Genomic DNA, 72,089 nt, shown 5'->3' on the forward strand with positions numbered 1-72,089 from the left:
TATGTATCTGACTTGGCCAGTTATGCTTCAGTTTCACTAAAAAGAAATGATATGCAAGATTTGCGAAGCATTTGGGAAAGTTGGGATTCAAACAAAAAATTGCAGTTTTATCAGACTTACGGAGACATCCCATATCTGCTCTATGTAGAAGTTGATGATGAATTACTCCGAGCCCTAGTTCAATTCTGGAATCCAGGGTACAATTGCTTCACTTTCAATAAGGAGGACTTGGTCCCTACTATTGAAGAATACACAACTTTGTTACATATCGAAGGGGCTTTGGAGAATCGAATCTATTCAAAGTCAATTAAAACTCAACCCTTTCGAGTTAAATTAGCAAAGATTGCCGGGGTACGAGAAGAATGGGTAGCGGCCCGTACAAAACAAAAAGGCGAAAGCGAAGGCATTGCTTGGACCAACATCAGAGAACTTATTCAGAGCCATCCAGATATTAAAATACGATTCGATCTATTTGCTCTGGGTATATATGGCATGGTCATCTTCCCAAAAGTATTGGGATATATTGAAGCTGCAGTGGTAGACTTGTTTGAACAGCTACCGAAGAAGATTAATCCTGTTTCTGCAATCCTAGCAGAAACCTTCAGATCGTTAAATGCTTGCATAAGGCTAGGAGGTGGACGATTCTCAGGGTGTACTCAGTTGTTATATGTTTGGATCCGTAGTCATTTCTGGAGAACAGAAAAGGTTTCATACCGACGCTTTAATACGGATTATTCACCATTAAAAGAATTTCTAGAGCAGGAATGGCCGAAAGAAATTAAGAAAGATATGTGGATTAATGCCTTTCGAAATCTGCAAAGCAATGACGTTGTTTGGCGCGCCCCGTGGCAAATCCAAAGGGAATTCCTTTACAGGTATGGTGATTACAACTGGATAATGCTGCTCGGATTATGGGGAGGAATTGGATATGCACCACTTCTGGTTATAAGACAGTATTAAGGTCGTCAATTTGTACCTGTCACTGCTGGACTACAGTCGTCTGAGTTCGCATTCCACAGCAAAAATTATAAAAGAAATATCATGGAAGCCGTTACAGCTTGGAAAACAACTTTTTGTATCCGAGCTAAAGCAGCAAAAGAAATGCTAACTCCTGATTACGAAGATTGGAGATCTGTCAGAAAAAACGAAAATATTCCTCTACCAGATAAAAATGAGGATATCTCTATGGAAGATCGCATTAAGGTGGTTCCATCAGAGATTGAAATCTTGAGAGCTGAGTTTGAAGCAGAAAGAGATGGTTGGTCGAAAGAATTAGAGCAAATGAGACAAGATAAAGCTATGTTGGGGGTTGACATTGACTTTCATTCATCACAATGTGCAATGTTGAGAAAAGATAAAGAAAAAGGTGAGGATGAGTACAGAGCCTTACAGAAAGATTACCAGGAGTTATACAAATCCCGAAAAGCATCAGGACCCAGCCAATCAACGGTACAGATGACCAGAGAATTGAACATTGAGAAAAGACGAGTTGAAGATCTAAAAGGGAAGAATGGCCGTCTACTCAAAAGCCTGGAAAAAGGAAAGCAAAAAATGGAAGATTTCGAGGTTGACAGAAGAGAGCGAATTATAAAACACAAGGCTGAACACCGCGAGATCATGAATGAAATGCAAAGAGAAAGGGATCGAGCCAAAGATTTAGAAGAGATGAAGAATGACATCTTTGATAAATTTGAAGGCGAGAAAAATAGCATGTTCAAGGGATTTGAATCTGAAATGAACCAGTTGATTGCTGAGCTTGAAGTCAGAGGTCAAAAGATGGAAGAATCCAATGTTGAAAAAGAAAAATGGGAGCTAGAAAGAAAAAATTTCAACACCAGACTTGAGGTAGAACAAGAAGTGGCTAGCAATTGGATGCAAAGATGCAGAAACAAAGATGTTCAAATCCAGAAGCTTAATCAAAGAATGCAAGAAGCACGAACAAAACTTGAAGAGGATCTGGATCAGTCTAGAAACAAAAACTCAGAGTTTAATTCTTACATTTTGCAACTTGAAGAATCATTGTTTCAAGAAAAGGTTCGTCTAGGACCTAATGATCTCAAAGAAAGTAATGAAGAAAATGCTTCACTGCGAAGACGCATTAGAGATCTTGAAAAAATCCTGCACAATTGTCAAGTCAGAATCACTGAGTTAGAGCAAACTCTTGAAGGAACAAATGAACAATGGCAAAAGTCAACTGAGTTTTATGTTGAAAGAAGTGAAGAAAGAAGTAATATGGTGTTCGAGGCCATGGTACAAATGAGCGAAGTTGCCAGATATGTTGGGGAACTAGCTGTTGAAGCCAAAATAATTGAGCATCAAGTTGATCCAGTTTCTAGATGTGGAAAGAAGGTGTCATGGTTAATGAAAGAAATTATAGAGCTTAATAGGAAAGCTACGCCTTATCTGTAGTTATGAACTATTATAAAGAAACTTTTGTATGCCGATGAAAGTTGTTCTATGACAGTTAACTTTTTGGGATCAATGTTTTTACATACATGCATACATTCATCATTCATTTCACAATTTTCGCTATGAATTATTATTTATTAAGTTAAAATTCATTAATTAAAATTTGAAAAATAATATTAAGAGATTTTTCAATCGCAGTTACTCTGGCCAAAAGAGAAATACTACATCACTACGGTACTAGACAAGCTACTAAAAGAATTATGGAGGATAAAATACAGCGTATTGAGGAACAGCATCATAAAGAACAAGAAGAAATGAGAATGAAGTTGGAAAAAATTGAAGCCAGCATTGCAAATTCACAAGACAGTATAGAGGACATGTTTAAAAGGCAGGCTATCAGTGGAAAAATGCATGAAAATCCTGTATCTTTCGACCAAGAACCCATATATCCTCTAGGTTTTTCACCAGAACCAATTTATCACTCTGGTATTACCCCTATACAAATCAATGCTCGTACATCTGCATTACAAGAAGCTAAACACATGAAGATCAACAAGTGGATCCAGCATCTTCAAGCAAAAATCCGCTTATATCAGATGTGAAAGTAGGGGATCTTAATACTGATCAGTTGATCCCAGATTTGAATGAGCTAAATGAGAAACAAAAAGTAAATGAAGAACTGACCAGACAGATCAAGCTTAGAAGAGCGAATGAAATCCGTGGAAATAACTGAATCATTCTATGGATTTGATGCTAGTGAGCTGAGTTTGGTTCCAGACCTAATCCTCCCTATCAAGTTCAAAGCTCCCGAATTTGATAAATATGACGGTACTACATGCCCTTCATCCACATTACTATGTTTTGTCGAAGAATGGCAGGATATGTGAAGGACGAAAAATTGTTAATTCACTGCTTCCAGGATAGTTTGACAGGACCGGCTTTGAAATGGTATACTCAATTGACCAAAGCCAACATTAGATCCTGGAAGATTGGCTAAAGCATTTTTAGAGCAGTACCGCCATGTGACAGACTGGTCCCTGATAGATGGACTCTCCAAAACTTGAGAAAAAGAATAATGAAACATTCAGACAGTATGCCCAGAGATGGCGTGACACTGCGGCCCAAGTTCAACCACCTTTGTCAGAAAAGAGGCCACAGTAATGTTTGTCCATACATTGAAGGCCCCTTATTTAAACCATTAATGGGGAATGCAACAAGAAATTTTGCAGATTTGGTCATTTCTGGAGAATTAATGAAAATGTCTTGAAAAGTGGCAAGATTGAATCAAATGATGGGTCTAGTTCCAAAAGACCTACGTACCGGAAAAAGGAGAATGAAGTCAACAATGCAAATTCTTACGCAAAGATTCATCGAAAAGTGTTACAATAACCCAGCCAAGGGTTAAGAAAGAGGAAACAAACACTAATCGAGCAGAGTCCAGAGGATCTCGAAAAGAAAACGAAAGGTTGTCTTTTACACCTTACCAGTACCATATGCAGAGGTCTACCATATGCAGAGGTCTATGATTCGCTGTTAAAAGCAGATGTTATACGGCCCTACCCTTTGGTTCCCATGCAACCACCATTCCCTCCTTGGTATGATACAAAGGCACACTGTGTTTACCATGAAGGAATTACAGGACATTCTATTGAAAACTGTAGCATTCAAAGGGTGGTTCAAAATTTGATCAACACTGGGAAGTTGGAATTTAATACACCATCCACATCAAGTCATCCATTGCCAAATCATGGAGATAAAACGTGAATGCAATTCAGGAAGAGGACAGAAAGAAAGCAAAGACTGACATTTCTGAAATTAAATCTCCATTTGTTTGGATATTCCAACAGCTTTCTTTAGCCGGTATAATTCCACAACAATTCAGGCCAAAGCAGAATGAAGGCAAGAATTATTGTGAATATCATCAGGAGAAAGGGCATAAAATTCAATTATGTCCTGAGTTTAGAAACTTGGTGCAAAAATTGATGAACAACAGAGAATAGAATTCTTTGAAGAAAAACCCGGGAAAAAAAAGATGATGTTTGCTCATCAAGATTCTAAACCAAGTCATCCTGTGATCATTAATGTGAAACATCTACGACGATTCGGCCAATAAGGCCAAAAGTAATTATTACCACTCCTCTACCATTTCCATACAAAGATACCGCAGGGTACCTTGGAATTATACTACCAATGTTTCAATGGTAGGAGGATTGATTCTCTAAATAAAACAGAAGAGAAAACACAAAGTCTGAGTACAACATCGGCATCTGAAGCAGTGAGCGAGGTCGGTTCTTTACAAGGAGTGGGAGATGTTATTCTCCCGAAACATCCAATGCTTCAGAACAAGCAAAAGCAAAAGGAAAAGCCATGCAAACCTCAGAAGGTATTTGAAGATGAATCCCTTCCAGCATTCAATGAACCTGTGACAGAAAAGCAAGCTCAAGAATTTTTGAAATTCTTGAAACATAGTGAGTATAGTGTGGTTGAACAACTACACAAACAACAGGCGAGAATTTCTATTCTTGATCTTTTGATGAATTCAGAAGCGCATAGGAATGCTTTGATGAAAATCCTCAATCAAACATTTATCCCGAAGATATATCCCTCAATAAACTTGACAGGATTGTGGGACATATAGCCGCTGACAATTACATAACCTTCACAGATGATGAAATACCAAAGGCGGAATGGGATCAGTAAGAGCTTTGAACATCACGACACACTGTCATGGTCATGTATTGCCAGGAGTATTGATTGACAATGGATCTGCTCTCACTTGATGCCTCTAGTTACACTTCAAAGAATGCCTCTGGATCAATCACACCTGAAGAGTTATCAGAATGTGGTACGAGCATTTGATGGTACTCAAAAAGAAGTGCTTGGGAAAATGGAAATACCGTTGTTAATTGGCCAGTCGTGTACAATATGATTTTGTGGTGATGGACATCCACCCACATATAATTGTCTCTTAGGGAGGCCATGGATTCACTCAGCAGGAGCCGTTCCTCTTCTTACATCAGAAATTGAAATTTGTTGTTGATGGACAAAATATGCGTCAATGCTGAAGAAGAAATCATTGCGTCTGTAACAAGCGATGTTCCATATCGACACCAATGATGAGGCTCTTGAATGCTCTTTTCGAGCTCTTGAATTTGAAATACAACCTTTGTTGCAGAAGGAAGGAAAATTCCATATCCCAGATTGATTGCACCAAGATGACAGTACAACAAACTTTAGGCATCGGAGCTAAAACTGGGAGAGTCTAGGAAAGAATCTTCAAGGGATTTCAGTTCCTGTCAGTATAAAAATGAAAAAGACCGTTTTGGGCTAGGGTTTAAGCCCAATTTCAGCAAAGAACAAAGAGATGAAGAAGATGTGAGACAGAAAGGCAAAATTGAAACATAGTTGAAGAAGCTATGAATGGATTATTGATCAACATGATATGAATAACAATAAGACTGGCAGTACTTGGATATGATTCGACCATGCCTTCCTGGAGAAAACTCACCAATTGGACCACTGAAGATCTTCCTATAGTTTTTAATATTAATGCAGAGTAATATTCAGAACTAATCTTTATGTTTAGCTCAAAAATATGAAAACTTTTTGTTATCTTGTAAAAGAAATTATGTTAAATATAAGAAATTTTCTTAAAATTTTCAGATGGCAATCATTCTTTACATTTTCTTACATTTTTACATTTATTTATTTTCATAAATTTACTATTCTTTCGGAAATGTTCCGAAAATTTGCAGGTGTCACCGTGTTAATAGCATGTTTATTCCTAGATTAATCCAGTGATAAATTTAGAGCAGCCTATATGTCTGGAAGAAATCATGGTTGTGAAGATGAACTGGAATGTGATGTTCCTACTGAACTATTAAGATTGGTAGAAAAAGAGGACAAACAAATTCTACCACACAAGGAAGAGGTTGAGACTGTGAATTTGGGAAAGATGAAGAAATAAAAGAGGGGAAAATTGGTACCACTCTGACAGTCCAGATAAAACAAGAATTGATAAATCTCCTTCAAGAGTTCAAAGATATCTTTGCATAGTCTTATCAAGATATGCCTGGTTTGAGCACAGATATAGTGATACACAAGCTTCCAATCAATCCAGAATATAAACCAATACAACAAAAGCTCAGAAGAATGAGGCCAGAAATGTTGTTACAAATCAAAGAAGAAGTGATGAAACAAATCAATGCAGTTTCCTACAGGCATCTAAATACCCAGAATGGGTAGCCAACATTGTTCCCGTACCTAAGAAAAATGGAAAAGTTCGAATGTGCGTGGATTACAGAGATCTCAACAAAGCTAGTCCGAAAGATAGTTTTCCATTACCCACATAGACACATTGGTGGACAATACTGCAGGGCATGCATGGTTTTCATTTATGGATGGCTTTTCAGGATATAATCAGATAAAAATGAATCCTGAAGCATGAGAAACACATTTATAACCATGTGGGGCACATCTGTTATAAAGTGATGCCATTTGGATTGAAAATGCAGGGGGAACATATCAAGAGCCATGGTAACTTTGTTTCATGACATGATGCACAAAGAGATTGAAGTATATGTAGATGATGATTGCCAAATCCAGAACGGAAGAAGAACATATTCAAAATCTGAGGAAGCTTTTCCAGAGATTGAGGAAGTATCAATTAAGCTTAACCCTGCTAAACTTTTGGGGTAACTTCTGGGAAACTTTTGGGATTTGTAGTCAGTAAAAAAGGAATTGAGATTGATCCAGATAAAGTAAAAGCAATTCAAGATCTTCCACCACCCAATACAAAAAAAGAAGTTCGAGGCTTTTTGGGAAGATTAAATTATATATCTCGGTTCATTTCTCAATTAACTGACAAATGATCCAGTGTTCAAATTACTTCGAAAGAACAATCCTGAAGTCTGGAATGAAGAATGTCAAGAAACTTTGGATATTATTAAGAAATATTTATCCAATGCCCCCATTTAGTATCACCAATACCTGATAGACCATTCTCTACTTGACGGTCTTCGAAAATTCGATGGGATGTGTACTAGGACAGCATGATGAATCAGGAAGAAAAGAAAAAGCTATTATTATCTGAGCAAGAAATTTACTGATTGTGAAGTTCGATATCCACCAATACAAAAATTATGTTGTGCTTTGGTGTGGACTACTCGAAGACAGACATATATGTTATACTATACTACTTGGTTGATATCCAAACTGATCCTTTAAAGTTCTTAATGGAATCACCAGCTTTGATAGGCAGAATGGCTAGATGGCAGATGTTATTATCTGAGTTTGATATTAATCTATGTCAACCAAAAAGCGATAAAAGGAAGTGTCATAGCTGATTTTTTGGCAGTCGTGTATCAAATGTTATCAGCCTTTGAACTTCAATTTCAGATGAAGATTTATTGTGCAATATCCATGAATGAAGAAGTCAGAACAAATGATGAATTTGCAACTTGGAAACTTATTTTGACGGAGCATCTAATGCTTTATCCCTTTACAAGTAGACTGGAGTTCTTTTGCACCAATATATGGCGGAATATGAAGCTTGTGTCATGGGATTGAAAGCAGCTATAGAAAGAAAAATCAATTTCTCAAGATATGGAGATTCATCGTTAGTGGTATCAACTGCGAGGAGAATGGGAAACAAAGATCCCAATTATTGGAATACCGAAATTTTACACTCAAATTAGTGAAAGAATTTGAGAGAGTTACCTTCATTATCTCCCTCGAGAAGAAAATCAAATGGCAGATGCTTTGGCTACATTAGCTGCTATGTTTCAGGCAAATAAGAAAGTTGATATGATGCCAATCAAAATGCAAGTGTATGAAATTCCTGCACATTGTTATAGTGTGGAAGAAGAGGTAGATGGTAAACCATGGTATCATGATATCCTGCAATATATCAAAAAATTAAAGTTATCCACCAAATGCATCAGAAATTGATAAAAGAACTTTGAGAAGAATGGCTGCTGGATATTTTCTTGATGGAGATTATGTATAGAAGAAGCAAGATCAAATGCTATTAAGATGTTTAAATACCAGCGAAGCTCGAAATGTCATTGAAGAAGTACATAGTGGAATATGTGGAACACATGCAAATGGTCTTTCCATGGCCAGAAAAATAATGAGATATGGATACTATTGGGCTACATGTACACAGATTGCATTGATTATGCTAGGAAATGTCAAATGCCAGATATATGCAGACAAGATTCATGTACCCCCATCTCCTCTACATGTAATGACAGCACCCTGGCCTTTTTCTATGTGGGGAATAGATGTCATTGGGGGCAATCACACCAAAAGCATCAAATGGACATGCTTCATCCTTGTGGCAATTGATTATTTACCAAATGGGTTGAAGCTGCTTCATATACCAATATAAGAGGTCCACAGTTTGTAAATTCATAAAGAAAGAGATAATTTGCCGATATGGTCTACCAGAAAGGATCATACAGATAATGCTCTGAACCTGAACAACAAACTGATGACCGAACTTTACACAGTTCAAGATCAAACATGCAAACTCAGTGGCATATCGTCCAAAGATGAATGGGCAGTTGAAGCAGCAAATAAAAACATCAAGAGAATCATTACAAGACTACTGAAACTTACAAAGATTGGCACGAGAAGTTACCTTTTGCTCTATATGCATACCGAACTACTGTTCGAACATCTACTGGGGCAACGCCTTTTCCAACAAAATGATGACCGAACTTTGTACACAGTTCAAGATCAAATGCAAACTCAGTGGCATATCGTCCAAAGATGAATGGGGCAGTTGAAGCAGCAAATAAAAACATCAAGAGAATCATTACAAAGACTACTGAAACTTACAAAGATTGGCACGAGAAGTTACCTTTTGCTCTATATGCATACCGAACTACTGTTCGAACATCTACTGGGGCAACGCCTTTTTCTTTAGTCTACGGGATGGAAGCAGTCTTACCAATTGAAGTTGAGATTCCATCGCTCCGAATATTAAGAGAAATAAAACTGGATGAATCTGAATGGATCCAAGCTAGAGTTGATCAATTGAACCTTATTGAGGAGAAAAGATTGAAAGCTATTTGCCATGGACAGATGTATCAAAAACGGATGATGAAGTCTCATGACAAGAAAGTACATCCAAGAGAATTCCAAGAGGGTGATCTAGTATTAAAAAAGATCTTGCCTATACATAAAGATTTCCGTGGGAAATGGATGCCTAATTGGGAAGGGCCATACGTTGTAAAAAAGACCTTTTCCGGAGGAGCATTGATCTTGGCAGAGATGGATGGAAAAACTCTGAAAAATCCAATAAACTCAGATTCTGTCAAGAAATATTATGCTTGAAGAAAACAAAAAGAAAAAAAAAGAAAGAAAAAAAAACGAAAAAAGGGGGTCAAGGTGAAAACCTGCAAAGGGCATCTTGTAACCAAAGGAAGGATTTGAGTTGAAAACCTGAAAAGGCGGCTCAAATGCAGGTTGATATTAGGCATCTGGCAATTGAACTCTCTTAAGATTTTGATAGTTTGGAAGAAGCTTCACATCTACAAGCATTTTGACAACGCTTGAGATCTTCCAGACAAAGGCTTACATCATTACTCTAAGTTGTGTCAACTTGATTAATTTAGAAATATTTATGCTTATAATTTGTGGAGACATTTGAATTTTTATTATTCTTATGATTGCCAGAACTTTGAATACAATTCTATCTATTTCAAGTTCAACTTATTGGAGATTCAATTTATTTTTGGAAATTCAATTTATTCTTTTCTATTGAATTAACATAATTTTGAAATAATTTAAAGATTTCTGAATATCACTTTATGTTAATATTTTTGAATACATGGAATACAAAGTAAGCAAATCATCACTAGCTTAAAGCCATGAACATCAAGATTGTTATAAGTGGTGCTACCGACAACGAGGTCGAATCCGCCAAATCTACTCATCAATTGCTCCAACCGATCACCATTCAGTTCTTGCACATCTGTTTGCAAAGATATACTAAGACAATAAAACGCAACCTTTGTAGCATTGATTCCAACAAAAAGAAACAAGACATTGATATCACTGGGAAACATGTTTCTATACAGATCCTTGTATATGGTTTTTAAGGAAACCTAGAAGCATTTCCACCTTATCAGGTTCAAGTGGAGCAACTTTATTCCTTCCAACCCATACTAGATTCCATTTTCAGCACTCATCAAGAACATACTTCTGGACTCGAAAGTGGCTCTTTGTCATAAGCTTCAAGAACATTACAAATCTTTTCTATTAATTTGGCACTTCCTGTACATGTTTAAACAGTTCAACTTTGTTTTTGGATTCCAAGAAGGCCATCATTCTTTGTCAATGGAAAAGCATCAGCACATGGAAGAAGCAGAATAAGAGAAACTCTGTTCTTAATTGGCAGATTATGAATATAGCCTATTTTCAGTGTGACAGCAGGAAAATGCTTCGAATCTACAAATTATGGCTTTACATCGAATAAGTACTGTGATATCCCAGTCCAAACATTAAATGGAACAAATGAATGTGCTCATAGCATCTTCTGGAATTGTTCTTTGAGTTATCTGATCTGGTTTGGCAAAACCAATCATTGAATTTGGAAGATGAATGTGCTCATAGCATCTTCTGGAAGTGTTCTTTGAGTTATCTGATCTGGTTGGACAGAACATAACATCTTCTGGAAGTGTTCTTTGAGTTATCTGATCTGGTTGGACAGAACATAGCATCTTCTGGAAGTGTTCTTTGAGTTATCTGATCTGGTTGGACAGAACATAACATCTTCTGGAAGTGTTCTTTGAGTTATCTGATCTGGTTGGACAGAACATAGCATCTTCTGGAAGTGTTCTTTGAGTTATCTGATCTGGTTGGACAGAACATAGCATCTTCTGGAAGTGTTCTTTGAGTTATCTGATCTGGTTGGACAGAACATAGCATCTTCTGGAAGTGTTCTTTGAATTATCTGATCTGGTTGGACAGAACATAACATCTTCTGGAAGTGTTCTTTGAGTTATCTGATCTGGTTGGACAGAACATAGCATCTTCTGGAAGTGTTCTTTGAGTTATCTGATCTGGTTGATCAGAACATAGCATCTTCTGAAAGTGTTCTTTAAGTTATCTGATCTGATTGGACAGAACATAGCATCTTCTGGAAGTGTTCTTTGAGTTATCTGATCTGGTTGGACAGAACATAGCATCTTCTGGAAGTGTTCTTTGAGTTATCTGATCTGGTTGATCAGAACATAGCATCTTCTGGAAGTGTTCTTTAAGTTATCTGATCTGGTTGGACAGAACATAGCATCTTCTGGAAGTGTTCTTTGAGTTATCTGATCTGATTGGACAAAATCAAGTATTGAATTTAAAAGATAAATTTGCCAATAGCATCTTCTGGAAGTGTTCTTTGAGTTATCTTTTACTAGAAGAAGTGCATCAGCAGCCTTAGTCATTTGAGCAGTACATATAAAATTTATCAATTTTACAATTGATGAGTTTGGACCACATTTCTACATGGATATTGAAGCTTCAGCCTTTGAGAATCCCATTTTTGTCAAGTATAACAGTTTATTCTCCTCATCAGAATCAGAATTCAAGATTTTTGGTATTAGAAGAACTATCGATATCTGTGAAATCATCTTGAAAGGCCATTTCATAATCAGATGAGCTGTTATCAGAATCAACATGTTGCTTGAATGCAAGTTTTTCAAGAGCCTACACAATTGAGTTTTATTCTCAAGAAATTTTTGTGACATTATATCTACCTCTACATTTGTCAAAGAGGATAGATTCTCTGATTTGAAGAAGAAAGATTTATTGGGTTTCTACAACTGAAGAAATATTCAATTCACTCATCTGAAATCAAATAACTTAACATTCATGCATCATATTTTAGGTGTTTACAAAAATAGGTGCATTTTCATTCATTTTCATCTATGTTGAAATTTTAACAGGAATTTCAAAGATTTTAGCAAATATTCAAATCTATCATTTGAAGGATTGACATTTCCAGAGAAAGTTCATAATGAGAAGAACTCATCTGAAGAAGGAAGAAGAAGTTCATAATGAGAAGAATTTGTTCAACCTTTTGCTTGAATTCATCATTTGATGGATCAACATTTTCCAGAGAAAGTTCATAATGAGAAGAACTCATCTGAAGAAGGAAGAAGAAGTTCATAATGAGAAGAATTTGTTCAACCTTTTACCTGAATTCATCACTTGATTTTCCAGTTAGAGTTCATAATGAGAAGAACTCATCTGAAGAAGGAAGAAGAAGTTCATAATGAGAAGAATTTGTTCAACCTTTTATTTGAATCCGTCATTTGATGAATCAGCTTTTCCAGAGAAAGTTCGTAATGAGAAGAACTCATCTGAAGAAGGAAGAAGAAATTCATAATGAGAAGAATTTGTTCAACCTTTTACCTGAATCCATCATTTGGTGAATCATCTTTTCCAGAGAAAGTTCATAATGAGAAGAACTCATCTGAAGAAGGAAGAAGAAGTTCATAATGAGAAGAATTTGTTCAACCTTTTGCTTGAATTCATCATTTGATGGATCAATCTTTTCCAGAGAAAGTTCATAATGAGAAGAACTCATCTGAAGAAGGAAGAAGAAGTTCATAATGAGAAGAATTTGTTCAACCTTTTGCTTGAATTCATTATTTGATGGATCAACATTTTCCAGAGAAAGTTCATAATGAGAAGAACTCATCTGAAGAAGGAAGAAAAAGTTCATAATGAGAAGAACTCATCAAGAGCTTATTCAACCTTTTGAATGACTCTATCACAAAAAAGAGGTCATCATCATCCCCAGCAGAAAGTTCATAATAAGAAGAACTTATTTGGAGAAAAAGAAGAATTTATTCAATATCTCCATAATGATCAAAGTAAAGTCAAATGGATAAAAAATTTTATTATCTTTTCATCTTTGCCCTATTCTTGTTAACACAAGAATGAGCAAAGAGGGGCAGCTGAAGATACTAATTTTTTACCCATAATATAAATATTATTATTATTATTATAATTATTATTATTATTATTATTATTATAATTATTATTATTATTATTATTATTATTATTATTATTATTATTATAATTATTATTATTATTATTATTATCATTATCATTATTATTATTATTATTAAATATATTAAATACATATAAATAATATTAAATTACAAGCCCAAATGTCGGCCCAAACCAAACCGAAACCCTAAAACATTTAGGGTTTCAGTTAGGGTTATCTAACCCTAGCCGCCTCTGCTGCCGCCGCCGCTCCAAGAGATCTCAGCAGCCGCCTCTGCCGACGCCTCCCAAGCCAGATGGTTCAACCAGATGCTGCCGACACTACAGTACCACGCCCCTTGTCGATGAAGCCTCCAGAAGAACCAGCTGCCCTCCACACGTCAATGATCAAGGGTGAGTCACCACAAGTTCGGTGACTCACCGAAACTCACTCTTCGGACCGGTCCGACGGCCACAACGGTGGCTATAAAAGCCACCACCCACCTGCGAAAGGAACAGAGACAGAGACAGAGACAGAATCGGAGAGAAAAAAAAAATAGAGAAAAGAAAAAAACAAACTAATACCAACGATCTCAGCAGCAGCAAAGAACCAGAAGGAAAAAAAAAAAGAAAAAGGAAGAAAAGACTTACCGAGGAAGCTCCGACTACCAGATCTCACCGGAACCTTCGAAACAACGAAGGTACTTTTGTAGATTTGCTCCGATTGGGAGCCTTTTAGGAAGAAATAACACCGGAACCGTCCTTAGGACGGTCCGATCTATATATTAGTGTAAAGAAAAAATTTTTCCGGCCACCGGATGCGGTGGCCGGCGGTGATGGTCACGGCGGCAGACGGTTGCCGTCCGGTGACCGGCTTCCCTCCGGTGAGGGAAGCTAGAGAGAAGGCAGAGAGTTTTAAAACTCTCTCTGCTAGAGAGAGAAAAAAAAAAGAAATGAAATGGCTGGCCCTTCGGGCCAGCCGGTTGGGACCATTTATAGTCCTTCCCGAACGACGTCGTTTCGGGAAGGACTATGCGCGTAATTATGAAATAGTTAAACCCCGTCCACAGTCCTCCGGATTTGTAAAATTTACATTTTAGTCACTAAATTAAATTTATAATATTCTTAATTTGGTCTTCGAATTTTAATTTCTTTTATTTTAGTCCTTCATATTAAAATAATATATTTAGGATAAATTACAGATTTGATCCATTAATTTCCATAAATAATTTTTTTATCCCTAGTTTATATTTTTAATTTATTATAAAATTCGAATTTTAGATAATTTTATTTTAGTCATTAAATCATTAAATCAGAAAATAACATATTTGATCCCCATAATTTTGATTAATTATGAATTAGACTTTTAATTTTATTTTTAATGTAATTTAGTCATTTATTTTATATGTTTTCTTCTATTTTATTGTTTTTAAATATATTATTTTAATAGTATTTTTATGAATAAATATTTTTATATATTCATAAATATATTATATATAATAAATAGTAATTTTTAAATATTTATCTTAATAAATCGAAGAAAAGGACAGTCTTAATACAACTGGATGTCCTATTCTGATATTTTAAAATTAAAAATTAAATAATATTATTTATCAATATAAAAGAAAAGAGCTGTCTTAAGGCACCTAGAAGTTCTTTTTGGATATTTTTAAATAAATAAATATTTTTTTATATAATTTTGAAAATAATAGAATTATAAATTTTCGAATTTTTAAATTTTAATAATAGAGACAATTTATAATTGCAAAGTACCAATTTTGGGCGTTGTAGGGGTGCTAATCCTTCCCTAAACGTAACCGACCACGAATCCCTTTTTATTATTAAAAAGAACGAATTTTTGGTTATAAACGCAGATCGGTTTAATTTTTTTGATATTTTCTTAAAACTCTTTTAAAAGATATTTTTTTTAGGTATTCGACCTACCTGACCCAAAAGGCCGATGGCGACTCTCAAATTATTTTCAAAATTATTTATTCATATCAATTTCCCCGCCAAATTTAATATTTCGTGCCCGGACGAAAACCGGTTACGACAGATACTTTTGTAGAAGTTTGTAAAACAATTGATTTAAAGTCTCTTCATGATGTGAATAAAAATTGTGTTACTTGTCATATGGGTAAAACTCACAAGTTTCCCTTTCGTACTTCAAATATGTTGTATAGTGAGTCATTTTAGCTTGTTTTTTTATTTATAGGGACATCCCCACATATCATCAAATGGATTTCATTTTTATGTTACATTTGTTGACGCTGCAACTCACTTCACGTGGTTGTATCTTTTGTGAACGAAGGATAAGGTTGTTACCGCCTTTCATTTATTTCAGAAGATGGTTGCTACTCAGTTTGGAGTTGCTATCAAAGCAATCCAGATTGACTAGGGCAGTGAGTTTCGTTCCTTATTTGTTGAGTTGAGTCTGGAGTGATACACTGGTTTACATGTCCGCACACTTTTGAGTAAAACGGAGTGGTTGAGCAGAAACATCGTCATATAGTCTAGTTCTCGTCTTGCTTGCTCAAGAATCGCTTCTGATAAGGTTTTGATCTTATACAATTTAGACAATTGTGCACCTTATTAATATGTTGCCAACGAAAGTCTTACAAAATAAATCTCCATTAGAATGACTTTTTAATAAAGCATCTGATTACAATTTGTTAAGGGTGTTCGGGTGTAAGTGTTTTCCTTATCTAAGACTGTTTCAGTGACACAAACTTGAATTCAGTTCTCAACCACGCACTTTTTTGGGTTATAGTATGCATCACAGAGGTTTTCAGTGCATGGTAAGTGATGAGCGTGTTTATATTTCTAGACATGCAGTGTTTAACGAAGGGTTCTTTCCTTTTGAAGATAAGATTACTAAGGTTTTTATGCGGATGTAACTAGACAATAATCAAGGTTATTGGAGCTTGTCACTGATATTAGAAAGCTTCAGGGTTTATGCCTTACGGGCAGTTGTGCTCACTCGCCATGTCATGCTTCTATTCAGACAAATTCCATTAATCCTTATCTTTCGATTGAGATCGGTGGTGGTCATTGTGTCGAGGTTTCTACTTATACGCCGTCTTTAAACAATGAACCAAGTAATGATGCAAGTCAACATATATGTGCTTGTGATTCAGGTCAACATGATAATCATGCGACTGATCAACGTGAAACTGATGAGGTTGTTGAAAATTCCATTATGCATAGGAATCACGTATCTAATCAACAAGAAATTATTGAGGCTTCTGCTGGTAACCCTCATGGGCATGAGAGTCGAGTGGCAGTTCAGCGTGAAATTTCTGGTGCTAATGTTCACCCTATGAAGACACACAGTAAATGTGGGGTGTTCAAGCCAAAAGTATACGCATGCAGTCTTAATGATGAGATTCTAAGTAATGTTTATGAGGCATTGTAATCACCTCAATAGAAGGCTGTTGTTTATGAAGAATTTAATGCTCTGGAGAAAAATGGTACTTGGGAGCTTACTCAATTACCTGAAGGAAGAGATCTCATCGGTTGTAAGTGGTTGTTCAAACTAAAAAAGAATTCTGATGGCATATTTCATCGACACAAGGCTCGACTGGTTGTAAAAGGGTATTCTCAGGTTCTTAGGTGTGATTTCAGGGACACATTTAGCCTTGTGGTCAAGTTTCCTACGTTGAATGTTATCATATTTTTTGCTGTTAATAACTGGAGCTACAGCGGGTGCACATCAATAACGCGTTCTAAAATAATGATCTTCGCGAAATTGTCTTCATGCAACAGCCGCCGGGATTTGAGCAAGTTGGTCCTGATGGATCCAAGCTCGTGTGCATATTAAGGAAAACACTTTATGGTCTTTGTCAAGCCCTCAAGAGTTGGCACACGAAACTTTGAGATTGTTCGATATATCTTGGGTTCAAGGAGTCGAAGGCATATGTCTTGTTGTTTATAAAAAAAGGATAATTCCTATACGTATATGTTGGTATACGTTGATGACATAACCATCACGACCCATTCGAGCTCGGAGGTAGACAACGTGGTGCAGATGATAAGAGCAAAGTTTTTGCTAAAGGATTTGGGTGCACTCTCATATTTTCTCAGAATTGAAGTTAAACGCAGCTGCGATGGTCTGGTTTTATGCCAAAACAACTCCTACGCCCATGGTTGCTGACTCGAAACTTAAGCGATATGATGGTGAGCTTATGGCGTATGCGAGTGAGTATCACAGTATCATTGGTGGACTTTTGTATGTGTGTCACACACGACCAGATATTACCTTCAATGTGAATAAGGTTGCTCAATACATACATGCTCCTCGACAGTCATATCTTATTGCAATCAAAAGAATTATGCGATATCTGGTTGGTATACTGAATTATGGGTTGGTGTACTGAATTATGGCTTAGAGTTCTCATATGTTGGTGCTGGTGTAAAGATTTCAGCTTTTGCAGATGTCGATTGGGGTGGCAGTCTGGAGAATCGAAAGTCTATTTCCGGTCATGGTGTGTTTGTTGGTAATAATCTGGTTGCTTGGGTTCTAAGAAATAGAAAAATGTGTCTCGATCTACAATGGAGGTCAAATACAAAAGTTTCACATAGACAGTAGTTGATGTCGTTTGGGTAGGAACATTGCTTGCTGAATTAGGCATATCCACGCTTGAGGAGCATGTTATATGGTGTGACAATACAAGTGTTGTGGCTCTAAGTTCAAACCCTATTTATCATACTCACGCCAACATGTTGATCTTGACATACACTTTATTTGTGAGAAAGTGACAGCAACGCAACTACGTGTTACTTATGTTCCTGCAACACATCAAGTTGCTGATGGGCTGACTAAGCATTTGGCTAAGGGAGTGTTGGAGGTGTTTCGAGGAAGTGTATGTGTCAAACAGTGTTTAATTTTTTTTTCAAATGGGTCGAGGAAGCAGGAGGAATATTAGAGTGAGTGAAGTTAGTCTTCACGTGCAGTTAAGCTGGAGTTTGTTAGTTGTTAAAGCTTGTTAGTTGTTAAAGCTTGCTGTTAAAGTTTGTTAGGTGGTAGTTTTCTGAAATTGTGTACTGGAAGTGTATATAGAGCTAGTGTGTATTCATTAAAGGAAAAGTTGCATTCTTTGAGTTTCTTGAATTCTACTTTTCTCAGCATACCCCAAAAAATAAATGCAGCATATTATAATATACATTTGCTTCTTAAGTTACTAATAAAATTAATATTTTAAATGTAATCAAATAATACACTCATTTCGAAACCTAACTCTTTCCCTAAAAAGTAAAATAATCATTGTAAACAGGTCTACATTTAAAAATAATCAATGTGTTTAAATACGAAATCTCAATAAAAAAATTGAAAATTAATAAGAGTAATGATGAAAAGAGAGAGGAAAAAGCAAGAGTATCAAAAGCATCGGCGCATCGCAGATGGGTGTGTGTCCAAAACGGCAAACCCATCCTTTCATTTCATTGATCACGTATCTTCCCCTTGTCACGTGCGTCGTCATATTAAACAATTACTAATGCAAGAAAAAGAGTAAAATCACGCATTAATTAATAAAATTCTTGTTGTAAAGCTATATATAACCTTAGATTTCCGTTTTATTGAGTAATAAAACGTATATCCCTTATACACATATACCATCACTAGAGTCATTACCGACTTGACTTATGTATGTGTTGTCATTGAAGCATATGTTTTTCTTGAATAAATTTTGTGTGATTTTTTCAAAATTTTAATTTTTTTATTAAATTTATAAATTATTAAGGTTTGGGTGTTTCTTACAAGTTTATTACTTATTTAGGTTTGAATGTTTATGATAAATTTATATGGGTAATTTGTGGATTTAAAATGGTATTAAAAATATATATTTTTAATTGTTTATATTTTATTCGTTTCTGACAGTTTTGAATGTTTTAAATGACATGTTCTGATAGTTTTTATATGGATGAGTCCATAGCATACGTTATATATCACAACACACTACTAAAGCGATATATCGGAACACACCACTAATTAAATTATTCATATTAAGTAAATATTACAAGGGTAAATTATACATTTAATACCTACACTATCATTTTTATTTTGTTTTAGTACCCATTATTTTTTTTCAAAACCATTAATGACAATGTTGTTATGGCATGACATGTCATTTTTTAAATTTTCATATCACCTTTATATTTATCCGTCAATATTTTTAATTAATTTTATTCAATTAATTAAATGGTGATATGTGTCACCAACTATTAAGATAAAATAAAAATAAGTATTATTGCTCGTAGCATGAATTAAACATATGCCTCTTACAAATGCATAGCGCTTAGCCATTGACTTAAACTAGTAATCTAAGTTAATTTTTCACATTTTGTATTTAACTTATATAATAGTATCATCACAAAATCAACATTTTCCAAAAATTATAAAATAATTAAAGAATATTAAACCAAACTTAATGCTTACTTATGTCATTAGTAAATTAAAGAATATTTTTCATTTTATTTGGAAATAAAAAAATAAAAAAATAATTATTAATGTATATTTATAAAAAATTATATTATTATTTTAAAAAGTATATTTATAATATTATCAAATTATTTTAAATTATTTATTTATTTTTTAAATCATATTGTTTATTTATTTGAGATAATATTGTTTTTAAATTATCTACTTAATTTTAAATAATATTGTATGGAACCAAAGTAATAGTTGGATACTAAACGTATAATTTACCCTAAACTTAAAATTATTTAAAATTAAATAGATAAATTAAAAACAATATTATTTCATAAATAATTAATTTTATTTTAAAAACTAAATAAATATTTCTATAATGTTATAAATATACTTTTTTTATAACTATTTCATATAAAAATCTATTAATTATTTAATTATTTTTTATTTTCAAATAAAGTCAAAAATTAGTTTTTATTTAATAATGAATAAGTAAGTATTTTGAAATAAAATGTTGATTTTATAGTGATACTGTTATTTAAGTTAAATATAAAATGTGATGAAATTTAACTAAATGACTAGTTGAGCTCATTGTTCGAGTGATTTGTTTCTCATGTATGAGACCCAAGTGAATAAGTAAGTATTTTGAAATAAAATGTTGATTTTGTGGTGATACCGTTATTTAAGTTAAATACAAAATGTGATGAAATATAACTAAATGACTAGATTAGCTCATTATTTGATAGGAACAAGAGTGACTTCTAACTTTTTATCTCCATAGGTGGTGACATCCAATTGGTTGTTTACGTAATAAGGACAATTTAATTAGTGATGTCTTTCTATATTTATTTTAATGGTGCGTTATGAGATACAGCATGCGGTTGTAAAATTTTATATTTAAAATATATCTTCTGACAATTTGATACAATCTATATATTCTGTGTTTATTGGACGTTTTTAATTCAGTATATTCAAACGTATAAACAAATGTTTTCTCAGTTCATTTTGAACACAGCAAAAAACACGTTCATATAGTCTCTCATATTCTCTCTTGTGTATAAATCTTTCACTCTTATTTTTTTAGTGTTTTTCCTATTAAAGAAGATATACATTTGAGTAAGTTTTTTTTTAAAAAGAGTAATATAGACTGCTTTAATTTATAGGTGTATAATTTTTGAAAGTATGTGTTAATATCAAGAATGACGTCTAATTCAACGATTACACTATCAAATTTAGTAACAATAAGACTAAGAATTAATCAATAATAATAATGTTTGATCTTGATCTGAACAAAGAGAAGTAAAGAACTTAAATGTAAAAACTGATATGCAATAGGGACTTAATCCAGGCAATTTTTCCAATAAATCATCGGTGATCGGTATATTTACCGATCTAACACCGGTCAGATTATATTTCTCGATCTAACACCCGTAGCAGTAAAGTGCGCCCCATGAACCGCGCTATACGCTGATTTTGCGCCACGTGGGTATAGCGCGCCCCCTGTCCCGCGATATACGGTGATCTGGCGCCACGTGCGTATAGTGTGCCACTTGATCCGCGCTATACCTGGGTATCTGACACGTGGGGTATAGCGCGGTGCAGAGGGCGCGCTATACCCCTAAATACACGTCCCCATCCTCATATAAATACCTCCATCCTTAATCACTTTTATCACACCAAATTCTCTAAATTTCTCTTAAATACTCTATCTTTTTAAGGTATATTTTATAATATTTTTACTATTATGTATTTACTTTATTTAATATTTTACTAATATAATTCTTTTGCAGATATATAATGGAAGGCAGTCTACTTCGCTCGGATGGAAATCATATATCTCTACACTTTGCTGATACGGTAACATTTTAACGTTTTAATTTAATTTAAATTATTAGTAATATTTAGTTAATTTATTTAATGCATGATTATTAGATTAAGAATTAAATATCTCGACACTTTACTGATACGGTAACATTTTAACGTTTTAATTTAATTTAAATTATTAGTAATAATTAGTTGATTTATTTAATGCATGATTATTAGATTAAGAATTAAATATCTCGACACTTTGCTGATACGGTAACATTTTAATTTAATTTAAATTATTAGTAATAATTAGTTGATTTATTTAATGCATGATTATTAGAGTAAAAATTAATTTTTGTAATTATTTATTTTTAGGAGAATGACCGTGTATTAGATCCTTTTATTAGGAATCTTAAGTTAGTGATACCCAGCCGTGTCTTGCCGTATTTAGTAGAGGCTGGATTAGGTTACATAGGTAGATATCAGGGTTATTGTAAGATACTGCCAGACCTGATTTCTGCCTTAATAGAGCGGTGGAGGCCGGAGACCCACACATTTCATCTTCCGTGCGGAGAGTGCACGATCACACATGAGTATGTTTCTATGCACCTGGGGCTTTCGGTGGATGGAGATGTGATATCGGTGATAGCTTTCGGTTCTTGGACTACTTTGTGTCGGGATAGTCTAGGGCGTGTCCCGGAAAATTTTATCGGAGGTAGGATACCGTTAAATTGGTTAGATGCCAATTTTTAGGAGTTGAGCGCAGACACCTTTAAGGATGAGGTTAATATATATGCATGGGCATGCATACTGCAGTTGATAGGAGGATTGCTGATGCCGGACAAATTGCGCAACCTAGTTCACTGCATGTGGTTGCGACATCTTAGCGACTTTCGTCTCGCCGGATCATTCAGTTGGGGCTCGGCAGTTTTGGCTTTGCTGTACAGTGAGATGTGTAGAGCCACTGACTACAGACGTAATGCTATCGGCGGACGTCTCTTGCTGCTGCAGTCTTGGGCATGGTATCAATTGCCCTTTTTATGACCTGTTGTGAAGAACCCATTCGTATTTCTACTACTTCTGAGGTAATTATAAAACTGATTTTGTATATTAATAATTTTATACAGCGTATAACAATTTTTTTTCCTTGAATAGGTGGTCTACTGATAGGAAAAATCATCAGGAACTACCTGATGATTTAGAAAAAATTAGGGTATAAATCGATCAGTAGACTGGCACATAGGTATGAATTTTAATGTTTAAAAATCGATTTTAGATTATAGTTATATAATTAGATTATTATTTTGATAAAAATTATATATTATTTGTTTTAGTTTGAATGGGTGTCATATTCTACTGATAATGTGAGGGCGGTGATCCCACCTGAGTTGAGGGGTCCATCAGATGTTTGGATGGCGATGGTCCCTCTGATCTGTTATGCGACCGTCCAGTGGCACTCCACTGATCACGTGCTCCGGCAGTTTGGTTGTTTTCAACCAATTCCGGAAGCACCTCGCAATATGGATGAGTTGCATAGCTTAGATAGACACGACAAGATAGATACAGATTGGCTGGTGAGGCATCATGAGTGGGTCGTGTTGTGGGAGGATCGACATCGGCGCCTTCCACGTAGAGAGCCCATTTTTACTGACTTCTTGATGTATGCTGAGGATTATTATGAGTGGTTCAACAGTAACGGGAAACCGTTTCTACTTCCAGAGGATGCACGAGGGCAGACATTTCCACGACGTCGACAGAGACGTTCACCGACACAACACCATCGTCCCCCTACTCGTGGACGGAGAGCAGGTGCTTTCGATTCATCCTCAGCTACACCAGCAGGACCTTTCCAGCAGCTACCGCAACCATATATGATACCGCCATCGCCTTTCCATTACCAGATGTCGCCGCCGCCGCCTTCACCTGGTTTTATGACCCCGCCACCGCCACCGTCAAAGATGACCCCTCCTGGAGGCTATTATGGGTTTATGTTTGCAGATCTGACTTGGGGTTCATATACTGGATATTTGGCGGGTTCAGCCTCATCACCCATGGCCGCAGCACAGACACCTCCTGTACAGTTTTCACACTCAGCGATTTCTGGGTTTTCCCAGTTTTCGCAGGCCGGTGGGATAGTCAGTCATACACCTCCAGGGTCCTTATTCTATGGAGGTGCTTCATCGTCATCAGCTCCTCATCAACCTAATGTACATGCTCAGGACGACGACGACGACGATGACGACGATGACGATGGTGACGACGACGACGACGATGATGACAGCGAGGAGTCAGAACCATTGATACGAAGAAATCCTCCTCGAGACCGACAACCACCTCCCTGTGGAACACATTCGCGACGCAGACATCGATCGATTTTTTTATATATATTTGTATTTACTTTATTTTATTTAATTGTAATTTTTTATTATTTCTCATTTAATACTTATTTTATTTTGTTAAATTTGTTGGACTTTTTTTAAATATATTTCAGTTAATTTTGTTTATTACCATTTAATATCAGTTATTGTAATTTGATTATCATTTACCATTTAATTCTCGTTGTAAGTTTGTTGTATTTAAATACCAAATTGTTATTAGTTTGATAAAATTTAATGATTGTGTTCATCTTTTTAATCTTCATCAGCGATTATCGAATGACATTAACTTAAAGTAAATACAAATTAAAATACAAGAATTATTATTTGATAAACAAATACATCATTTCCTCATCAATTGTTACTTGATGACAACAGAAGTGAACATGTTTTTCTAGTGTGTCATGGGTTTCTACAATGGCCACATCTTCTGTCTTGTCTAGATCTTTCTCGAATATCCATATCGTAATGAATTCGATTGGATTTTGGACGACCACGCTCCTCAATAACTCGGATGGTACAATCGGAAGCCAATCTTGAACCTCATCAGGGTCTTTGTCATTACCTATGGGGGAAAACTCAAATTCGTATACCTTAAAAACTTCAGATAGTAGGTATACGGGATCCACAAAATGGTTATAGTCTTGCGGTGTACCCATACTGCGATTGTATAGGTGAAATCAACACTGCAACAGCTATATGAGAGCTTGCAATTACCATGGGTATGATGGCTTGGTATATCACTTCAGAGTCCAAGTTGGGATGATCTTGGTTGACCCCTCCAGCACAACATGTGTGAGGACCGTTGTATACTGTTAGTTCCCATATGTTATTTTTCCTCTTCATTTTCGATATGCGAACCATCCAATTGCATCCGTTTTCGCGTCGGGCACAGTAGCATACATATTTTTCGGTCGTCGATCAGTTGACTCTGGACTGAACAGAATTACGGATATTGTAATTTTTGATAGCCATCATCGCTTCTTCTTTGCTTGAAAACTCCATGCCTAAAGATAACTCACCATTATTTATTGATAAGTAATATCCATAGTCACCGAGATGAGACATATCCGCAAATTATGGACCGTACATTGCACCATAATCAGCTTCATACATGTGTGCATGAGGGTTGGTTTGTGCCACATTTCCTGGAACTTCATCATCATCGGAGTTGAATTGCGGTGATTCTGGGTGAATGAATAGTCCAGTCTCAGCACCATCAGCACCAGGCTCACGAAGCGGTTCTTCTGGTGTATATGATGGTTCCTCCATGCTCTCCACATTTAGGTCGAAGAACCTACTACTTGCACGCCTTCCCCTTGAACTGGAAGGCATATCGACATTGAGATCGAAAAAGCTCGCAGTCGAATGCCTCCCCCTGGAGCTTGAAGCCATCCTGTCAAATGGAAATTGCACAAATGGTTGCGTCGATGGCATCTCCATATGGTCAAAGAAATTTACAGATGAATGTCTTCCCCTTGAACTGGACGCGGTGTTGCCATACGGATTGTTCGTGGACCCACCTCGGTATATATCGTAAGGAGTTACGGATGAATGTCTCCCCATTATGACATTAAAATCATTACACATTATTGTAGTCGGGCTGTCAATTTGATCAACTTGTTCAGCCAACCCATAGTGTGAGCTTAAAGATTGACCCCGAACAGCATGCACTTGAACAAAATGTGCATACATCTCAATAGCGGCGTCTGAATAATTACTTTGAGCTTCAACCATCATTTGAACATCATCATTGTTCGAAAGTTCGAACGCTGTATAAGTTAATGGCAACAATGATGTTGGAAATCTGTACTGCAAAGACGACATTCTTCTATTACTTCCAACATGAATCTTCCTCGAAATCTTCGTTATCAGCTCCTCAAGAGTTATGTTTCTCTTGAATGATATTTTAACATGCTCATTTGATACGAAAACAACGCCGGTTTCATCTTCTCGAATTTCACCATCATAATAAATAATAGCTGAAAGACGCGTCATTCTTTGTGTTTAAAAGTGGGGCAATATTATATCTGTAAAAAAAATAACTTAAACAAACCTGATTAAATAAATTATATATGAACGAAAATATAACACAATTTTTTTTACACATCAACGTAAATAATTAAATAATATAATTTTATATTATTACCTGCACCGCAAAACTATTTCGATGTATGCTTCCGCTTTTCAATTTTACAAATATAAAAAATAATTAAAAATAATTAGTATTATATTTTTTCAAATAATGATACTAAACAATAAGTATAATTAAAAAATTATAACAAAATTATCTTATAACGAAAAATCGCACGAACTTCTAAATCAAATATAAGAAGATTGTCAGAATTATTACTCGTTGACGGAATTGTTGTATTAATTTATAAGAGATGAGAGATGCAAGGAGATGTGAGGAGAAATGCGAAAATCAGTATTTATAAACATATAAGGCGCGGTACATGCACCGCGTTATATGTAATTATTATATAGTGCGGATCAGGGATCGCTTTAAATATAATTTTGGTACGGCGTATAGCGCGACCCTTGATCCGTGCTGTACCCCTACGTGGCGTATAGCGCGGAGCAGGGGGCGCGCTATACCCTACGGGTAATCCAGTCAACGTATAGCGCGGTACAGGGGACGCGCTATACTCCACGTGACGCCAAATCAACATATAACGCGGTTCAGGGGGCGCGCTTTACTACTACGGGTGTTAGATCAAAAAATATAATCTGACCGGTGTTAGATCGATAAATATACCAATTATCGATGATTTTTAGGAAAAATCGCCCCTAATCCATACATTAAACCTTTGAATAAAAAATAAAAATAATATTCAATACATAGTGGATAAAGGACAAGTGCTACCACATTTAGTGAACAAAATAAAATATGTTAAATGAATTATAAAATATAAAAAATTTATTTAAACATAAGTAATGAAAGTAATTATAATATTCGATATTTTCTCTTGAGCAATTTAAGATTCTAAAAAATCTATAGCAACAAAAATATATTCTTACGTTCGACTCTAATTAAAATGAATTGTTCCTGGTGTAATAACCCCACAAATTAATAAATTAGAAAAGAACAATAAGTAGAACACTCACCTAAACTGTAAAGAACAGAAACTAAGCCAAGTGAACAACAAAGAAGGAGGAGAAGAAGAAAATGCAAACCCTAAATCTTTCATTATGATACCAGGGGATGGAAGAAATATGAAAAAATACAATTATTTTCTAAAATTTGTTTACATGTCTCTTAATTTATTTATCTAAGTGGTGTATTTGGACTCACTCAACAATGTATTAAATAAATATAATTATAATATTTTACATAATATAATAGAAAAGAGGGGAAAAATAGACTTTAATCTCGATCGAGTCCTTATTTTTTCAGTATAAAGGTTGGTAAAAAAAATGATAAAGCAAGCAACTTTTTCTTTTAGTTTGATGATTGATTTGGTGGTTAGAATAACCCCAGGGCATACAACACCAAAAGGCTTTGAAAAACGACAAAACACCTCCCCAAACTTTCTGTCAGAAATATCTGCAACACAGTTACGTTCAATTATTACAGGAAGTAGCCGGTCCTCCTCCGGTTTTCCAAACCCTATGATCGTCCTCCCCTCCCCAACGAACAGATAAACAAAGAGATCTTGTCTGAGGAGTTTGAGGACCGAGGTCAGTGACCGACAACTATGAGATGAGTTTATTTTGTTCGTGCAAGAAAAATCAAAAGATTTTAAAAGTTCGTGAAGTTACTTACTGTGCATCCCATACCGAAAATCTCAGTGTCTCGAACGTATCACCGCCACCCCCTCCCCCCCTCTTTCTCTCTCTTTCTCTGCCATGTTTTCAGCTGCTGAAGAAAAAAGATCGTGATAACCTTTCATTTCATCTTTCTCAATAATCACCACCTTTCTCTTTCACTCTATTTATATCACACAATCCAAAGTTCAAAATTCTAAAATTTCAAGCATATATCCCTTCGCCTCCAGTCTCTTTTCTAATCTTTTGTTGTTGCAGTGCTCTTTTTGATTGGTTTTCATTTTTGTTTCTTTAAACTCCCTCTCCCTCTCTAGAGTTTTAGCTTTTTTTTTAGTGGTATGGCGGAGGGTTTTGAGCCCTACCATGTCCCACAGCAAAGCAGAAGAGATAAGCTAAGAGTTGTGGCTCAGAACCACCCGGCTTGTGTTGAATCCACGGCTGTTGCTCTTTCAGGTTGCTCGGGTTTTCTTCCCTTGTACGACCCTTCTATTCTTTCTTCTGATTTGCTAACGGCCACTGCCGGTGGTAGCCATGGCTTCCACCACCACCAAACTGGTAAAAACAGTCCCATTTGTGCTGTTAAAGAAGGTGTGAATTTCATGGGCTTTGTTGGTGGGATCGTTAACGGTGCTTCTTCTTCTTCTTCTTCTTCGACTTCTTATCACCCTTATTTGAATTCACCGTCGTCTTTACCCTTGAACCCTAGTACGATCCAAGACATGAATAATAACAACAACCCGGTTCTTTATGCCCCTCAAAGCCTTCAAAACCTAAGAGACTTCGACCAGTCGTCCTATACTAACGGTGCCGAAGTAGTTGTATATAAACCCGAGCCTACTGCCACCAGTCAAGGCTTGTCTCTCTCTCTCTCTTCTCATAATACACACCAAAACAATCTGCCCACGGGGCTAAATCTACAAAGGTACGAAGTTACTTCCGCTGGATATTTCTCTTCTACTTCGAATGAGGTTTCCCGGATCTCGGTCCCTCTCGGTCCTTTCACGGGCTACGCTTCGATTCTGAAGGGATCGAAGTTTCTGAGGCCGGCACAGCAGTTATTAGAAGAGCTTTGCGATGTGGGTAAGGGATGTTACGTCGAGAAAATCACTCCCGACTGTTCTATCATGGAGTCTCCATCGCAGAACTTAAGTGCTACTGTAATTATGGATGATTCTGATAATACAGGAAAAAAATCAAGACTAATTTCAATGCTTGACGAGGTATTACAACATTCAATTTATGTATTCACGTGTTTTTCCTTCTTCAATTTGTCCTTAAATTTGTAGCATATCCAAGTGATATTTGGATCCGTGTCCCTTATCCTCTTCAAATATTCCTTGAAGATCGTTTTTTGTGAAACCCGAGCATTGCTTTCAATCTCTGCTTATTTTTTATTAAAATAAAAAAATATCGGATACTCTTAAATGTTGTTAGATTTAGTCAGATATGGAACCAACATTCAATTTTTTCTTTTGTGGTGTTGCTTGCATGCATTATTTTTTTTAAAAAAAATTTCCTCCATTTGTATACTGTGCGAATTGGATTCTTGTATTTGATGAATGGCCTCGATGATAACAAAAAAAAATATTATTATGTCTTTATGAAAAGGCGAAAGGAGGGGAATATATGCAGAAAGATCGGTGTTAATACAGTGTCTGACACAACCATAGAAAGACTTGTAGTAAATGACAAAGTCACCACTTTGGGGCTTAATATGCTCTAAAGTAATTTAAAGGAATCCATTTGAAAAGATTTATACTCCCAAAAAGTTTGTGGAAACCATAATTGGTTATTGCAAGCTGCCTACCGAAGGCAAGTAGCTTGCAATGTCTACTTTTTGCTGGATAGAGCTTAGCTGCATTGAATTAATATAATCTAGTACTAGCTAGCTAACGGGTGAATCTTGTGTTTTTGTGCTGAACAACACAAATACATGTGTGTGTGTGTATGGACTGACTTATTACATTGTATTTTGGTAAGTCCAATTTTAATCGTACTTAAAAATGCGTTGAATTCCATAAATTAATCTATTTACAGGGGTTAATGCTTATTATTGTCTGGAGTGATAACTTTTGATCTTTTCTTATTGGATAAGTTTGCATGTTTTATAATCTGTAAGTCAGGTGGAATGCCATTCTCCAATGGGATAACTTCGGAACTACTATGGAATTAATTAGTAACTAGTATTTAAGCTGATAATCGATGTTTGTCTTTATCGGCTCGTTTTGGTTTCACCTATCGTGCAAGTGTTTTCTTGAAGGATGTGTTTGTTCTTCAAAGCTAGTAACTGGTCTATCGGTTGGGTTATATAGAAGAATATATAGATGATTAAACAATATAAATGTTGGGGCAAAATTCTGTCTGATTACGTACGGATTACATGTTGGTAAAGATAATTGCATTCCATCTCAGGGAGAATATATATGACGGTGCGAGCCTTTTAATAAGGATGCACAACATTTCCTTCCCATTGGTGGGTGCTTTGACTGCCTACCATAAAAAGATTAATGCAATAAATCTGACATAGGGAACGATGTTAAGTTAAAATGTCAATTGTTTTATTTGCGTGTAAAGCATTGAGCACAACCTTTAACAATGTCCTAGTGAGGCAGTATCCTTATTTTCCTTGGATCTCTTAGTATGCTTCACTGGTGATTTCTCTTTTCACTACTTAGTCGCTTCATGTATCATTCTTCAGTGACTAAGGTTTCTAGCAATCTCCTAATATCCCAGGTTAGAGCAATGTTTTGTCTGATCATGTAACTTGATCAAACTTGTAATGTTTTACAGTAATTTTAGGGCCAGTTTCTTTATCCTTTTTAATAATTTAGCCACATTATTTTAAATGGGTTAATAGTTGTCGGTATCATCTAACTTTCCTACTTGCTAACTGTATTTATCCTTATTAGGCGTTCAGGAGGTACAAGCAATACTATCAGCAGATGCAAGCTGTAGTTGCATCGTTCGAATGTGTTGCTGGACTGAGCAATGCGGCTCCATTTGCAAACTTGGCGTTGAAAGCATTGTCCAAACATTTCAGTTTCTTGAAGAATGCAATAACCGACCAGCTTCAGTTCACTCACAAAGCTCATGATCAGATAATCCCTGGAAAAGATGAGGTTCCGAGGTTTGGAAGCTCCAACAGAAGCTTTTATAATCGACCGGTTCATAACTCAGGCTTCCCCGAGAGCCAACCAGTTTGGCGGCCTCAACGAGGCCTTCCTGAGCGTGCTGTAACTGTACTAAGAGCATGGCTTTTTGAACACTTTCTACATCCGTAAGTACTCGAGTCACATAGATAAAATCCCTAATCTTGTTTCCTTGATAACCTAATATGCTTGCTTATTTGGTTAACATTTATATTTTATGTTCTAGCTATCCAACAGATACAGACAAACTAATGTTGGCAAAACAAACCGGTCTATCACGTAGTCAGGTATGCCGTTAACCGTCATTCCTACAATCATTATATAGTCTTGCAAACAATTAGTTCTTTAATTTAAGCCTCAAAAACATAATACTTTTGAACCAGGTCTCAAATTGGTTTATAAATGCAAGAGTAAGACTGTGGAAGCCAATGGTGGAAGAAATACATATGCTGGAAACAAAACAAGCTCAAAAGGCATCCCAAAAGGACCGAAACACAAACAGGTCGAGCGATCATTTGTCCTTGGCGAACACTCTTGTATCTGAGCATCCAGCTACATCGACCCAAACGGTTCAAGATGCCCCGTTGAAGCAAACGAGAAGTGAACTTACCGATATACCTATGGGAAGCGAACCACTCAACTTGCCGTACAACAGTTTGTCGAGCCATCCACAAGATGGTGCCAGTGTCGGTTTCGGTGTTAGCATGGCAGGTGGAAGTACTGCTGGTGTTTCCTTGACACTGGGTCTTCATCAGAACAATGGTATTGGCTTACCAGAGCCCTTTCCTATAAACGCAGCTCAGCGTTTCGGTATCGGGGTTGAGGTAAACAATGAAGGGTATGTCATCGGTGGATATGAAGCACAAAACCGACATTTCGGACGGGATGTCATTGGCGGGCAGCTTTTGCATGATTTTGTAGGTTGAGAGAAGATGGGATAGAAGCTTCCTGGGCCATATTGTTTAAATTTGAAAGTGTATTTTACGTGGCTAAAAGCCAATATATGTTATCAGAATGCAAGCTGAAACAAAAGAATAGTCAGAATGACTTCCCCATGCCATTTTCTTATAGAAATGTGTACCAGCAAAGTATTGGCGTAGAATAATTCTGTAAATTTAGAATTTACAAGATGGAACTTTTTATATAATTTCGAGGCCATCAAATCATGGCCTAGGAATGTGCTTGTTATTGTATTCAAAGATGGAGGTATGGAGCACGTAATGAAACGAACAGATTTGGTATTCATTCTCTTTTAAAATATAATGCAGTTGCATGGCCATGGATGATAATGACAGGTGGTTCACTGGTGTTTTCTCAAACATGTATCCTTTCGTCCTTACTTTGGGGGCGCAGGCCATAATTTCCCCTCTTTATTTGGGCAGGGCTTTGGTTCAGAGTTTGAGGAATCGAGAAAGGGAAAGGATTGGTCCCAATACCAAAGGTCTTACCATGAACAATTGACCACACAAAAAGCAAAGGAGAGTGAGCTTTTCGTACTCAAGCTGGACGAAGATAGATTTACCATTCAGTAATGCAATATTTGTTTTTTCGTTTGAGAGGTTGCTGCACATCAATACGAATCTTGACTTGCATAAATCGGTTATATCTCAGTGCAAGGACTATTGAACTACAAATCATAGTCAATACACGAGCTGAAAGCCTTTCACATAAAATCATATTCAACGTCATTGATTGTTATACCAACAAGATCGTTTTTCATCACGACAACAAAAGAGAAGAAAAAGTATTGCAAAAGTAGAAGAAGAAAAGGTCGCGAGTTAACATAGATTAAGAGCGTTCGTATATATATATATTAAGAATAAGCCATAAGAGTTGACAAGAATTCGAACTCTTTATTAGTATAATTGAAGACTTGATATAAAGAACATATGATTTATAATATGTATGGAGATATGATGGGATGAATGATGAGAGAATGAGATTGCAAATGGAGGAGTTAGGTTAGGCATCTAATCATGTTTATACTTGGTAATATTCAAAGATTGGTAGAACTAAAGGGAGATAAAGTAATTTCTCCTCACAAAAGTGGATTTCAAAAGTTAGCGCAAGTCCAGCACTGGACCCCTCTTTCTGCTCATTTCTAAAAACAACATCATTCGATTTCCTTTATTTTAGTTCATATATATTTCAAAGGTTTATATAACAAATAAGTACCTAAAATATACAATCTTTTTCATTTAAGCATCAAAAGTATTTTTTTGGTCAAAATAAGTACCTAAAGTTATCTTTTTGGTCAAAATAGATACCTAAAGTATTCAATTTTTTCATCCAAGTACCTAAAGTATTCTTTAATTAATGTCATATGTTAACGTTTTTAGAAGTTATATATATGAAAGTGTTTGAATAGTTTAGGCACCTGTTTTGACATAAAATACTTTAGGTACCTATTTTGACTAAAAATATAACTTTAGGTATTTATTTTGATCAAAAAATAATTTAGGTACTTAAATGAAAAATATATTTTAGGTATTTATTCGTGATATAAACCTATTTTAAACTACTCGTAGTATTCTAGTTCGGTTAAATTAGAACAATAACGCTCTTTAACAAAAAGTAGCGAAATGGAATACTTGAGTTTTTATCTAGAAATTTAGTGTATTTAATACATTATTTTTAAATCATTGTGTAGGTTTGACTATTTGTAATATAATTGACGTCCCTTCTTAATGACTTTGCATTGATTTTTTAATTATAAGGAAAAGTTTTTTTCGCATAAATTATAAGGAAAAGTTGTCCACACAGAATGGTGACTTTTTCAATTTTTTTGAACTAAGGGACCAAAATGGAAGGACATAAAAAAAGTAGCTAAAATGAAAGAAAGAGAAAAGGAGTAAAAATGAATGAAAGGAAGAACAGGGATCAAAACATAAAAAATATTACAAACTTTTTCCAAAAAAACGCTCATGACACATGTGACGTGTTTTCATGAGCATAAGAAGTCAAGCAACAATGACAATTTTTCAGTTTTCTCTTCAATCATTCAATAAGTGTATGTTTAAAATGTTACATTTAAACACTTAAAAAAATTAATATCTAAACAATGTGAGGTTTGAGGAATTTTATAGTCAAAATTGTAAGTGCGTGCATGTTGTTAATAGGTTAAAAATATTCTAAACAAATATTATTTTGTAATCGCTTCATACTATTAATTTCTATATTGTAAATGATGTACACGGATATAGAGAACTTCAAAGAAAAATTTTCTTACCGTTTGAATATCTCTAGATTTAAATTATTTGAACTATCAGTTAAGTGAATTGATTTAATTCAGTTAAAATGGAAATATGGATGGGAAGGGGCAGTGGATTGCAGAAATGGCAGAGACATGACATTGCAGCAAGCTTTGGGGCGAAGTTGTTAGGCATGAGATGCATGCCCATGGAATTTATTCCGAGCTCTTAACTCAGCTTTAGCTTCGTCTTTCAGCATATTAGCAGAATGTTCCATTCCCATGTCCGCTAGCCTGACATTGATGTTAACACAGACATGATTGACGATTGCTCATGACATAAGATTCCCCACACCAAACACATTGTGCTTGCTTTGGTAGCATTGCATTCGACACCTAAATATGCATCTGATTACCCCAAACCCTATGCGACCAGGGAACCGGTAAGCATTAATCAATAGCCAAAGCAGGCCCTTCGTGAGGTGTGGACCACGAAACCAGATCTGCTTCAACCGAGACCCCAAAAACTTGTCAGAAGATTCTTCCATTCCAAGATGTAAGCTTCAAGCAGACTGAAAAGCCTACCTTGTTGTTTTGGTAAAAGAATTTTTCTTTTCCTTCACTATTTTCACACACGATGAGAGGATAACCTTTTTTTATTAAGAAGGCAGGAAAGATTTTTCAAGTCACGAGGAAAAAGCAGTCAAGATAGCAACACCGTCATTGTCTATGGAAAGTAGGGATGTGATTGGTTTGTGAAGAACAAAAATCAATGATGGTTGATACGCCATTGAAGCACCTTATTCCATTACAGTTTTGGTGGAACCAATCTTCACTATAAATTCCGGTTTTCTCATGCATGAAGGCCTCAACCTCATCCTCTTCTACATTTAATTTTGTCTGTGCATACATAGAGCTGGTGGGGACCGGGTAATCTGCATCCTGAGGTTTGGATCAGCATGTTCGTTTGCTTCGTCTAGTCCTTGGGATGCAGATTACCTCTTCCTTTCTGGCAATCCAAGGCTCCTATTTTTGTTTCAATTTTCAACCCTACAAAGAAGACTCCACTTAGCCTTCAAACTATTTTTCCTTCTCTCATGTTTGTGTTGGTTCTGCTATTTATTAAGGCATCGGTTTTGTAGGTTTAAGTTCTCCAGCAGTGGAGTTTCTTCATGTACGAGAAATATAACCTGGTGGCCACAGCCTGCACTACACAATAGGAATGTGGCAAACAATAAGAACCGGAGTGCATTCTTATTAGACTCGTTGTATTTCCTTTAAAACCTTAACATGTCTAACATGCTATTAACAGCCTTCAACCGATATCCTCGAATATTTTCGTTACTATGATTTCACGAGCAGGGATGGACCGATGGGTGCAGGGGAGCGACAACTTTTAAATTCCCTTATATTTTAGATTTTTTATTTGTATTTTCTTTTGATTATTTAATTTTGTACTCCTAAAATTTTTAATACAACTTCTTAAATTATCACCTCCCAACACAGATTTATAAATCCGTCCCTGTTCACGAAAAATTATTCTATGTACCCTTTCCACCACATAACCAATAGTTCCAACCTATTAAAAGACTCCACAATAATCTTTTTTTCCTATCATTTATACATAAGATTTTCATTTTCCAAATTAATTTCTCCATTTCATTAATGCATATCAAAATTTAAGAATTATTTTTAGAATCTTCATTAATTAATTTTTTTTACCTTTGTTTATCCAAAAAAAATATTCTTTATGTTCATTGAAGTTGAAAATTTGAAAATAAAAGAAATTGTGTAATCTTAAGAAACTAAAATGACTAAACAAAGGGTTCAACTAAAAAAGTACAAAAGCAAAAGCACTAGATTATTCATCATGACCACCTATGTTGCACTGATACGGATATGTATAAGGGGACGGGATGGTGATTGGAAACGACGATTTCTAAAATTACAGGGTACAACAACAGTAAGATTACGACATTAGAAAAAAAATTATAAATAAAGTAACATTTTATAGAAAATTGGTGTAACATCCTAATTTATCCCTAACTAAAAATCCTAACATTTGGGATTTTTCCCAAATTCCTAAATTATTATTTTTGGTCAATTTGAAAATATTGCAAAAATTATTTCCATATTCAAAATTATTATAAACTTTAGGGATCAACCCGGAAATTAGACAAAAAATTCTTTAAATCCTATTCTAACTCTTCTTTCTCCCCCACGCAGCCGCTTCCTAAATTATTTCCTTCTTTCTCCCCTACGACCTTCTCTCTTTCTTTTCCGTTTAGTGTGTTGTCGTTTAAGACCTAGTAAGGAAGAGCTGAAGATTCTCTCATCTCTGTTTGCAGCGCCGCGATAGTCACATGCCGTCTCCAAAACGAGTTCTTTTCCGTTCCTAGGTAAACACCAAATGTCCTCGAGTTCTTTCAGCCGTGCCCCACCACCGTGGCACGTCCCCGGTATGTACCCTAGCCGTCCCCGTGTCAGGGACGTATCAGGTACTTGAAACGGGTTCCTCTGCAGACCACTATTCAATCTACAAGACTTCCTCTGATAAACTAACAAGATAGATGATCGTGAGAAAAAAAAGACCATCTTAACTGCAAAACACTCCCCATTTCGTTCCCTTTTGAATCAAAAGCAATTATAAATGGCTCGTTCATCGAGTCCATAATGAAAAAAAATATGGAAAACATTTCTTCGACATATATTTTGTCGGAGACATCCAAATCTAAATATTTTTCTGTGTCATCATCTCATATGGACAGCTTTGAGTTTGATTTTACTGATATAATCTCCTACCCTACTTTAGTTACCAATTCTTCTATCTAAGATTTAGATCTCATCACTTGATAAGTTGAAATTCGATTCAATATTTCCATTTGATAACCCCAAATTCTCTTGTTTTCAAATTTTCAACAACAAAGGTAAAGACCTTTTAATGCATTAACGAAGATTCTAAAAATAATTTCTAAATTTAAGTTTAATTTTGATTTGTATTTATGCAATGGAGAAACTAATTTGAAAAACTAAAATCTTAATTGTAAATGAAATGGAAAAAATGATGTGTAATCTTTTAATTGGTTGAGACCATTGATGACGTGATATAAAGGGTCTATGGAATAATTTCTCATGATTTTAAATGTTGTAAAGGCATACACAAGATGATATTAATACGTAAAAAATGAAATTTCTTACTAACTTAGTGTCATAGTCATAGACGGATCAGGTGAAGGTTAACGTAACCGTTATCTCCTACTAACTTAGTGTCATAGTCGAAGACGGATCGGGTGAAGGTTAACATAACTGTTATCTCCTTAAAATTTTCAAAATTTCAAAATCTCATATATTTTATTTTATATTTTATTAATATTTTTTTATCTTTTAAAATATTATAAGTTCATTTTTTATATAAAATCTTATGATTATGTAAGAACTTATCACATTCATGTAACTTGGTGAACTAAACTCACTCGATGAACTTACTCTCATTTACTAAATTAAACAACAAAAGATGGAACCAGAGCATTAAGCTGCATGTCATGACTCATGGTTATATTAAATAAAATATGAAGCAAGGTAGGTAGCATAATGAAGGGACAGCGTCTATTCAAAGGATTTGATTAGAGAATAAGTTAAAGTTGAATAAGAGTGAAAGCTTTGAATCTTTTGTTTAGGCATTGCCATATGAAGAAAACTGGCTTCTTGGCTTGCTTTCGTCATGATATTTTGAGCTTTTGATCCATTAAAATAAGATTATGGTTTCGAACCATCAAAGATACTGATGTCTTACTAATGGTGGAATTTATGGTTCTTTAATTAAACAAAGGAATAATGCACCACATCATGCTTTATGCCACTTCTAAATGAAGGTTCCATGGTTAAGAATAGTTAGTTTTACACCTCTTTATTGATGTAAAGAGAATAAAGAATAATAGTTATATTTTGTATGGTACAGTTTTTTTTTTTTGTCCTCCCGGTTCTAAAGTTTTATTTGGATTAATTCAGACCGATTTGCGTCGTACACCTAGTATTGGCGGGTGAGTCTCCCAGCAGACATTTTCTACATACACAAGAGCTCAAACTCAAGACTTTACTTAACTGATATCAAATTGCTTACCACTTGAATCAACTCTAGTGATTGTATCACATAGTTTAGTTTCTGATATAGATTTTCTTTTCTCGACTCATGCCCATTAATTTTGAGTAAGATGGTCTTATTCGTCATTGATACTTAATTAACATTTTAAATAAATAAGACATGACAATAAATTGTGATTATATGTAAAAATAACTACACGATTGGTGTAATTATTCTCATTTACCAAAATAATAAATTGTGATTATATTGTAATTCTCTACGTCATATTTGAATACGAGTTATAATTATACAATAACATAAATATAGTTTTCAAAATAGTATTAATTATAAAATTAAAGAGGAAAATTATATATGTAATTATACAAAACTACATCTCTTCTCTTAAGAATCAATTATATCAAGTTCAATAAGATTCATAAATTATGATGATTGTCAAAATACACTGTAATTAAATAATTATATTCAATTATTCAAATCTAGTTATAGAGTGATTTTTCAAATACTCATTTTTGTGTAGGAAGAGGCTTTCGAGAACAACACATTGACATTTAATTCGAAACAATTAATGATATGGAGTAAATATTTGGGTTAACCATCGACATTTTAAAAGTAGAGGGATAAATTATGACGAATCAAAGTATATGGGTTAAAAATCCTAAATTGGACATAGTAAAGGGCCTAACATTATAATTTGACCAGCAATCCTTCGCAACTGGGAAACGGCGGTTGAGCAACTCCACTATTTCACCAGTTGATTTCATATTAAAGAACCTGAAGAGGAAACATACCATCCAACCAAGTAGAAAACAATAGCACAACCAACGATTTTAACCTCTTTTTTTCATTTTTTTTTCTTTTGATCGCAGAAATGAGAATATTACAACATCCAAACAGGATACAGTTGACCCATTAACACCTCAGTTCCCTTTTATCAAAGAATAACTGTACAAATAAATATTTTTACACAATGCCACAGGGCAAGTCGTCGGGATCACAAGTTCAACCAAAAAGAAAAAATGTTAACTCTATGGCTGATCCATGCCCTTGAGAAGTGCCATCCTCTGAGATTTAGCAAAACCTTGCCTATTTCGAAGAAAATCGATGTAAGTTCGAAGTCTATACCGGTCCGAGTTCGTGAGGGAAAAAGGAGGGTTCAAAATGAGGGATGGTGCTTCGACTAGAAGGAAGACTAATAAACACACTGCCTTCGAATACAAAATTGTTGCACTTTCCATTTCACCCATGAGCTCATCAACCTGCAAAAATACATGCAGCACGACTTTCAGCAGGTACGTTTCCTTCGATTGTTATCTTAACTTTCATGGTATCCATCAAATAAATAAATAACTTCAATTTATAAAAGATCTTTGCTTCATCCATCATCCTATCTTTTGCGATTTTCACCTCATTCGAATGGTACAAGACAATCGCTGGTCAATTAGATTGATAGATGAATACAATTTAGGCTATTGAATGATACAAAGGTTAGAAGAAAAGGACTCACTCCTCCACTTCTTCCCAACACAAGGGCGGCCTGAAATATCGTCTCCATTGCATCAGGCAACTCTGTACTTCCTGCAATCATGATGATCAAATGCTAATTTAGAAAATTAAATAACTTCATACGATAGAGACAAGTGGCATGACTTTATTTCCTTGCACACCAGCAATAATCGAAATGACTAGTGCATTTAGGTTGCTCTTTCATTCTCTTGAGCAATTTTAAAAACTGGGGCAACAAATATTAATAAAGGGAGTAATAATTATCAAAGGCATACCAGGCTCAATAGCCTTGGCAAGTTCCTCGGCATGCTCAACTTCCCGCAGAAATTCCCTCTCTATCTCTGCGGATACATCTTCTGGACATTCTTCCGTATCAGATGTTCCATGCTTCTTGCTGGGACTCCTCAATCTGCTAGTCTCTTGGCTTGGACTTCCTTCCATAGCTGATGCAGCCCGTGTATGGCATATATGCAATGCTTGCTTCCAAATTGCAAGAATCACAAGCTGTATTGAGAATGCTTCGAGATGCCTACCAGCCTCGGTCTATCAAAGAATCATGAATCATGATAATGTTACAATATAGAACATCCTCGATAAGCCTTGTGATAGAAAAGAAAATACCAAGAGAAACTAGCTAGCAAAATCTGCCACAAAAGCAATAGCAATTACAATTAGGAGTGGCATTGAGTCGTAACATTTAAAATATTCTAAATGATATGAGACATTTGACCAATACATCTAGCAAGTTGAAGTGTGATCACTCGTCCACTAAATGCCTTGTGTAAGCATACAAGGTCATCAACATATATTAATAGACCATGCAAGTATGTTATTTTAGTACTCTGCATAACACTCTTATAGTAGGTGTATTATGGACGGACCTTCTCGTGCACTAATTTTGTAATCGCAGATGCACACTGCTGTAATGACTTTATCCTCGTCCTGCAATGAGATGATGGCTGTTCCAGAGCATCTCCAATATCAATGGATCCTGGAGAAATCCCAGGGCCAGAGTTCTGGCTTTCCAAGCTTCCTACATGATAGACGTTAATATTTGTTGCACCAATGATAGGCACAGGAGCTGTTGACGTGGTATCACTGGTAAAGGGGATCAAGGGTGGACTCTCTGGTTTGTATGGATTGTCGTTTGGCTTGGAAGTGCTAAATGAAGAATCTGACACGTCCTTGGGAGGTTCAGGTACAAGAACATATTCTTGATCGATCAACTCCAGTGTGTCCCCAACTGTGGAAGCAATGCAAGAGTGACAATTAAACATACGTGCCTCGTAACACGTGTACTTAGCAAGACATCAGGAACAATATCATATGTAAAATGCAACATATATTGTTGGTACCTCTTGAATGAGTACTTGTAGATATTTGATCCATGGATTTGAGAGGTTCATGTAAAGTTTCATCTGAAACCACGTCCAATTTATGTCTTGTACCACTGTATTTGGCTGTAAAATCTACTTTGTTCAAAGGACTAGAAGATTGTCCTCTAGTATCTTTCTTGTCAGGAGAAAACCCCCGAGGAGATTTCATTGAAGACCTCTTCTTTCCAAAGGAAGGGCTCCCTTCAGGACCACTAGAATCATCATCCAGAGAGAAAGGAAGACAGTCCTCCTGAAAGCTTTCATCAGTATTCCTTACAGGACTGCTTTCGGAAAAAGAATAACCAGTCCTTGAAATTCTCCGACTCCTGGAAATACAGGAATGATTCATTATTTAGGGAACTGACGATAATGCACATAAGACAAGATTATGGGTGATTAATTCTCCGACTCCTCATTTACCTCAATGGTTCATTAGGTTGGCCCTGAGAAAGATATGGGTGATTAAAGAACTCTTCAAATGTTAAACGTTCCACTGCAAATACAAGGATAAAGGGAACACCCTGAATGAGGACGCATATAACAAGAATTGCTCAGCACAGTTTATGATGATAGAATTACTGAATGAAACACAACTCTTATGGAACTCTTTGCTCCATATCTTCACAGATCATCTAAAGCTTTATCTTATGTTCATCTTCATAGACTGATCTAAGCGTTACAATGGCTGTTACTTAGATTAGAATAATGATCGTATGTTGTGAGATGAATTAACAAATAGGAGGATGCAGTCATTCGTGCAAAATTACAAGCCAAGGAGACAAGAACGATAGTTACAAACTAAGCAAATTCAAGTGGAGGTTGAAGCCTATGAATTAAAGTGTTCATGTACTCTGATTTTGGACTCCTCACTGTACTAGAATCAAGTAGCACCAAACAGTGAAACTGTGGTTATGTTCTCGAATATGCGAGCATATAATTGAATTGTACATGTTAGATTTGTATTTAATATCTACACTGGTGAAATACCTGGATTACGACGCAGCAGTCTTAGACATAAATCTCTGCAATCAGGAGTCAAATAATTGTTTTCCATGGGGAAAAGCAATTCAGTTGATTTCATAATATTCTGGAGTAACTGAATTAAACAAGATAGAAAAAATAGATAAACAAAACTGTAAATGCCCCAAAAGAATCATCAGTTCAACTCAGGTGATCAATTGCAAGTCTAAACTTGGAAGTTTTGAGAAATCCAGGGACTACTTTATACAAACAGAAAGTTCATTAAACCTGAATTTGATTGCTTCCAGTGAAAGGAGTTTTCCCAGTAACAAGCTGAAATAAAATAGCCCCAACACTCCAAAGATCTGCCTGTGTATTAAAGTCAAAATTAGCAGGCAGTATTTTCAGGTATGAACAAGAAGGGGGAAGAAGAGTCATGGGAGGGGAGTAACTATAACACCTTCGCATCATACTTCTGCAATTGCATTATCTCAGGAGCCATGTAAAGTGGTGATCCACATAATGTTTCGGCAAGCCCCCTAGGTTGCAGAGATCTGACAGAATAAGTGTTATGTTGCAATCATTGACTATGCATGAAAAAAATCATTAGAATTTTTTTTTCCACAGCACAGTTGCCACTAAATCAAAATCTTTTTCGTCTTCTTTCCCCTGTCCGTAATTAAGTTGTTATATAAACAAATGAACTTCATTTTAATTGCAAAATGAGACCAATGAGATTGGAAAGGTTAAAAAAATAAAGAAAAGATGTTCAAAAAGAGAAAAGAAACGGACAAATAATAAAGGATAATAGAAAATTATTGTAAATAACTTCACTGACTTATATCAATTACGCTGGACCATTTGCGACCTTATTTATTTCTGCAATTATTTCCAAGCTTATCTCTCTTTTTTTTTGGTGGGGGGAGTGTCCAGTGTTATCATGTTTTGAGCCCCAGTTTTCATTCTTCGCTATGATAAGCACAAGTTACAAAGTCATTACACCCTAAGAACACCTTTCTTTTAAATTTGAGAATAGAAAACATTTCCAGAACATCTGAAGCTAGATAAGCACAAAAAACTGACAATCAAAGAAGATGGGTGATCTCAAGTTGTAGAACCAACAACCAAAGAGTTTACTAGCAATGTTGCACATGTAGTCAAATTGAAACATCCAAGGTTAATGCCAATGGCTAGGAGGATGGAAGCGTGCATTTTCCTCACAAAGATTCCTTAATAAAAGATGTAAAATTAGAAGGGGGAAGAAAACACCCTATAAGTAGGTGGGTCAATGTGATCATTTACCTTGCAAATCCAAAATCTGCAATCTTTAAAACTGCACTGCCGTCATTTGTTGAGAGAAGAAGGTTCTGTTCCAGAAACAACAACATTACAAAGAGAACCTATTAAAAGAAAACTTTTCAACATGAACAAGGCTAGTCTACACCAAAGGATATTTATGCAACTTCATCACATTCCATGATAAGGTTGAAAAGCAAACCAGATTTAAAGGGGGTGAAAAGTATAATCTCTTACAGCTAATTCCTATTTGATCACAGTAACAGTAAGAAAAATAGTATTTATTTACAAACAGGCTTGCCCTTTTCCTTAATAGGCATAAGTAGACATAAAGTTATATCCTAACTCAACTTGAACCACAGAGAATGAACTATACCTGAGGCTTTAGATCCCGATGTATAAGATTATTGTCACGGAGAACTTGCAAGCCAGCCGCTACAAGAAGATAATTATAGAAGCATAAGTAAGAGACCAGATTCAGTGGTTAAGGAAAATAAACAGCAAGACAAGGTCTGCAGCATACCTAGTTGCTGCATGAAATGCTTTGCAGTTGCCTCAGGGACATTTCCATGGCGTGTAATAAACATGGAAAGGTCACCCCCCTTGCAGTAATCCAATACAAGGTGTATCTTCCCAGGAACCTATTTAAACCAAAAAAGATTAAGATTTACACCATATAATGGCTGATATAACAATAAAAAAACAGAAGGAAATGAAAAATCAACATTATCTCTAACAACTTTAACTTCAAATCAAAATTATTTTACAAGTGACATTTTCCAATCCATGGATTGAAAGGCACAGGATAAAACTACTTCAGCAGAACGCAAAATATTATCAATTGTTTCTCAATGATCCTCGAACTTCAAATACATGAAAAATAGCTTTTTAATTCAGTTTCCCTTGACCACTGTAAATTTACCAATTTTTTCTCAATGATCCTCGAACTTCAAAGCTTCTCTGTTAGTATTAGTTGTTGTGGAGTAAACGGAAAGCACCATGAAATTCCATCTCATTTGGACTTCCAAACAGGAAACTCTCTACTTAATAGAAGCTTAAGTAAAAACATTATATAGATTGACTGAACATCCCACCATTGTTAATCCATTCATTATCTGCTTCTATCAAATACAAGTGTGGCTAAATAACTCCCTTTTCAATGAAAGTCAGCACGGTTTTTCAATGAAAAATAGATTCTTCTCCTTTTAAATCCCGTAAAATATCTTCACAAATATATATATATATATATATATATATATATATATATATCCAAATTTTCTCCTCCTTTATCATTTTCCATAAAAGAACTTTCACTCAATAAATGGAACCTCAAATTTCACTCCCTACCTTAAACAGCACAACTTCTAAAAACAAATTCAAATAGTTTCGTTTCCGATTCCACCACTCCTTCCCCTATTTTCTGGGCATTCAAACAACTCCTAGAAAACTAATAGTAAAACGAAACAATTAAATTAAAAGAAGAAGGAACAAGAAGAGACGAACCTCAATAATATCATGCAGTCGAATAATATTAGGATGATTAATTCTCTTCAAAATAAAGATCTCCGACATCAAACTATCCTGCAACTTCTTATTGAGTCGACCCGTTGATATCCGACCCGATTTGCCTGCTCACAAAATAGTTTCCCACCACCCTTCCCCTCCTCGTTGCTTGATCCATTACAGACGAACCTGGAATAAAAAGAGACAAAGAAAATCCCTACGATCCAACGCCAGAATTTTAAGCTTTAAAAAGGAAAATAGTATCGAATACTGGAATTTGGATCTTCGGATGATCCGACCCGTATTTTAATTGGATTTCCCGATTGGCCGTGCAAAGATAAATAATCTGATAAAGAGAGGGAGGGAGGAGGGTGAGATGAGATCTTATTGATTAATGAGTTTTTTTTTCTTTTTTTTATTATAACCATTATCAGTTTAATTATTGAGATTTTAATTGGCATTAGCTACCGTAATCAAGGATTACGTTTTCTGATTTTTGATTGTTTTTGTAAAAACCATCAGATAAGAGTGGTATTAGATGGACTGCATGATTGTAAAATACGGTTATATATACGGTGTGAGCAGTGAGGTGGCAGTTTTTAACTGGGTGGTTTAGTGAGCAGCTTTGGGTAGGTAATGAAAAGCTGCCAAGATCTTTTGAAATACGTGTCGACGAAGCATTGGTTAGAAAATATTAGAAATGCCAAACGGGCGGGTCGGGACAGATACCTCTCCTCATTCCCATACCCACTTAATATTTTTAAGTCTACCACCCGCCCACCACCAATGATGGGTAAAATTTTTCAAATCTACACCTGCTCACGTGGATACATTCTCAAATTAATCCCCACACTCACTACTCAACTAGAGACGTACCCGGCTAGACTCTCCTGACATCAACCTTAAATTATACATAAGCAACAAACATAAAACAAACACGTCCATTAAGAAACATAATAAAATAAATCAATGATTATCTGAATTAAGTGTTAGCATAGATTTTAAAGTACATAAACACCATAATAAAAGACATAATTAAAGCCTATAAACATAAATGACAAATACATAATATTTTTATTCTTTAGCACACATAAATGACAAACCCTAAAATTATACCTACATTTATAATGGTCCAAGATTTAATGAGTATTTAGTGGGCGGACGGATGTGAGGGGGCGGATGCAGGACATGTAAAGTCTCAAACCCATCACTCGCCCACTACCCACGACGGGTACCACTTTCAAAATCTACACACACTCACTATCTACTAAAGTTGTACCTATCCCCACCCCAATTGAAACGGGTAAAGTGCGGAATCTATGAAATTATACCCGTTTACCATCCCAGATAATATTAAAGCGACTTTTTCTTCTGCCTTTATAAATTATACAATATTTTTCGTTATTTGGTAATCGATATATTTAGTCTTGATGGTCTTATATTGACTTAATATTTTATATTTATTTTAATTGAAAATAATTTGATTTAATATATGATTTGATCTTAACTTAATTAAATTGAATTTAAATAAAATAATTTGAATTCAATCTGATTTGAGCATTTCAGCTGTTATCTCTAAACATATTGTTGATAAAAGCTTTTTTACTATAAAAATGAGGTAAACAACGTTCAGTTAAAGATCATTGTTCCAAGTGAGAATCCGTGCAGTGAGTTTGCAATAACTGGAGGTGGAGATTGGTAGACACGAGTATCAAATGGTCAAATTCCATGTGACTTTAACTAAATCATATGTTATCTTGTTTCTTTATCGACTGAGCATAACTGGGGGACAACCTCAATTCTCGTTAAAGTAGTTCTACGATGTGTGAAATCATTGAGAAATATTTTCTGTAATTGATACCCGAATCGAAAGATAAAGAACGTCCTTACTATTAGTTCCCATAATAACAATTCCTATAGAAAAATACATATAACCAAACTCTCAAAGACACTTTCATAACTTTATATCAAGAATCCAACAACATCTAATTATTTTAATAAAATCGTATAATTAATCTATTATCAAAGTCTTATCAGTATACCATAAAAATTTCAATTTTACCGATAATATTTTGATTTAAAAATATCAAATTAAATTAGTAACAAATTCAATTTATATGTATATAATTAGTGAAGTCTTAAATATTCAAAAACATACTTTGTCAGACTTGAAAAACAAAAATCCAATGAAGAATTTTTTTTGGAAAGATGTGGGATATTACATTCCAATTGCAAAAAGAAAAATTACATGTCTAATACAATCAGATTATTAGCTGACCCATTTTTTCCATATATAATGGGATAAGGGAAGGTATGATAGTAAGCTGCCCACATTTAATAAGTTACTTCTTAATTAAAGTAAAGTGTAATTGATAGGGTTTCCTCTACCGCTCTATTTAGGTTTCCTCTGCTGCTCTCTTTTTCCTTCTTAGGTTTTGCGGGCGGCAATTTCTATAGATTAAATTAATTTTTTATATAATTTTATTTAGTCATTGATGACATCAATTTTGATCATTAACAGTTGATTTTCACTGTTTTGTGATAGTTTTTATCTTTTTTTTTACTAATCGTTTAGTCGTTCTTTTTTATTTCATCTTTTTTTAATGTTAGATTTGAAGACGCAACAATTGATCATGATGACGCTTATTTATAATTATATTGGTATTTCCTGCTCTAGAGCCTCAAATTGAATTTGAATACGTGATTTTACGTTCATGAATAGTTTCTCACGATGCTTGACTATGATTTATAGTTTTCGATGGTCTTTCAATAGTTTAATCTACTTTTGTGATTTGTTTACCGATGCACTCAAATTTATTGGTATATATTTATTGTTGGAAACTACTGGTTAAGTTTTTAACATTTTCGTATATGATTTTTGTATGATCTAAAGTGGTTAATTTATTATTCTAATGTTATAGAAAAATGTTCAAACTATGTATTTAATTTACAATGTTAATTGTGAACTCTTATTGTGATTTTAGATATTTTCTCATTTTTATAACATTAACATTTTCTATTAAAAAAATAAAGTGTAATTGATCATAATTATACATGGGTTATATTTAAGTTTATAATTACAATTATGGTCTCATTAAATTGATTATAATTAAAGTGTAACTAATTATGATTATACATTAATTATATTTTATTTTAGGCTTAATATAAAAATAAATGTCTAAACTGTATCTTTTTTCATTTAGGTGTCTAAATTATTTTCAGGACAATCTATGTAAATATCTTTACAAAATTTACTATTTAAGTGCGTCAACCATAATTCTTGTTAAAAAATCATATTAGGTGACACGTATCGTACTCTGATAATTTTTAAAAAAATTTAAAAAAACTTTGAAAATAAAAAATTATATTTTAAAAAATCCCCCCCCCCCCCGCCCTTCATCTACCCCTCCCCCTCTCCGGTCAAGTTCCTCGGGAAATCCTAGAGGTATCGACGTTAAATGTTCTTGATCTGTCGGGAAACTCAATGGAGCTCAGGAGAAAGGGATGGCCGGTGGCAAAGGAGTGGTCGACAGCGAAATCTAACAACTGATGGGTGAGTTTCGACGACGATAATCGATCAATAAAATGATGCGGTGAAATGCATTAAAACTTCCATCGCTAAATCTCGCCTTGTGCAAAGATGAAAAATGGGTATAACTTTGTGCAAAATTGAAATCAAGATTTAGGATTTAACTTCGTCTACTATGTTTGAATGTTTTATTTTCTTTGATTTATGAGTAAGTGATCCCAAATCTTCCCTAGATAGCTTCATGCCTTCATCTGCTATGAGTTATCTGAGCACCCCAATGGAATAATTTTAAAGAAATGATGTGCGAATATGTGAGAGTTTTTTTGGGATGCATTATGTGAGAGTATTTGATGTATATAATCTACGATGATGGTAGTAGTTGGCGACTGACGATAGTGATGGTGGCGACAACTATGGATGGTAAGGGATGGAAAGGAAGGAGGATTGGAGGAGGGAACAGGCAGAGGGAATTTTCTAAAAATATTTTTTTAAATATAATAATTATATTTAGTTTTTCTTTTAAAATAAAATTTTTAAAATTATCATAATACGACACATGTTATTTAACAGAGTTTTTTAAAAACCATTACGACTTATACACCTAAAGTAATGACACGTTAGTAATATTAGGTATTTTGATTAATAAGAAAAAAATTTAGACACTTTAGAAAAAAAAATGATATAGTTTAGACATCTATTTTTATATTAAATCTTTATCTTATTTCAGTTAATAATTTAATGTCCAATTCATTCTTAGTTTATAGATAAAAATTGATTTTAGAATATATGGATAATCATATATTATTTTATAATTTTTAATAATTAAAGACTCAATAAAACATCTTATAATTAAAAAATGATTATATAAACTAATTATCTTAGTGGTTAAAAAATTATTATTGTTCTTAGATGTCATGAGTTCAAACACCAATAACTTTAACATATATAATTAAACGTTCATTGTCAAATATATTAATTTATAATCATCTTAACTTAATAAAAATTATTTTTATAGATTTTAATAAAAAAATATTTAAGGAAATAATACCATTTTTGCAGTTTATTCCGGAAACAAAATCTCTTGCCACAAAAACTCGATAGGCTCCCACCAAAAACAACCCACGCGATCAATCTCGATTTAGTTTCCCTCGGTTTCACTTGTTCGTAAAATTCCTTTTCCGCTCTATTTTTTTTAGAAATTTCTTGCTTTACAAAGAGGAGCGAACATTATCTAATTCAATGGATTGGGGAAACGTTACAGCGGAGGATCTGATCGACGCGCTTCGTGAAGTTGACTGGTCATCACCGCCGCGACCTCTGTCCGAATTCTTCTCCCGATTCACCGTCCCTCGATCATCGGTCAAATGGGAAAGCCGCTTTAAATGCAATCTCTACTAGTAATTTCTCTTTTTAAAATTTGAATCAGTTTGAATATTTGATCGGTGCTGTTTGGTCTCCGAGAAAACGGATGAAATTGTTCCATACACAAGAAAATTCTTTAATTTGTTATCTGGAACGTGTTTTTCGAATCCTAGGTCCAATACTTCGTTCTTTTAGTTTCTTACTTGATTTTATGTTTTTTTTGCAGTTATCGAACCAATTATTTCATTCTGATTGTTCTCGTTGTTGGTAAGTACACAGGCTTGATGTTTTTTTACTAGATGTATTTTCTTTTTCCTTCTATTTTCTTTGATTTTGCAGGTTTGGGATTCTTGAGGAGGCCGGTTTCCATTTTAGCTGCAATTTTAACAGCATTAAGCTTCGCTTTTCTGAATGATAGGTAATTTATGTTACAAGTATCGGAATTTCAAATAACTGTGTTTGTTATTTTGAATGTCACATTAGAAATGGATGGATGAGCTCTAATGCTCTAGTATTGAAGGTTGCTATGGTTATATTTATTTTTCACATTAATAGTTGCTAATAATTGTTTGCCATTTAGTTTCGCTGGTACTTTTAGTGAGAAGGTGATTAGAACTGTGAGGCAATTCTCTCCACATTTAGCAGCTAAGATGAGGCCTCCCCTTACGTAAGTTTTAGTTTCTTCTGTCAATGTCTGCCAGAGTATATATTCTTGATTTTGGTTATTAAGTATACTATAAACTGTTCCATTATTGCCAGGCCTGTTATTCGTGGACGTCCATCAACTAAAAGAATAGTTCACATATGTGGTCGGCCTCGTTGGGTTTTTGTTGCCATATTCTCTTCTGGTATCAATAAGTTTAACAAATGTTCCATTCTTATTAAAGTAGAATTAATCAATTTGCTCTTTCTAAAAAAAAAGAATTAATCAATTTGCAGCTGAATATAGTATTAGACATCTTATTTTAACATTGTTGTTACAGTAAGTTTCATCCTTTGGTATGTATCCTGTGGTCTCTTGACTGTGATATGGACACTTGCTGTAGCACTTCTTGGTAAGTCACCTCGTGTCTTTTTTTTTTTCTTCTCATTTCCACCCTTAAGCTTGGTATTGTTAAACCTAAATCTCTCTCTTTCAGCCGTTCTCCTTCATGCAAGTTTTAGAACACCGAACCTGAAGGCTCGTCTTAACACTTTCCGTGAGGAGTTTCGTGCAGTTTGGCGCAATTACAGTGAGCTATGAGCTCACAGTCTATATCATGTGAGTATGCATCCGATTTTTATGTTGACTTAGTTTATATTTGATATTTATTAAGATTTTCATTTGATTAAGAGTTTAGTGTTGTTACTCTTGTTTTACTTCTATACTTTTCAGCTGTTAATTTGTTCATGTTCACCTCTTTTTATTGATTAGGGAATATTGTGTATTTTCACATCACATGTTACTCATATATTCCATGATTGTGGACTTTTTAGTTCATTATCATGATATGAACATGGTGCATTTGCATCTCCTTCAAATTCTCTTATTTATTCATGTTCTCTTGTCCAGACATGCTTGATGTTACGACACCTCTGAATAATGTCACTAGTTGCTGAAGCTCTTTAACTATCATTTAGTGCTTGCTTTCCATCCAAGTAACTCTGTGATTGAAATGGAACCTAGTATTCTATTTCTTGGGTTAAATACAAGTTGATAAATGGTGACTTGATTAATAGAAAAGGGGTACTAAAATGATTTGTCTTTAGCTATTGTTGATGTCTTTGGGCACATCCTCGGCGAAAATATGGCTCTAGCAACCCCCATTCCTGTCCCAAGGTAGCAAAAGGAGAACAAAACATTGAGTTGAATAGAGATACGCCAATGAGTCCCCTTTAGCTGTTCTTGAATGCTTTGGTTGTCACTGCCACTGGGGTTCTACATGATGATAGTACTTGGCAACTTCCTGCATGTGGTAGAACAATTTTATGGACTAGAATTCAAATACATCACTCTGGTTTACACCATGGTCTAGTCAAAATACTTGGTCTCCATGCGAAATGATCGTCTGACCAGACCCTTCCAAGTTTAACCTACCTCTTGAACCACTGACGTAGTAAAACTTGGGAGAGCTACTTGTCCCAAAATTTGTTACAATTATCATTTCTAAACTCTGATGTATTTCTTCTCTTATGACTTCAAGCTTCAACAGCCCTTCTCCAATTGATTTGTGTTAGTACAAGTTCTTCGAGTTCCATTTTATGATCCCGATTGTCGATGTTCAGTTTCAGGCTGCTGTTGAAGATTCTGCGAAATAATTTCTTTAGCTGGGTTAAGATGAAGAAGGCTTCCAATCTTTTCATACAACAGACAAGTTGTAAATTGCCAGGACCTCTTGTCTCTGTAAATCTGTTTTTATTCCTTTTCGAAGAGATGTGGAGGAATTTTATCGATGGCCTCCTTCGAGGAACAATAAAAAAAACACCGTTCAGATTCTTTGGAAGCAGTTTCTCCAATATGCTTAGTACTCTTGGATGTGCAATGTAGCTGCTGATATTTTTTAAAGCTGAGAATAGTAGTATTAATTACTTTCAATGGCTTAATTTAACAGTTTTTTTACTTTTAATGAAATTATAAAAAATAAAATAGTACTATAAAGTGGAGGTCTAAAAATGAATACGAAAGTAAAATTATGGGATTACCTCCCTTGTTGATTAGACGGTTATGAATTAAAGAGAATCTTAATTAACTAACTTGATCCGCCTGGGACAAGGCCAGGGGATAGACACTTGATCCATGAACAGCTTAAGGGGTGGCACAAAACCTCTGACGATTACGTAAATGCGCATGGACGTGCAAGGGCAACTTTTATGTACATTTTTATACACCAATGAACGAGTATCTTGAAAGTTCCATTCAGTGCATGACGATAACAAGTTTTTTTTTTTAAAAAAAAAGGTTTTAATCCAAGCAAGGAAAGGTTCTGGACAAAGTTCATGTCCTTACAGGCAATGCTTACTTAAAATTGAAATGACTAAATACATCAAAGCTGAAATTTTGAAATGGCCAACAGCCACCTGCTGTGTACCCTCCATCCGCTGAAATAACTTGTCCGGTAATGTAAGAAGCAGCCGGTAGGCAAAGGAACGCCACTAAGGACGATATCTCTTCAGGTTCCGCCATTCTCGGCATTGCTGTTCCGGCAATGAGCCTGCAGAGTTGCTCGTGATAATGTGCGTTTGTATTCAGATTCTGAAATATTAAAACAAAATCGGCATCAAAAAGATGTCTGTCTACAATTCTCGATTAAGATATAGATTAGAAGGTGAATTTACCCGCTCTTTCGATCGTGGTTTTGACACCCCATGGTGAAACAGTGTTGGCCCGAATGTTATCCTTTGACCACTCGCATGCCAAGTTCTTTGTTATTTGGTTGATAGCTCCTGGAATCACAAAACCATGGTTAATCTGCAAGATTCTTCCTAACGTCTACCTAGATTATTCGATTAGACTGGCCGGGTTGGTTTCAAGTCGGATTAGATTCGAACTCGACTTATACAAGTTGAATTTCGTGGTCACGTGTAGACTACATCCACTATGGAAAGTACAAACCTTTAGATGCAGCCTAGGCAGATAAACCAGGTAGGGCCAATGAACCAGCTACAGAGGAGATAAATACAATGCTTCCATATCCAGATGCTTTTAGGAAACAATATGCAAGTCGAGGTTTGTACTCATCACTGTTGTGTAGTCTTCCAGACTATGTTCCTCGAAGGAATTGAGCTTTGTAATTCCTGCATTATTCACCTGAGGAGAAGCTAAGTGCTTTCAGTTTGAATACAAAAACCTGAAATGATTCGAACCCAAAATTATCTAAAAACTCTAAAATCGAATCGACTCAACCCTTTGATCGGATCTAAAAGAACAAGTTCTTAGAACTAAAACCACTTACAAGGATGTTGAGTTTTCCATGGAAAACAGAGGAGACAGTCTGCATAAGCTTCTCTCTGATATCTCTAGATGAGAGATCACAGACAGAACCAGTCACTTTAAACCCTTTGGTCTGCCATTCCTGCAACCTCTCATTAAGCTCAGTCTGGTTCCTGGAACACGTATGGACTACTGCCCCAAGTGCTGCCAGCTCTTCCACCACAACAAATCTGACATTATACAATCAAAAGATTAAATTCATTGTTCAATCACCGACCGCATAATTTTAACTCATATATTTCTTAGTACCAGAATGAACTGAGGCTTCATATTATGCTTATGAAAAAATAAAAACGAAGAAGAAGAAGAAGAAGATGGAGGCCGAACCCTATGCCTCTTGTTCCACCAGTCACAAGAGCTGTCAACTGTCATGCCCTGAAGAGACCATCTCTGACTCTTACAACCTGCTACTGCTCCAGCCATCTCAGCGCTGCAACTTTATTTTCTTCTTTCTTCAGTTTTCTGAACGAATAGAAACACTAATTAGAGAAGAACTTTAAAATCTTAACATAAAACGTGGATTAATAGTTTATTGTATTAAATTATTCATCGCCTACTGTCAACAGAAAAAGACAGCAGAAAGGTCGAAAAACATTGAGCTGCATGCTTTTTTTTTTAAATATATATATATATATATATATATATATATATATATATATATATATAGGTTCAGAACTTTGCTCCTGGAAATCTATCTCAACACTTGATTCCAGAAACTTAATGGGGTGAATTGATTATTAAATTTTTTTTAACTTCTTGATGAATCAGTATATCAAACAGTTTTTTCTTTTTAACAAAGTATATTGAACAGTTTGGACAGTTACTAAATTGGTTCAAGAATAATTGACAATGACCCAAAATAAGGTCAAATTCTTTTACTAGTCCCTATACTACGTATGAATTATAGATTTAATCCACGCACTCTAATTGGATCAATTTTAATCCCTATTTTTTGAATTTTGATTTTAAATTCTAATCCAAACAATACTAAGACAGTTGAACTAAATTGCAGAGCTTTAAAAATGATTAAATTGAAAAACGAAAACTAAATTTATAATTTACATATAATATAGGGACTTCATGGATGAATTTGACAAGAAAATCACAAAATCCCATTTACCAATACCATGATTTGATTCTTTTGTTACGAATCATTGGTCGGAAGGATTCCAAAGACATAACATTTTTTATTCTTGGGGTAGAAAATTTTCTGAAATTGTACAGGACGACAACACTGAAGATCTAATCATCACATTTCAGAAAGGCAAAGGCCTCTTTGACCTTCTTAATTGGATGAAAATTTTAAATTATAATTATGAACATTTGTTTTTTTTTTAATTTAAATCATCAAAGTTACAATTTTAGATTTTCATTCTTAAATTTATGGATCTAGTATAATAATTAAGTTATAATCAGATACTATGACATTACACCTAGTGGGGTGAGATCAGTGCATTTTGATTTGGTAAGGTTTTTTGTTTTGGATTTTTATAACAATTTTGATAAAATAATTTTATTTTATGATTTTTTAAATATTATTTTATAAAATTTTAAGTATTTGTCATAAATACTTTCTTTAAAAACTTTTTTAAAAACAAGTTTTCAAATAAATAATTAATATATTTTATAAAATATTTTTATACTATAAAATCAATAATAAATTAAATAAAAATAGAATTTGATTTATTTTAGATAATTACATTTTTTTAAATTATGAACTATAAATCATTTTAATACTTCAGTTCGTATCAAATATCTCTTTATTTTATTAATTTCTTATTCGATCCAAATAGCCAGCTAACTTCAAGGTGGAGTTTAAAATTAATTAATTATAAAATATTTGCATATCTAAATTATTACTAATATAGCTGAAAAAATATTACTTGAAACCCCATTTAACAATCTTATATGATAACATGCTGTTATAAAAAAATGAGACGAAATCAAACTTGAAAAAATAAATTAATTTTTTTTTTAAAATAAGTAAAAATATATAGAAAAATACTTTTTTATTTGATTGACCGATAGATCAAAAAATAATTGAAGTCCATTGTTACACAATTGATCAACGTACAAAAAACACAACTGTCGGGATCAAGAATTATCCCTTGTCTTTATTTATTTCCGAAAACTAGAGAATGAGAAAAAAATAATATTTAAAAAATTTATGTTTTTAAATTCTAAGATGGGTTAACTTGTAAGATTAGATAATTCTTAAAGGAGAATTCACTATTTTAATAGTGTTATTCATTAATATTCAAATTCTAAAAAATGATATCTTTAATTTGAAAATATTCAAAAAGATATTAATATCTTTTTAATATTCAAATTTTAAAAGATAATAATATCTTTTACTTTGAGATATTTAAGATGATATAATTATTCTATTAATATTTAAATATAAAAATAAAAAAAAATCTTTTAATTTATAATATTTCATCAATAAATTCATCTTATTTTTTCAAATATGTAACTGGTATCAAGTCTTACTCAATTGCTTTTATATTTCATTTGTTTTACATTGATTACAACAAATAATATTCCATGGTTAGCTATTTAAACACAAATATATACCCCGCCGGCCGAAGAAGTCTCTTTCACATATTTAATATCAGGCTTAATGCAAAAATAAGTGATTAAACTATATATAAAATATGTTTTAATGTTTAAAGAATTTTTTTGTTAGAAATATAGGTGTCCAACGTTTTCTCGAGTATATTTTTAGGCGCCTAAAGTTTATTTTTTTAAATAATAAAAATATTATTTTTAATTTTAAAAAGAAAAAAAATTAATTTATTTATAAAAAACAAACTTTTTAATGAAATTATAAAACATCTAAAAAAAAACTCTCATTTCAACCCCATTACCAACCTTCACCGCCACCACCGTCATCACCGAACGGTCACCGAACGGTCACCTACTCGTCACCAGCCACTCATTGATCAATTGTCATTCTTATTGTCACCCAAAATCCTTAAATCTAAAATCTTCAATATCCAAATCCCTTTTCCAATTTCAATTTCTTAACCCAAACGGTCATCAGTCATCTCCAGCAATCGTCATCATCGTCAAACGACTGGGTTTTGATTGGAATAGCATGGTGGTTCGAATGGTGGTAGCGGTGTGGCTTATGGGTGTCGAAATCAACTAAAATCGATGAAGAACGACGACAATAATTTAAAATCTAACGATCCTTTAAACGATTATCCATGACAAATAATAACATATTACGACGAAATGCCAATAGGTATTTGATCGGGAATCGACACTGATGATGAGGACAATGGCGGTGACAGTCAGCACTGGCCGGCCGCACGACTTTTGGAAGGAAGAAAGGGAAAGGAGGAGAGCATGGGGTGGGGTTGATGCTATGTTAGTTTTTTTTACAAAAAAATATTTTTTATTTTTAAAATAAATTCTTAAAATTATCAAAACGTGACATGTGTCACTTGATAAAGATATTTAACGGATGTTAACATCAGTGTACTTAAAAGTATAACATTTGAAACATTAGGTACATATTTTTAGCAAAAAAATTTTTATGTACTAAAATGTTTTTCGAAACATAATTTGAATACTTATTTTTGTATTAAGCTTTGATATTAAAGTGCTCTTTAATTGTCATTTTCCCTATTAATTTAAGTATTAACATTTCTATATAGGGTAAGAATAGACTAAATAATTAAATTCCCGTACTCTAAATATTATTGAATAATTTGAAATAAACATAAGTGGGTTGGATTGAATTTTTGACTTGATGGTGTTGGTAATGCTCAATCCCACATAGTGTTGGAAACACTATTGGGAATGGTATTTAAGGCTTGACATTCCACTTCCTTGTTGAGTGATAGAGAACAAGGGGGGCTCTCGCGCACCGCTGCCGCCGTCCGTCCGTCTCGTCTCGGCTCGGCACGGCACGGCTCGGCTCGGCTCGGCTCGGCTCGTGGTCGTGGTCGTGGTCGAGGTCGAGGTCGAGGTCGTGGTCGTGGTAATACGTGTCTTCGACACGTCCGCGCGGATACTATCTTTTTAGAGAAAATTCTTGAGGAATTTCTCTTTGAAAGAAACAAATGGAAAATGTGAAAGATATCAACTGATATTTATAGGCTGCTGAGGACTGTTTGAATTTCAAATAATAACAGCTGAATTATTTTTTATCAGAAATTAAACAGTTTATTCCTAAATTAAATCAGAAACGTTAAGATGTACCTGGACTGATTTACAGCTTTGTACAGAGGAGACAAGCTGTTAATATCAGGAGTTACAGGAGTTATTTGATTTAATTCCAGGGGTTACATGATATAATTTCGGGAGTTATAACAGCTGAATAATGATACAATGAACCTGGACTATTTCTGAGTCAGGTTCATCTAGTCGTTTCAGCTGTTACAAATAAGAGGTTTAATCCTGAAATTTTATGGACGACTTTAACCCTATTTCTAGCCTATAAATAGAGAGCTATATTCAGCTTCTCAACTCACTCCAAAACATTCACAATTCACTTACCAAAGTGTTTTCTAAAGTTCTCTCTGTGAGTTCTCTCTGAGTGCTTTCCGATCAGAAGTGCAATACCACCAGCAGTCCACTCCGGTTTCGGGTGTACGGAATTCGGAGCGACCGTGTTAACCTCGGGGGACGGTCCGCCTACTGCAGCGATTACACACATCGAGGCGAATTCGTTTCTAAGGTAGTGGTTCTTACCACGACACGGTTTACGAATCTGTTCTTCTTAATTACTGTTTATATTTTCAGTCAGTGCTAACGGTGTAGTTTTGCAGTTCATATATCCAACAATTTAGAAACGAATTCCCATAAACTGCAATCATGTCGACACCTTTGAGCAAACTCATTCCCGATCTTTCCAAGCTCGATGCACTTGATGGAAAGAACTATAGAAGGTGGTCCCAAAGAATTCTTATATTCTTCGAGCAACTTGATCTTGATTACGTGTTGCTCAAGCCACCACCTACCATGCCGCCAACCCCAGCTGTTGGTAATGATGCTGATGCGGTCCTCAATGATGATGCCTTAGCAACTGCCGCCGCCGCTCTCGCTACTTACGAGAAATTCGAGAAGGATAACAAGACGGTACGAGGACATCTGCTCAGCCACATGTCAAATAAACTATTTGATATGTTCCTTAGAGAAAAGAGTGCCAAGGCAATATGGGACACTCTCGACAAGAAGTATGGTGCGGATGATGCGGGGATCAAGAAGTACGTTGTCGGCGAATGGCTCAAATTCCAGATGACAGACGACAAGCCAATAATGGATCAAGTCCATGACTATGAGAACTTAGTCGCTGACATCATCGCTGAAGGGATGCAAATGTGTGAGGTGCTGCAAGCCAATGTACTCATTGAGAAACTGCCCAAGTCCTGGTCCGATTACCGTAACTCTCTTAAGCATAAGAAGAGAGACATTTCGCTTGAAGAACTTGTGGGCCATATGAAGATTGAAGCCAACCGTTTAAAAGATAAGCTTAAAATTCTAAGCTTACTAATTCTATGAGTAATTTATCTTTTAGAGCTAACTTGGTTGAGTCCAAATTTAAGAAGATCATGAAACGTGGGAATCAAGACAAAAAGACGAAACCACAGAAGGCTACCAACTTCAAGAAGTCAGGAAAGGCCAAACCGGAAGGAAAGACGTTCAAGTGTTATGTCTGCTGTTTACCTGGCCACAAGGCTTACCAATGCCAACACCGCTCAGACCGCCAGAATGACAACAAGCCACAGATGCACGTTGTAGAAGAAGATGATGAGATCATTGCTGCGGTGGTCTCAGAAGTTAATCTGGTGGAGAACAGTTCAGAATGGGTAGTTGACACTGGCGCTTCGAAGCATTTCTGCGCAAGGAAGGAGTTTTTCACTGAGTTCGAGGATGGAAACACTGGTGAACGTGTGTACATGGGGAACTCTAGCAGCTCTGAAGTGCTAGGAAAAGGCAAGGTTTTACTCAAGCTGACTTCTGGTAAAACTCTGGCTTTAAATAATGTTCTGTTTGTACCTGCCTTGCGTAGAAATTTGATAAGTGGTGGGCTTCTGAATAAGGCAGGCATTAAGTTAGTTTTTGAGGCAGATAAACTTGTACTTTCCCGAAATGGTGATTATGTGGGGAAAGGGTTTTTAAGCAATGGTTTATTTGTCATAGAAACTCAATTTAATGAAAATAAAGCTACCACTTCTGCTTATATTGTTGAATCCATTGATATGTGGCATGCTAGATTAGGACACGTGAATATTCATGCTTTAAAGAAATTAATGAATATGAATGTTCTGCCTAAACTAGACACAACTAGCTTTAACAAATATGAGATTTGTGTAGAAGCTAAGCATACTAAACCTCACTTTAAGACTGTTTCTAATAGAAAGACTGAACTGTTAGAACTCATTCATACTGATCTAGCAGATTTTAGAAACACTGAAAGTAAAGGAGGAAAACACTACTACATAACTTTTGTAGATGATTATTCAAGATATACAAAAGTTTATCTCCTAAGAACTAAAGATGAAGCTGAAAACTTCTTTCTTATTTATAAGGCAGAAGTTGAAAATCAGTTAGATAGGAGAATCAAACGAGTTAGATCTGATAGAGGTGGTGAATATGGATCTAATTTCTTAAAAGATATTTGTGAAAAGAATGGCATAATTCATGAAACATCAGCCCCCTATTTTCCTCAACAGAATGGTATAGCCGAAAGGAAAAATAGAACTTTAAAAGAGATGATGAATTCTTTACTAATAAGTTCTGGGTTATCTGATAACATGTGGGGGAGGCCATTCTATCGGCAACTCATATCTTGAACCGAGTTCCTCATAAGAAATTAGATTCTACCCCATATGAATTGTGGAAAGGATACGCTCCTAATTTACAATACCTGAAAGTGTGGGGGTGTCTGGCTAAAGTGGGCTTGCCAGACTTTAAGAAGTTCACCATCGGACCTAAAACCGTTGATGCAGTGTTTATAGGGTATGCTACGAATAGTGCTGCATACAGATTCATGCTTTTACAAGATTATTCTATTTGTGAATCAAGAGATGCTGTTTTCTTTGAAAATACTTTTCCTTTAAAGGAACCGAGAATAAATATTGAAACACAAATAGAATATATTCCATCAACTTCTTCTAGTAAACCTGCTAGGTCTTCTGAACAAAATGATTTTGAGCCTAGAAGAAGTAAAAGGCAAAGAGTTGAAACCTCTTTTGGACCAGATTTTATTACTTCCTTTATTTCTGAGATAAATGATTTAGACTTCATTTCAGATCCTATAGCTCAAAATTTTCTATTAGATGAGGATCCTAAAACTTTTGAAGAAGCTATAAGATCTATCGATGCTAGTTTTTGGAAAAGCGCTGTTAATGATGAACTAGAATCGATAATGTCTAATCATACTTGGGAATTAGTTGACTTGCCTAAGGGATTCAAACCAATCTCCAACAAATGGGTCTTCCGGAAGAAACTAAGGCCAGATGGTTCGATTCAGCGATACAAGGCAAGGTTAGTCGTCAAAGGGTTCACTCAAAGGTTTGGTTTAGACTACTTTGATACATACTCTCCCGTTACAAAAATCTCAACGATTCGTGCATTATTTGCACTAGCCTCTATTCATAAGTTGCAGGTACATCAAATGGATGTTAAGACTGCTTTCTTGAATGGGGATCTAGATGAGGAGATTTACATGGAGCAGCCACTAGGTTTTGAGGCACCTGGTATGGAAGGCAAAGTTTGTAGACTCAAAAAGTCACTCTATGGACTTAAGCAGGCTCCTAAACAGTGGTATGAGAAATTTCATAAAACTATTCTTAGTTTTGGTTTTGTTGTGAATGGTTCGGATGCTTGTGTGTATTCGAAGATGTTTGAAACTGAATGTGTTATCATAAGTCTTTATGTTGACGACATGTTGATTTTCAGTTCTAACATTGAGTCCATTAACAAAGTTAAAAATTTCTTGTCCACTAAGTTTGAGATGACAGATTTGGGAGAAGTAGATGTAATCTTAGGAGTCAAAATTACCAAAACTGAGAAGGGATTTTCTTTATGTCAAGCACATTATATAGAGAAAGTGCTAAAGAAATTTGACAGTTTTGATGTCGTCCCTGTTCGAACTCCTTATGACCCTAGCATACATCTAGTTAAGAATAAAGGAAGTAGTGTTTCCCAAACTGAATATGCTAAATTAATCGGAAGTTTAATGTTCTTAATGAACTATACTCGGCCTGATATTGCTTATGCTGTGAGTAGACTAAGTAGATATACTCATAATCCGAGTGGTGAGCACTGGATTGCGCTTAAACGCTTACTGAAGTATCTTAAGGGTACTGTGAATTGGAAACTTGAGTTTGTTGGCTTTCCTGCGGTATTGGAAGGATATTGTGATGCCAACTGGGTTTCTGATAATGATGAGGTAAGCTCTACGAGCGGGTATGTTTTTACTTTGGGTGGAGCAGCGATCTCGTGGAAATCATCAAAGCAGACTTGTATTGCTCGTTCTACCATGGAGTCAGAGTTTATAGCTCTTGACCTAGCTGGGCAAGAAGCCGAGTGGCTCAGAAGCTTGTTAGCAGATATTCCGTTGTGGGGAAGACCGACTCCTCCAGTTTCATTGTTGTGTGATTCACAAGCTGCGATATGTGTGGCTAAGAACCAAGCTTACAATGGTAAGAAAAGACACATTCGCATAAGACATGAATCAGTTAGACACTTGATAAAGAATGGAGTGCTCTCTTTAGAGTATGTGAAGTCGGAAAGGAACCTAGCAGATCCACTTACCAAAGGGTTAAGTCGGAAGCTGGTCCTAGATTCGTCGAGGGGGATGGGTCTAAAGCCCATTGGTTGAGGAATTCATGGTGGATACCCAACTTAGTTATCTAAGTTCCATGTGGTCAAACGAAACCATGGAAAGACTCATAGTGCACATTCCTACTGCCTATCCCTATGATGAATAATGTGCATGCCCAGGATGAGCTTAATTGCTCTTAATAAATTCATAGCCCAGGCTTTGGGTGGTCTTAGTGAGAAAGACTTGATGAATTTACCGATTTTGGCTGAATATCTATTCTTAATAAGTTCATAACCCAGAGTGAGTGGGTAGGAAATGATGAACTTACCGACAGAAAGGTTGAGTTTGTTAAACTCTTAATAAATTCAAATCCAAGTATTTGGATGGTTCTAGTGAGAAGGACTTATTGAATTTACCGATAAATGAGGTTGAATATTTATTCTTAATGACTTCTTAGCCCAGAGTTTGGGTGGTTCATTTATAATGAACTTGAAAAAAGTCACCATACCCTTTGTGAGGTTGAGCTATTATAAAAGCTCTTAATTATTTCATATTCCTTTTTAAAGGGTGGTTTATGTTGAGATAAACTTGATGAAATAACCTATGTAAGTGAGAAGGGTTAGCCGCCTTCTATGAAAAATGTTGGGCTATTTTTCTAGCACACTTACTAGAATCCTGAGGTAAGATGGCCAAATATATACTTTTGTATATATATATCTTACACATCGAGGACTCAGGTGGATGAAGGGGTTAGTTGTGTGTTATGAGTTTACCCTGATCTTAGAAAGTTCCAGACTAGTTTCACTTATCTAAGAGAAGGATTGCTCATCATCACTATGTACTAGTTCCAGATATGTTCACTAGTGCTTAAGCAACTAATCTCGCTATTACTCTTCTGGAAAGCTTGTTTTCGAGTTTCAGAAGATTTCTTTCGCATTAGTGGGGGAATGTTGGTAATGCTCAATCCCACATAGTGTTGGAAACACTATTGGGAATGGTATTTAAGGCTTGACATTCCACTTCCTTGTTGAGTGATAGAGAACAAGGGGGGCTCTCGCGCACCGCCGCCGCCGTCCGTCCGTCTCGTCTCGGCTCGGCACGGCACGGCACGGCTCGGCTCGGCTCGGCTCGTGGTCGTGGTCGTGGTCGAGGTCGAGGTCGAGGTCGTGGTCGTGGTCGTGGTAATACGTGTCTTCGACACGTCCGCGCGGATACTATCTTTTTAGAGAAAATTCTTGAGGAATTTCTCTTTGAAAGAAACAAATGGAAATGTGAAAGATATCAACTGATATTTATAGGCTGCTGAGGACTGTTTGAATTTCAAATAATAACAGCTGAATTATTTTTTATCAGAAATTAAACAGTTTATTCCTAAATTAAATCAGAAACGTTAAGATGTACCTGGACTGATTTACAGCTTTGTACAGAGGAGACAAGCTGTTAATATCAGGAGTTACAGGAGTTATTTGATTTAATTCCAGGGGTTACATGATATAATTTCGGGAGTTATAACAGCTGAATAATGATACAATGAACCTGGACTATTTCTGAGTCAGGTTCATCTAGTCGTTTCAGCTGTTACAAATAAGAGGTTTAATCCTGAAATTTTATGGACGACTTTAACCCTATTTCTAGCCTATAAATAGAGAGCTATATTCAGCTTCTCAACTCACTCCAAAACATTCACAATTCACTTACCAAAGTGTTTTCTAAAGTTCTCTCTGTGAGTTCTCTCTGAGTGCTTTCCGATCAGAAGTGCAATACCACCAGCAGTCCACTCCGGTTTCGGGTGTACGGAATTCGGAGCGACCGTGTTAACCTCGGGGGACGGTCCGCCTACTGCAGCGATTACACACATCGAGGCGAATTCGTTTCTAAGGCAGTGGTTCTTACCACGACACGGTTTACGAATCTGTTCTTCTTAATTACTGTTTATATTTTCAGTCAGTGCTAACGGTGTAGTTTTGCAGTTCATATATCCAACAGATGGAATTCGGTTTGAGTATTATACTTTTTCATACATCATGCGAATGGAGTTTAAGATACACATATGTATTTGATTTACCTTCATATATATATATATAATAGAGATCTAAATGAGAAAAATATAGAGAATGGCATTATTACAATTATCCTTAAATAAATTATAGACACTTGTACTATTATACTCGATTTGGGTTGAAGATTTTCACTCTAAACCCAAATAGACCTAGATCAAATACTTCATTATCCTTAAAAATCTCGAACTCCAATATGATTTTTTATATAAAAATAATCCTATAAGATCATATTGAGTTAAAATATGTCGAATCTGAATCTCATGTTTCCTAGAAACAATCCTATCAATTTAACTTAATCTATTTCAAAACAATGTTACTTAAAAGACATAATACCTAAAAGTTGTAACTAATTAGATATATACATTTTTAAATTATTTAAATCTATAAATATAGTCATTACCTGTAAATAATCCAAATATCATTACATATGAGGAACCCAAGTGACTAAAATTTAAGAATAATTCAAAACTTTTAAAATTTAAAATGATCCGACCAAGAAAAAGTAACAATAGTGTAATAAAAAGGGCCCGAGTATTCAGAGTTGGAGTTATTGGGCAAAACTCCGATCTGGTTTAGGAAAGCCAGTAATAAAGCCCATAATAGAGTGGTGACTCTGTTGTGTAACTTGGTCCAATAAGTAGACGACACACTATCCAAATGGAGGAACTTTCTGGGCTTATGCACCGAAGACAATGGTGAGTATACCTTTGACCTTTCAGTTCCTGCTTTCCATAATCTGACAATAGAAAACAAGTGTTCCTTTCCATAATCACCAAAACTCAAATTTAGGAAGAAACGATCAGAGACATTAAAGGGATTCGATATCTTCCCTCCTCGTTCCAAGTTCTACATCCAAACAACCATTTCTCTTCCACTATAACCATCAGAGACTTTAAAGGGAAACGATGTTGGACCCTTTGAAAACCTGGAAATTCCTTGTTTCATCCCTCACCATCAAACCTGTTGATCTCTTGGTTTTCTTGTTGAAAGCAATTCTAGCTATTCTCACCCTTGCTTCCATTTCTCTGTTTTTTCACTTTGCTTTCTCTAATCAATATATTTGGTTCTCTTCTTCGATCTTCAATAAAAACCAGCAGCAGAAGTTCATTGCCGTGAATACTTCTTCCGGTCGGGCTTACGCGACCACGAATTTATCCCACGTCCTGTTCGGCATCGGCGGTTCTGCCAAGACCTGGAACGAGCGACGCCGTTACTCCGAACTCTGGTGGAGGCATAACGTTACCCGCGGGTTCGTTTGGCTCGACGACAAACCTCCTGGCGGTGAAACCTTGCCGCTAACGTCCCCGCCGTACAAGATCTCTGAGGATACCTCCAGGTTCAAGTACACATGCTGGTACGGGTCACGGTCGGCCGTACGGATGGCTCGGATAGTGAAGGAAAGCTTCGAACTTGGGTTGGATAACGTGAGATGGTTCGTGATGGGAGACGATGACACGGTGTTTTTCCTCGAAAATCTGTTGACCGTTTTGAACAAATACGACCACAATCAAATGTATTACGTTGGTGGGAACTCGGAGAGCGTGGAGCAAGACGTGATACACTCTTACAACATGGCGTACGGTGGCGGCGGATTCGCCATCAGCCACGCTTTGGCGGCCGAGCTCGTTAAGGTCTTAGACGGCTGCATTGATCGGTACGCGTCGTTTTACGGGTCGGACCAGAAGGTTCAAGGTTGCATGAGCGAGATTGGAATTCCGGTCACTAAAGAGCTTGGTTTCCATCAGGTTAACGTTAATCCTGAAATTAATTGTCTAGTTTTGATTTTAGTCCATTATACAAATAATATGGATTGAATTATGCAATATTAACATAAAGAATCTAATCTCAAATGTCAATAACGTGCATAATTACAGGCGGAAATTAATAAGTGGACTAAAACCATAATTAGATTAAAAGTAAACGGTCATTTAACTTGCTTAATTACAGGTTGATATACGAGGGAACCCTTATGGTTTATTAGCGGCTCATCCTTTGGCACCATTGGTGTCACTTCACCATCTCGAATACGTTGAACCCATATTTCCGGGTATGACCCGGATCGAATCACTTAAGAAGCTAATAGCCGCTTACGAAAAGGATCCAAGTCGGGCCCTACAGCATAGTTTCTGTTACGACTTGAAGCGTAACCGGTCCGTTTCAGTGTCGTGGGGCTACACCGCGCAGTTGTACCCGTATCTAGATACACCCAAGAAGCTTGAAACGGCGTTTTCAACGTTCCAATCATGGAGGACAAGGAAAAACGGACCCTTCACTTTTAACACCCGACCCGTGGAGAAAGACCCGTGTGAGAGACCCGTCACGTATTTCTTGGATCGCGCGGAGAGCGTCAAAGGGGATAGGACCCTGACCAGATACGCGAGGCACGTTGAAGAGTCGGTCAAAGAATGTGAGAGGCCGGACCATACTCGGGCTTCGGGCGTCAAATTCATCGGCGTCTTGAGTGCCAAGTTGGACCCTGCCATTTGGACCATGGTGAGTAACTCTCCATCAAGTCATTTCTTTTTTTCTGTCAATTTTTAGTTGGCTAAACATAATTGCGGTGACATCTTGTTATCGTGGGGTGGTTGGCTGCCATTTTAACTTGTTAAATGGGGTTAGCACAAAAATGGTGACCAAATTTCTACTCACCACACGACATCAGTCCACATCCACAATGCCAAAAAATCTAATCTTGACTTGTGCGGGTTGCTCCCACTTTGTAGGTCTTTTATTTATTTTATTAAAACACTTCGTCGCAACAAAGTGAATTTTGGTAAAGTCTTAAAGCCTAATTTAGACTTTTCACCTCAATCGTGTTAAAGTTTAGACAAGACGTGGTGCACGTACAAATCAACAAGGGAAGGTGGCCTCGATTTTCTGCAATATATGTGGTGGCCTCGAATTTCTGCGCATAATAGGTTGAAATTTTGACATGTGAATGATAATGACACGTTTGGTTGTAATAAACAGGCACCACGTAGACAATGCTGTGAAGTCATCAACGGCGGAGAAGGGGCGGACCACCTGGTCCAGGTCAAGATCAGAGGTTGCCATAGGTTCGAGGCGGTGACTCCTCCGTAGAACGTGCCAAATTAACATTGACCACAAAGGGTATACGGTCAAGGGGCAATGCCAATTGCCTGCCGTGTAAATAAGGGATAATTCTGCAGTTGGATTCCATCTCCCCGGTTTTACTTAACCCCGAAGCCATTTTTTTTGGCGATTTCAATAGTTATATTGCTATTTTTATACTATAATTTTACAAACTTTATGAAAAGTAAACTATGAGAATTTCATTTCTTTTGTTGATTAAATGTAACGATGAGAACTTTTATCGTCGTGGGGCTTTTATGTAAACTATATATATATATATATATATATATATATATATATAGGTTTAAGATTCAGAAATTCCTTAAAATTTAAAAACAATCAATTAAGTTTTTAACTTTTTCATTCGATTAAATCTTTAAACTCAGAATTATTTAATATGATCTTTTTATTGACGAGATCTAAATCAAGTAGCATCTTAGTTCAATAGGAAAGTCAAACGCATCTTGTGTTACCGTGCAAAAGCAAATGACCACGATCCCTAAAGATTGTGCTAGACAAATATGGTTCACCGTTTTTTCTCATTTCGTAAAGTGTCACATTTGATAAAACAATGAGTTTTATTAAGATTATTGAATTTTTTTTATGTTGGATGTTATTCTTAATGGAATGATTCGTTTTTGTTTTGTATCTTTGGATTTAATGTTTTTGTTTTATGTACGAGTTTTTTATGATTATTATTTAAAGATAGTAATTTAACCTGAATCTAACGAGTTTCGACTTACCCGACCTAATAGGGTTGAATTTTTTTTTAAAAAATTCAAGTTCGAGTCGATTTTTTTTAAGGGGTGAGGTCGGGTGGAGGGTGAAAAAACTCCGACCCGATCCGAAGATAATAATGTAATTTCTTTAAATTTTTATTATTTTTTAATTAAGTCATTATTTTATATCGGGTTGGGTCGGATTTATACTCTAAAAATTCGGATTGGATCGGAGTTGGGTGGAGAGTATATATTTTTCGGTTCGGGTCGGATCAGGTGGATAATATAAAATTTTCGGGTCGAGTTGACCAAAACCTGACCCGTTGCCATCTCTACTATCATCTGTAATTTTTTTTTCTTTGGAAGTGTTTAATTTTAATTTCTTCTATGATTTTCATTAAAGAAATCCAGTTAAAAAAATGATTCAGCACATACCAAACCTAGTACTCATTGCTCGATAAGCTTACATGGAAAAGTTGAGAACTCATGGAGTTGAAAGACTCGGGGGTTTGGCTTAACCGTAGTATTGATAGAAAGGCGTTGTCAAAGTTTTTGAAGAGTTCGTTGTTCCGAGAGAGAAGTCATCGAGTGTCGTATCATTAGTAAACGAGGGTACTCCAAATTAGTGTTTAGCTACGGGAGACAATCTCAAAAGAAATGTTGAAATTTCCTTTTTGTTTTAATTCCAAAAGAACAAAATTGGTGACCTACACATACAAGAAAAGAAGTAAAAGTTTATAGAACTCCGGCAAGGGGATTTAACAGTCGAACATTGTTATAGAGAATTCAATTGAATTGGTCAATGCACAAGCAAAATGATTTCAAATGACCACACAAAGTGTATGAAATTTGAAGGTAGTGTAAATCAAGAATCCGTGGTATTTGTGATCATTTAAGGGATTATAGTCTTCAAAGACATGCTTGGTTGGATTAAGGTAGACCTTTGGGATTAGCAAAACAGCCCGAAAAGAGAAAAGAAGACCTTGAAATACTTCTCTTGCTGCCTCAAAAATGAGAAAATGGACAATAATGATAGAGAATATCCAACAAGAGAACAATCAAGGAGTGGGGGGGGGGGATTCCAAATCTGAAAATGCGAAGTCTAATCGGCAAGAACTTTCATAACAAGTGTTAAATGCAAATATTATGGGCGTCAACATCATGATGATTGTAGCAATGCATTTGGTGCATGATTTCATTGTGGACCATTACCTAAAAGATAGTCCAAAATATTGAGACAAATTTGTAGCTCCAAAGAAAATTCCATCAAATCAAGAGGTCCTATACTTACTGTAATACTCGATTTTCATCTGGTTTACTTTTGTTTTTCAAGATCCAATTTTTTTTTACTAAAGTTGATTTTAAAGCACGAGCCACATCAGTTGATTTGTAATAAATTTTCAAGCAGGATCCGAACGTTTTCGAGGCATTATGTATTCTTGAGATAATACGCCTTTCAATTACCTTTCCAATGTATTTTGAAACACTTCAATCGAACATTAAGAATTCAAGATATGATTATTTTAGTGAAGACATCATTTGCAAAAAATTAAATTCGGGCAAATGTGAGATTTTAATTTATTATGAATTTTTCTATTTTATTGATTATTTGTAATTAAATTAAACTTTATACTTTCTTTTATTTATTTATTTATGATAATTTAGGATTTTTTTATTAATTTAATATTTTTCTTTTAATTAGTATATCTTGCGTTAATGAAAATATACTAGAGTTTTTCCTTTTAAGACCTTGGGTAAAATACATATTTAGTAGCTAGACTATTAATTTTGGTCCGTTTTAGTACCTAAACTTCAAAAAAATTTCAAAACTATATCTAATGTTTAGTTTTTATTTCATTTTAGTGCGCCATTGTTAAAAACTTAATATGTTTAGTACATAAACTATCAGTTTTGAGTAGTTTTAGTACTTAAACTTTTATTTTTTTTCCAAAACTTAATGTTAAAATTTGAACAGAGATACTAAAATGAAACAAAAACTAACCATTATGTATGATTTTGAGAAAATTAAAAGTTCAAGTACTAAAACAAACAAAAACCTATAGTTTAAGTATTAACTGTATAATTTAGCTAAAGATTTTTTGGAGCCTATAAATAGACTCTTTTATTATGTAATAGAGACGAGGGGGGAAAAGAGAAAAAAAGAGAAAGACTAGAAAGAAAGAGATAAATAAAATTATTTTTGTTTTCAAAGTGATTTTGTGAGAATTATTTCTTTGTTCGAAGTTTTTTTATTTTGTTCTTATTTTAGATTCGATTCTTATAAATTTTTATTTTAGTATTAATCTCATATAGATTAATATTGATTCGTCTTTTAATTCATAACCCCTTTTATTTATTTTTATATATTATATTATTAATATTATATTATATATACTAATTACATACCCATTTTCTACTACTACTTATATTTTTATATCATGGTTAATTTATATATATATATATATCATATTATGTATATTTTCTTAGGCCTGTAAATGAACTGAACGTTCAGCGAACCGTTCATGAACAGTGCGGCGAGAAGTTCGTTTATTTATTAAATGAACGAACATGAACAAGATTTTGCGTTCGTTTAATTAAATGAACGAACATGAACAAATAGCTCGTTCGTTCATTTATGTTCGTGAACGTTCGATTATATGTTTGTTTATGTTCGTTCATTTATGTTTGTTCATTTATGTTCGAACAGAGGGCAAGTTGAATATGTTACGAAGATTATTGAAGTTGTTTGGATTTCAAGAAGATTGTTTGTTGAACAAATTAACTTTAAGACTTTATTATGTTCATATAGTTTATTTATGTTTTATGTATGTTTTTGTCTTATTCGAACAAATTAACTCTAAAGTTGCCGGTTATATTAATGAATTTTAAGTTGTTATTCTTGTTGTTTACATTTTTTTACATTCGTTTGTTGTGTTCGAATAAGTTTTTTGTGTGTTTGTGTTGTTCGTTTATTCAGTTCGTTTATGTTCGTTCGTTCGTGTTCGTTTATGTTCGTTTATTATTTAAATAAACGAACATGAACATACCTCCATTCGTGTGCGTTCGATTTGTTTACAAGGCTATATTTTCTTAAACGTATGCTACTTTATATAATATATCATTTTCACTTTTTAGTTATTATTTATTCTCATTATTGTTTTCTTTTCATATGGATTCTTTTATATTTTATTATTTTCTTAATTTATATATTTATTGTTCATTTTATTATTTTGATATTTTTTATTTATGTCTTTCTGCATTGAATTTTCAAAATCTTTTAGATTTATCATTTATACTCACGCTTTCAATATTTTCCCATTCTATTTATGGTCGATTGTTCCAATTTAGCTTTTTCTTATTTGATTTTTCTTTATTTCTTAAAATTGTAATTTTTTAATTAATTTGGAATAAATACAAGGCAGTATTCGTTGAAAGATAAACTCTCAACATTTTAACATTGATCACTCACACCTCTAGCATTTATGATCGATTGTTCCAATTTAGCTTTTTCTTATTTGATTATTTTTCATACATTTATCATTTTAACATTTTAACATTTATACTCACACCCTTGATCTTTTTGCATATTAGATTCGAATTAGCTTTTTTTTTAATTTAATTTATTTTGTCTTACACTAACAAATTTTTAAAGACGAATAATTCTAATATTTTCTTTAATTTGACCCAAAACTTTATTTTTCATACAATTTAG

General features: G+C 35.0%; 3 protein-coding genes and 2 pseudogenes across 7 annotated transcripts; 3 read left to right on the plus strand and 2 right to left on the minus strand.

Moving 5' to 3' along the window:
- Positions 1-27,483: 27,483 nt before the first annotated feature.
- On the plus strand, positions 27,484-32,171 carry LOC120153909 (BEL1-like homeodomain protein 9). The gene is made up of 4 exons (XM_039165772.1): positions 27,484-29,003; positions 30,693-31,060; positions 31,159-31,219; positions 31,316-32,171. Exons 1-4 carry the CDS (start codon positions 28,122-28,124, stop codon positions 31,856-31,858), a joined length of 1,854 nt encoding a protein of 617 aa, XP_039021703.1. The 5' UTR covers positions 27,484-28,121; the 3' UTR covers positions 31,859-32,171.
- Positions 32,172-39,038: 6,867 nt separating this feature from the next.
- Positions 39,039-45,362, minus strand: LOC120154204 (annotated as a pseudogene).
- Positions 45,363-49,500: 4,138 nt separating this feature from the next.
- On the plus strand, positions 49,501-56,854 carry LOC120153732 (PRA1 family protein A1-like). 5 transcript variants are annotated; one of them, XM_039165636.1, is made up of 8 exons: positions 49,501-49,788; positions 49,980-50,020; positions 50,093-50,171; positions 50,334-50,420; positions 50,513-50,601; positions 50,737-50,808; positions 50,893-51,014; positions 56,843-56,854. In XM_039165636.1, the coding sequence occupies exons 1-7, from the start codon at positions 49,631-49,633 to the stop codon at positions 50,994-50,996; spliced, it is 630 nt and encodes a 209-aa protein (XP_039021567.1). In that variant the 5' UTR covers positions 49,501-49,630; the 3' UTR covers positions 50,997-51,014; positions 56,843-56,854. The 5 variants fall into 5 exon arrangements, with proteins under 5 accessions (XP_039021567.1, XP_039021564.1, XP_039021565.1 ...); XM_039165633.1 differs by lacking the exon at positions 56,843-56,854 and adding an exon at positions 52,001-52,229 and having other exon boundaries at positions 50,893-51,015; XM_039165634.1 differs by lacking the exon at positions 56,843-56,854 and adding an exon at positions 52,019-52,229.
- On the minus strand, positions 52,749-54,146 carry LOC120153731 (annotated as a pseudogene).
- Positions 56,855-65,300: 8,446 nt separating the features above from the next.
- On the plus strand, positions 65,301-67,763 carry LOC120153730. The gene is made up of 3 exons (XM_039165630.1): positions 65,301-66,310; positions 66,513-67,058; positions 67,536-67,763. Exons 1-3 carry the CDS (start codon positions 65,471-65,473, stop codon positions 67,644-67,646), a joined length of 1,497 nt encoding a protein of 498 aa, XP_039021561.1. The 5' UTR covers positions 65,301-65,470; the 3' UTR covers positions 67,647-67,763.
- The last annotated feature ends 4,326 nt before the right edge of the window (positions 67,764-72,089 follow it).

This window comes from Hibiscus syriacus, unplaced genomic scaffold (assembly GCF_006381635.1).
Source record: "Hibiscus syriacus cultivar Baekdansim isolate YM2019G1 unplaced genomic scaffold, ASM638163v2 tig00111105_pilon, whole genome shotgun sequence".
Classification (NCBI taxonomy): domain Eukaryota; kingdom Viridiplantae; phylum Streptophyta; class Magnoliopsida; order Malvales; family Malvaceae; genus Hibiscus; species Hibiscus syriacus.

Excerpts from the sequence above, each read along its gene's own strand:
- LOC120153909 (XM_039165772.1), top strand. The coding sequence starts at position 28,122 with ATGGCGGAGGGTTTTGAGCCCTACCATGTCCCACAGCAAAGCAGAAGA. Across the intron at positions 29,004-30,692 it reads TAATTTCAATGCTTGACGAG|GCGTTCAGGAGGTACAAGCA; the intron begins GTATTACAACAT and ends TATCCTTATTAG. Across the intron at positions 31,061-31,158 it reads TTTGAACACTTTCTACATCC|CTATCCAACAGATACAGACA; the intron begins GTAAGTACTCGA and ends TTTATGTTCTAG.
- LOC120153732 (XM_039165636.1), top strand. The coding sequence starts at position 49,631 with ATGGATTGGGGAAACGTTACAGCGGAGGATCTGATCGACGCGCTTCGT. Across the intron at positions 49,789-49,979 it reads TTTAAATGCAATCTCTACTA|TTATCGAACCAATTATTTCA; the intron begins GTAATTTCTCTT and ends TTTTTTTTGCAG. Across the intron at positions 50,172-50,333 it reads TTCGCTTTTCTGAATGATAG|TTTCGCTGGTACTTTTAGTG; the intron begins GTAATTTATGTT and ends TTTGCCATTTAG.
- LOC120153730 (XM_039165630.1), top strand. The coding sequence starts at position 65,471 with ATGTTGGACCCTTTGAAAACCTGGAAATTCCTTGTTTCATCCCTCACC. Across the intron at positions 66,311-66,512 it reads AAGAGCTTGGTTTCCATCAG|GTTGATATACGAGGGAACCC; the intron begins GTTAACGTTAAT and ends GCTTAATTACAG. Across the intron at positions 67,059-67,535 it reads ACCCTGCCATTTGGACCATG|GCACCACGTAGACAATGCTG; the intron begins GTGAGTAACTCT and ends TGTAATAAACAG.